The sequence below is a fragment of the Spinacia oleracea genome, chromosome 5, assembly GCF_020520425.1.
Source record: "Spinacia oleracea cultivar Varoflay chromosome 5, BTI_SOV_V1, whole genome shotgun sequence".
NCBI lineage: Eukaryota > Viridiplantae > Streptophyta > Magnoliopsida > Caryophyllales > Amaranthaceae > Spinacia > Spinacia oleracea.
In genome coordinates this window covers 75,940,973-76,013,061 of record NC_079491.1, presented here as the reverse complement: position 1 = coordinate 76,013,061, position 72,089 = coordinate 75,940,973, and the positions used below count along the sequence as shown (strand labels likewise).

The 72,089-nt window shown below is 38.9% G+C and overlaps 3 protein-coding genes and 1 pseudogene across 3 annotated transcripts; 3 read left to right on the top strand and 1 right to left on the bottom strand.

Annotated features, from left to right (window-relative positions):
• Window positions 1–29,156: 29,156 nt before the first annotated feature.
• LOC130462233 (uncharacterized) lies at window positions 29,157–29,257 on the bottom strand (annotated as a pseudogene).
• Window positions 29,258–30,336: 1,079 nt separating this feature from the next.
• LOC130461621 (uncharacterized) lies at window positions 30,337–31,197 on the top strand. The gene has a single exon (XM_056829777.1). It carries the CDS (start codon window positions 30,337–30,339, stop codon window positions 31,195–31,197), a length of 861 nt encoding a protein of 286 aa, XP_056685755.1.
• Window positions 31,198–32,401: 1,204 nt separating this feature from the next.
• LOC130461620 (uncharacterized) lies at window positions 32,402–34,444 on the top strand. The gene is made up of 3 exons (XM_056829776.1): window positions 32,402–32,703; window positions 33,068–33,812; window positions 33,953–34,444. The coding sequence occupies exons 1-3, from the start codon at window positions 32,402–32,404 to the stop codon at window positions 34,442–34,444; spliced, it is 1,539 nt and encodes a 512-aa protein (XP_056685754.1).
• Window positions 34,445–58,191: 23,747 nt separating this feature from the next.
• LOC110803620 (probable GTP-binding protein OBGM, mitochondrial) lies at window positions 58,192–61,896 on the top strand. Its single transcript, XM_022009144.2, has 5 exons — window positions 58,192–58,465; window positions 59,958–60,060; window positions 61,073–61,321; window positions 61,559–61,621; window positions 61,720–61,896. The coding sequence occupies exons 3-5, from the start codon at window positions 61,244–61,246 to the stop codon at window positions 61,894–61,896; spliced, it is 318 nt and encodes a 105-aa protein (XP_021864836.1). The 5' UTR covers window positions 58,192–58,465; window positions 59,958–60,060; window positions 61,073–61,243.
• Window positions 61,897–72,089: the final 10,193 nt, after the last annotated feature.

The window sequence follows — 72,089 nt, the reverse complement described above, 5'->3', positions numbered from 1 at the left end:
GATCTGGCTGATGGAGCGACTAAGAATTCTAGAAGCTCCGTATAATCTTAGGACCTATTGTCCTCAGGCTCTTGGCAGTAGCAAGTATCTACACCAAGGAGAGAATGAAGCGAAGTGGATTTCGTATCTTACCCATGGTCTTTGCTCCGTCAAGTGGGTGATCCCGTGGTGGGGTCTGCAATCTATGACAGGTGGGATGAGATGCATCATTTTTACGTTCCTTGCAAGGCTAGTGCGTCCCACCTATTTTTTCCACTACCGCGTTATGAGGTTGTGACAGACTATCCCTTTTGCGGACACTACTCCACCTAGCACTACTTCTTTCTCGCGACAACGCCTTTCGGGGTGGGCAGAAGGTTATGACTGCTTGCCCCGTTGGGACGTTACTACGGAAGGGAACATTGCCTTATCTGAAAAGTATAAGCTTTGGATAAGCTCAGACGATGCTGCAGAGAGGGCTAAGGCTCGTAGTGCTGAACCTGCTGAGATATCGCAATCTCGGAACATGCCCAAGTATGATCGGGAAGTTGTGTTGAGGTCTCGAGATGCCGGTGCTAGAACCCAGAGGAAGCAGAAGGGTAGGAAACGAAGGGTTGATCATCCATATGTTGATCATTGATCTAGACACAGGTTAACTGGGCGTGATGCTACTGCGCCCATGAAAAATGGTGAATCGGCTCCAAGTAAGGATCGTCGTCGTGACAAAGGTAAAAAGTCGGCGTGGACCAAGAAGACTTTTACGTCTGCAAGGGCAGCAGTTGAAGCCCCCAGTATTACTGCGCCTGTTTCTGTAGCTATTCCTGTTGAGGCCATAATTGATGCAAGTGTTGATAAGGTGAGCGAGGCTCTAGCCTCTATGGATGTTGATGTGGGAGCAGTGAAAGATTCTGCTACGGCGTCTCAAGTGCATTCTGACTTCCACAAGGCCTTGTTTGACGATTCGGAAGAGTTAGAGAAAATTCTCTAGGATAGTTCGGGGTGTATTGTGCCCCTTTTATTTGCATAATGTCTTTAGTTTATTTCCTTTTTGTTGGCGTATTTGTTTTGAACTCGGAATGCGAGTGTTTGTTATTTCAGATTTCAATAAAGTGTGTTTTATTTTAGCAACTTTGTATATTCTTGCAAATTATTTAGACCGATTCCATTTTTGGATTGCCTACGTATCCTCCCTAAGAAAACTTAGTGAACTTAGTTTAGAATCAGGTCGCGCGTTGTTATGGTTAAGGATAAAGAGAAATAAATCTGAATGAGAAAAATATTTTGCGTTGCAAATTCCTTAGATAAGTTAAGTTTGCACGAGAAAATTTGTACCGATTTATGCGGTTATGTACCCCCCAAGTGTTCGGAGTATTTTCTAGGAAAGTACCGAAATAATTTGAACACTGTATTACGAGGCCCAGAAAATTCTAGCGCTTGAATATTGAGCGCTAGAATTTTCCAGCACTGCTAAATAGTGCGCTGGAATTTTCCAGCGCTTTGAGGTCTCTGCGCGCACAATCGTGTCGTTTTCTGTGTATTTTTTGCAAGCTTTGATCGTGCACTAAAGAACTTTGAACCATAATTAAGTGTGCTTTGCGAGTTTTTGGGGCTTAGTATGTGAAGTACTTAAGGATTTAATATTAATTCGTTCTGTGATCGTGAGTTAAGACGGTTTTGTGAGTTCAAATGGGCAAGATGTGGACATCTATGTGTTGATGCTTGGTGATTGCGTGATTCCTATTTCTTCAGGATCATTCTGTATTATTTTTGCTGGTTGCCCATTTGTACCAAATGGATGTCTTGTTTATAATTAATCGTCTTAAGTCACTTACGGATTGACTGAGTGAGTTTTCGTATATTAATCCTAGAGTGGGCCCTTATTTTATTTGCAAAGGAAATAATTTTGGTTCACTTGATCAGTGGCGTAGAGCATTTAAACGGCGTTGCTAATTTTATTGAAGAGAAATTTAGAATTCAGAAAACACACTGGGAAAAGTAAAGAATATGTCTAACTAAAGCTTCCCGGGAAACATCGTCCGGGATTTATTGAAACTAACTTAAACGACTTAGGTGATAGCTACTGCGGACCCACGACTTGGTTCAGACCCTAGGGTTCTAGTGCGGCGATGGGTTCATTTGCGAAGGATCGTGGTTCATGTCTGATCGTCATTTCAAAGCTGATTCCCTTGGAGCTAGTCCACTTGATAGTTCGGTGCCAACTCTCTTTATTTCCTGTAGCAGAGTAGGGCGACAAAGCGATTAACTGGATCAGATTGAATTTTTCATCTTGCAGAGCCAGGGTGACCAGGTCAGGTTCTTCCCTGAATGGCTCCAACTCGTCGAACAGTGATTGCAAGGCTTGCTCTTCTATGGATAGCTCGTCTTCAGGCCTGTCTAGGGCGAGGTATAGTGCCTTGCCCGAGAGGTCGCAGTCATGGAAAATCTCCAGGCCGGGTTTCTGGATGCCATTACTAACAAATAGTTCTGGAAAGCTGTAATATGGGTAGTCTTCTCCTTTTCGTACGAACATACCGTTAAAGGTCAACTAGTACGGTTGCAGGGTGGGATTTTCTTGGCCTCCCCGGTTTTTGGATCGTATCTTTTCTATGCGCATTTGATTTCTGCGTTAGTTAGTCTCTCCCTGTCGTGGTTTGTAGCCTAAACCAAATAATGGGGAGAACATAGGTAAGGAGAGATAAATCATGTTTCTTCTCCTTATGCCAAGTGGCATCCCTGGAAAGTATCCATGAGATAACATCATTTTTGGTATAATTTTCCATGCTCGAGGATCCAAGAATGTTGTATCGTATGCCTCAACGGCCAAGACGGTCTTGTCTATTTGGAAGCCGTACATTTCTTCTTGTTCGGCCGTTACCTCCATCATGGAACAATTGACGTCGACAGGTGGGGCTTGGATGTCTATTGTTACTCCGTTATGGTCCAGTTTAACCATTTGGTTAAGAGTGGAAGCTACGCCTCCTAGGTCATGCATCCATGGGAGGCCCAGGAGGAGGTTGAATGTGGGCTTGATGTCCACCATTTGGAACTCCGTAGTTCTTGCTATAGGTCTGTAGACACCTACTTTTGTCCCCATTCCCGAAAGGGAAGGTTCGATGATGAGAACATAAATCACCACTTGGCAACGCATCTCCTATAAAATGATGAATCTCGATCACCCTTTTCATTTCACCCGAACCTGCTATTTATAGAAACCTGCTAAAAATAGTAACTGCCATAATAGGTAGTTGTTAAAAGTGGCAAGTCATAAAAGATAGAAACCTGTCAGAATTAGGTGTTGCACTCCAACATAAATCCTAAAAGAGATAGAATTTTCAAGAGGAATCCTATTCCTAGTATAATTCGAAAGTAAGAGTTACGTATTGATTAAAATCCTAACGAACCTAGAGTTTGTAACGGGCCCAGACGTATTCCGTCATAAAGTTAATAAGCACTAAAAGACTCGGATAAGTCTCAAACACTCCGGATTCTAAGAGTCCAAATCTGACAAAGAACTCGGCCCAAACATCATTTTCAACGCCCAGCCTTAAGCGCTGATATTGCCTGGATCCCATTTTAAATGCCCAGGGCTGGGCGCCGAAATCTTTAACGCCCAGCCCTGGGCGCTGAAATTACCTGGGTACGTGTTCTCTCCTAATTCTTCTTGGATTAGAGCTCTACAATTCTATCTTTCCATGAACTCTTCCCTATAAATATAGCCCCAAGTTCGACGTGAACACAACACACAATTCATATTCTGAGTATTGACTCCAACCCCTAAGCCTAAGCCTCACGCTTAAATTGATCTCGCGTTCTGTCGCAATCGATCCAAAAATCGAACAAACGGTATCCTGGCCCTTGTAGCTGAAGAACTAAGCCCGGAAACTTGAGATTCGTTAAATAAAAGGAGAAATAGCAAAGCCAAAGTGGTTATTTTCTGAGAACCGTGACGCACCTCTCAAGGGTGCGTCGTAATGTGTCCCTTCGCATGATTTAATTGCTTTCCTCGCCCTTTTATAAAGTGTTAAACTATTAAATCTGATTGTTCTATCACGCCTAACAAAGATAACATCTCGGGAAATTGAACTATCATGCTAGGTCCCTTAAATCAATCTAAACCAGATAATCACGATCGATCTGGTATTATGTGTTGCATATTGTTAAAATCAATTCAGATTAGTTTAATAGTTAACGCATGTCCCTTCAATTATTTATGCTGAGCTAGTAAGGATATCCTTCCTCTGGAATTATCGAAGAGCGAGTTCTCCTCTCGGTAGTTACAGTCCCCCGAACCCTCAATCTCTACCTTGCGGGTGTACGTTGAGAGATCCCCACACCAGGGATCACAAGGGAACCTACGGCCGTCGTGGTCAAACATAATTGCACTCCCTTTATGTCACGATAACCGGGTTTTGTCAGTTTTTCTCATTGTCGTTAAAAACTGAATGGCGACTCCTATATTACTAGTCAATTGGGTGTAAACTCACAGGAAATCCAATTACACTTGATTTTACAAAAAGAAACGTCACGCCCACGAGGGACGAGGTCACGCATTAGCCTCGTGCTTTTTCGACCCCCTCACAAGGTCCGGTTTGTACGGTGAGTTTAATCTTGTTGTACACTGCTCGTTCGGAGTTATCTTAGGCTCTTATCCCTTGATTAGATGGATGGAGATTAGTATCTTTCAGGCCTATAAATCGAGCTGTGCGGAATGGGAAAATGTATACGGCCGAGCCGTTGTCTACCAGTTCGAGTGGGATGTTTTGACCTTTGCATCTGACAACTACGTAAAGCACTTTGTTATGGGCTATTCCTTCTTTGGGTAAGTCCTTTTCGGTAAAGACTATTGCCCGATCTTCTACGTCCCCGGTGACATGATTTACCAGCAAATACAGAGTGATGTCTGTGGGGACTGAAATGAGGTCAAGGGACCTGATCACTTTGTCACGGTGCACTTTCGAGGTGCACATGAGATCCCAGATGGTTATTTCTGCCTTATTCTTCTTTAACTGTCTCAAGAAAGGATGATCTATAACCTCGACTATAGTGTTGGACCGGGTCTGTTCGGTGTTTTGCCAAACCGGGATATTGCTCGTGCGCGGTGGGCTAAAATCCGATTGATACACTCCTCCAGACCGGGTTAAGTTGCTGACCTCGGTTTTTGGAGGAGGGTAGGTGAAGGGTGTCGCGTGTCAGTCTTTGGTAAAGTTATTCTAGCATGTGGCTTCAGCTTGGAAAGGTAGACGTCGTCGCCATTGTTATCCCAGATGCCGCAGATGTTGCCATATTGAGGGTTTGCTAGTAATCGGGCCAGCGGTTTTCCTTGAGGAGTTATGTAGCTCAAAGGGTCGAGATCTATGCACTTTAGGTGATCGAGTGTTATGCAGCAGGATCCAAGAGGACTTGTGTTATTGCTTGGCTTGTGCACGTTGGGCAGGGAATGATCTTTTCCTTTATCATATCCTGTATAGCGTTTTTAAGGAACCACCAACTTTCAATATCGTGGCCTTTGACTCTGTGGTACTTGCAGTAGGCAGAGTCATCCCATTACTTGCCTTTGACTACAGGCTCAGGTGTTGATTCTAAAGGAACCAATTTTCCTTGAGCATAGAGTCGATCGTATGCTGCTTCCAAAGTTGACCCTAATGCGGCGAGCTTTCGGCCCTTGATCCACCGCTTGGTCCTTGGTGGGTTGCTTTCAACAGCGTGGACCTCTTTTTTCTGGGACTGTTCGCCTTTCTTGTAAGTGTTGTTTCGGGGCGTGTATTGCGGTTTTGCCGCAACAATCTGGGTATTTTTGAAGAGATAATCTTCAATTTTTATGCCCACGTCGTAGATTCTCTTAAAGGAGTCTAGACCGAGGTACCGAACATGTTGTTTGTACGCAGGGTCCAAGTTATCGATAAAGTTTTGGACTAGCTCTTGTTCGGGAGGCCTCTGTATTATTTGAGCAACTTGCTCTCTCCATCGGGCGAAGTAAGTCGTGAATCCCTAGTTCTTTTTCTGCGAGAGGACTTCTAGCTCGCGCATGGTTACTTTGAAGTCCATGTTCGACGAGTATTATTTGACAAAGATATTAGTAAAGTCTTCCCAAGTGGGGAAAGTCTTGGGGACCGACTCATAGAACCACTGGAGTGCGGTCGATTCCAAGGACATGGGAAAGGCCGACAAATACATGGATCTGTCCACGCCTTTCAGGTTCATCGCGCTCACGAAGCTCAAGAGGTGATTTCTGGGATTGTCTGTCACCTTGAATTTGGGCAAATTGAACTTGTCTGGTAATTTGCCAGCAAAGGGTTTGGGGTCAACCGAGAAAAATTTGCTTCCCATGTTCTGTTGAAGGACCATTTTCTCGATTTTCCTTGTATTATCTTGCTCATTTTGGGCATGAGTAGCCGTTAGCTTTTGATTTTCCATGCGGAGCTGTTCCATAGCAGTGGCCATCTGTACGTAACACCCTAATACTTCCTTTCTTTTTATAAAACATTTTCTGACTTAAAACACATGAATTACCAAGATATTACCGCCACCATGATAACGGCTAGGGTTATTTACCAGAATTATGCAGCGGAATTAACTAACTTTCAAAACATATTAAATAAATAGTTAATGGTTATAAAAACAAATTGGAACCACTGAGGCCCAAAACCAAAGTATTAAATCATTTAAAAATCCATTAACTTTAAATAGTAGCAATAGTAGTAGTCATGACTAAATAAAAGTAGAGTTTATAAAATACGGAAGATTAAACTCTCAACACGAATCCCGTGATAACTTCTCCCACAAGTTATCTCTACAAACCTGCTTTATTAAAATTTTACCCCCCAACAACGCAAATGCAATTGATGGATCATCATAGGGTCATTAAGGCAAAGGCGATGACCACAAGACATGAAGCACGAAGTCAGCAAAAGCTGAGTACGAACAAGCTAGAATAACATTCTATCCTAACATGCTTCACTCGACGAATTAGATAATCCACATGCAAAAGCCATATAATAAACAACTAAACATGGAGACAAGACTCGACACTTGACACGACTCTTGACTCACAGTTTAATAAAAAGTAGCTTCGAACGGGTAAAATAAAGTATCCTCAAAAGGAAAGAAAAGGGTGATGGGAGCCAACCATACACCAAATAATAATAAGTCGGGCTACTACCGACAGTCGGGCCATACCGACGGAAATCCAATGCACAACGGCATAAAAAGAAGAATGAAACAACGTCTTGTATCATTTAAGGAGTACAGGTTTTCCGGCAAGACTCCCCCCATTGTTCATACTCAAGGTATATACGTTCCAAGAGTTTTGAAGCTCTTTCGGGTTACACTTTACGTTAATTAGTATGTTATGTTCAAGGGGACTCAAGACTCTACACAAGACATAACTAGAAAATACTTAAACAATTCCACAATGACACTTCATTTTTAATCCTTTAGGACTTGTGATCAAACATGGACTCAAGTGAAATTACTCCCATTGTTCCTTCTCAAAAACACTGTTTGAGATAACCCGACATTGCCTATTAACAAGTGGGGTGTGCCCTTATCACGAATTGTCCTTAATTCAATTCACATAGACTTTCTAACATATTCTACCCCTTGGTAGAATATATATTGCTCTCCGGCAATATTCAGTAGGCTCAATATATGCTAGACATCCTGTACTATAGCATAACTAGTCTTACATGCACGCGATGCGTGCAGGATTATATAAAAACTTAAAATTGTATTACTACCACTAAATATAAATATTACGGAGTAGATAAAAAAAATGTTCACAAAGTTCATATTTAAAAAAAAAATTATTAAAGTTGTATTATACAATCATACATCTAAATAGTGAAATAGAGTAATCATGCCTTTACATTACAAATAATCTAAATCTTAGTACCAAAATAAAGAAATTAAATCAGTTTGCTGGGAAATGAAACAAATATGATTGAAAAAAACGGATTCTGAGCAAACTCAAGGGATTCTGAATTCTAATCTTTTCTAGCGAACCATAACAACATACATATGACGCATCCAATGCTGTTTGGAAAATGTGTTTTTTTTATCACCACTTGTTCAACGATTTGTCTCAACGAACTTCTTCGACTTGACCCCAGCAGGCATGATTGGCAGCACCAAATTATGAAATTATCACAGCTTTTTTTTATCAAATCTCCGAAAAACAGAATTTAGAATTTTAATTATAAATCCCAAAATACAATCCCAGAGAATTTATAATGTCAATTTAAAAAAATTTGTGAAAATTATCATTAAACACCAAAAACTCAACAAAATAAGATGGTCTACATCAGAGCCTCTTATATGCCAAAAATTCTACCATGAACGTCGTGTACCGCTATGTATCATTAATAATAAATAAACTTTTGTATAAGGCGGTCTTTCCTGTAAGACCACCTTATAGTTGGGTTGTATTCGCGGGTCAAGTCTTGATGGGCTGGTCGCGGGTCACATTATTCGGGTCTTATAAAAGCCCCTTTTACACGATTTTTTCCTCATTTCTTATCACTGTTCACCTTCCAACTTTGAGGAGAGAGAAAGCTCTGTGATTCTTCGTCGATCCTTCTTCTACTTCCATTCAACTCGATTTCTTCAGATCTCTGACTCAACCTATCTGCTTCATCTTCGTTTCTACGATTTTGTAAGTTTCCCGGCGAAGAAGCGGTGAGGAAGGTGGCGGCGTTGTCGCCAAATTCGATTGAATTTACTCGTTTCTATGCGAAGTTGCTCGTTTCTATGCGAATTTGATCGTTTCTCTGCGAATTTGATGTTTTAGCAACGACGAATTTTGGTGGCGTAGTCGATTGCGGCGCCGCCGGCGGTAGTGTTCGTCTTCTCTCACCACAAAGGACGCTCGTAAGTCCGCAACCACTGGATCTCCGCGTTCAAAATAGGTTTGATGTTCGATCTAAAATTATTACTCGTATTTGAATGCTGGAGATTACGATTCATTTCCTTGAAATTATTAGGATTGAGTTTTTATTTGGAATTTGATTTCTGTTTTTGTTTTTGTGATTCCTTTTATTAAATTCCGGCGAGAAATTAGGGTTCCAGCGAAAAAAGATCGTCGGCGAACAGCGAGAGATGAAGGAAGGGAAGGAGAAGCGTCGGCGTGAAGATTGAGAGTCGCCAATCGCCATTGTTCGATGTTATGTGCTGGTTGAATGAGTTCCTCTTGCTGTGGTGGAACAGATCTTGTGGTTGTTGTGTTGGCGGCTCTAATTCCCTGGTTGCGGCTGTGGCGGTGGCGGCAATGTGAAGGAACAATGTTGCAGAGGCCTCGCAAGTCGTAACAACTATTGTTGTTGTTGGTCTTCCTTGTTGTTAAATTAAAGGAGCTGCTTTGTCATTACAGATTTGTTTTAGTCATAGTTTGGTTATATTTAGTTAATAAATAAAATGGTTTAGTAATAATTTTTATGGTAAAATTGCAAAGAAGTGCAATTAATTCCTGGATTGTAACAATTTTGGTTCATTTATATGTTTTAGTTAATAATACGTTTATTTTGGTTACACATTTCTGGATTTTAGTTAAGAGTTTTTGAGAATTAGTTATGATTTCGTGAAATTTTTTTTGTTAATATAAAATTCAATTAGTTAAGCAATGTAGTAAATTAGTTAAGTATTGAAGTCAATTATTTAAGCACCGAGACCAATTAGTTAAGCGATAAAATTTATAAGTTTACATATATAAATAAAGTATTTGTTAAGCCGGAAATTCAATTAGTTGAGCAATTAAACCGTTTAGTTAAACAATGGAATCAATTAGTTGAGCTTGAAATTCAATTAGTAAGCAATTGAACTAATTAGTGATGGAATGAAACTAATTAGTGAGGCAATGAAACCAATTAGTTAAGCATTGGAACTAATTAGTTTAACCTGAAATTCAATTAGTCAAGTAATGTAAGCTGTTAGTTAAACATTGAACCAATTAGTTAAGCATGAAATTCAATTAGTTAAGCAATTGAACCAATTAGTTAAGTTTAAAATTCAATTAGTTAATCAATGAAACCAATTAGTTACACAATTGAACCAATTAGTTATGCAATCGAACTAATTAGTTATGCAATGAAACCAATTAGTTAAGCAAGGAACTAATTAGTTAAACATGAAATTTAATTAGTCAAGTAATGTAACGTATTAGTTAAGCAATGAAACCAATTAGTTAAACAATGGAACGATTTAGTTAAGCAACGAAACCAATTAGGTAAACCTGAAATTCAATTAGTTAGGCAATCGAACCAATTAGTTAAGTTTGAAATTCAATTAGGTAAGCAATGAAACCAATTAGTTAAGAATTTGAACTAATTAGTTAAACCTGAAATTCAATTAGTCAAATAATGTAACCTATTAGTTAAGCATTGAAACCAATTAGTTAAGCATTGAAACCAATTAGTTAAGCATTGAACCAATTAGTTAAGCATGAAATTCAATTAGTTAAGCAATTGAACCAATTAGTTAAGTTTGAAATTCAATTAGTTAATCAATGAAACCAATTAGTTACACAATTGAACCAATTAGTTATGCAATGGAACTAATTAGTTGTGCAATAATACCAATTAGTTAAGCAAGGAACTAATTAGTTAAACATGAAATTTAATTAGTCAAGTAATGTAACGTATTAGTTAAGCAATGAAACCAATTAGTTAAACAATGGAACGATTTAGTTAAGCAACGAAACCAATTAGGTAAACCTGAAATTCAATTAGTTAAGCAATCGAAACAATTAGTTAAGTTTGAAATTCAATTAGTTAAGCAATGAAACCAATTAGTTAAGTTTGAATTCAATTAGTTAAGTAATGAAACATATTAGTTAAGCAACGAAACGATTTAGTTAAAGCAATAGAACCAATTAGTTAAGCAATGAAACGATTTAGTTAAAGCAATGAGACCAATTATGATTTTCTGAGTTTTAGTTAAGGATTTTCGAGCTTTAGTTATGGTTTTTGAAGTTTTAGTTAGGATTTTAAAAAAAAATAAAAAATTGAGTTCTAGTTATATATTTTTAGTTAAAAAAATTTAGTATTAGTTATTTTTTTTGAGCTTTAGTTAAGATTTCTGCGGTTTTAGTTTCTTTATTTTGTGTTTTAGTTAATTTTTTTTGAGTTTTAGTGGATTTTTTCAGATTCAGAAAATTAACATCAAAAGACATTGATGATTTGTTGCTTATAACCAAAAATAAAATGCAAAAAGATAACTAAAACACTTTATTTCATAACTAAATATAAAAAAATTATAACTAAAACAAAATTCTATAAAAAAAAACTACAGGAGAAATTTCAATATACTGAAATACATCTACATTCAGTGGTTTTTCTTGTGACTCCATTCCTCACTCCGACTTCCTTGCCGCCGCCTAATTCACCATCATCGAATCCACCGGTGATGGGTGGCGTGACTGAATTCAACTAAATTAAAAACCACAACCACCGCAACGAATCAAAGGCAGATAAAAAATCTATAATAAAAAAACCTAATTTCAGCACACCCAAACACAACACCATCTCCCTCGCCAATCAAACACAACAACCATACCCAGATTCCAATCAACCCTCCTCGCAAAACACCAATGACACCAGCATCGAATTTAGAGCACCTTCCAGAACTACTCATAGACCGCCGTAGAAGAGAATTCGTCAACCTCGACCACCAGCCATAATCAATCTTGAAGTTTTCATGTGGATACGACGGTGAGAGATCCATGGAATTCGTTTTGTGGTAGAAATCGCGGCGAAAGAAACTAGGGTTTGCGGCGGAGGAGAAGAAGAGATCGCGAAGGAGGAGTTTAGGGTTTTGAGTTACAGGGAGAACGATGATAGGAGAGAAGATGGAGTTTACAGAAAATGAGAGGAGAGAGAAAAAAAGTCAATTTCTACCGCGCGTGAAGATACGCGCGCGTGATTGTCTCACCTGGTCTTTCCTACACGCGCCGTGAGGCGGTCCTACCGAAAAGTTGCTGTTAATAATATCCATTATTTTTACTCATTCTTAATTAATACTGTATGAAATTTGAATTAAAGCCTTTCTCTTTCTCATCCCCTCTTTAGCGAAGATACTATATGAAATTATAAATTAGTCTTTATCTTTCTCATCCCTTTTAGCGAAGATAATGTATACTCCGTAATCGGTAGTTAGTAAGCTACTGACATGGAAGTTGTCTCAAGGCCAATTCATTCTTCACCTTCGACCGTCTTTTGCTAAACTTCTTCCACCATGAAAGGGTTTGGGCTAGAATCTACTCAGTTAATTGCAACTATCCACCGTGATAATGCTTCTAAATCAATTACCATATGATTCATTAGCCATTAAATAAGATTACTAAATATCAATTGCTTAGCCATTACAATTTTTTTTTTTTGGCAAAATCAGTAAATCTGATATTCTCCATTAATTCATTTGAATCTGTAGGTAGGTTTCTATTCCAACATATAAATATTATTTGATGTTGTCAAAAGAATACATAAATTTCTTTTAATCTGAAAAAAAATCAAAAAATTGCAATCACATATATATAACCTATGCCTTTCATGGCCAGAAACATGATCATCGATTGACATGAAAGAGTAAAAGACAGATCATGATCGTGGTAGAAGCATGATGAGAGGGGGAAGGGGGTAGAGAATAAGCATGAAGAAGGTAGGTATTTAATTAATCAGTTTATACATTTAAAAATTTAATTAATAAGTAGTAGGGCATAGCAGTACATAACAGTTGCCGTACATAGCAATACACGTCATTTACCGTAGACTCATTCCTTGTATGCACCAGAATTTGTATGAATCAACAAAATAAAATGAATACACAATATCACATAAACAATCAAATGGGAAACATATCGAGTACCATGAATTTGCAATTAAACAGGTAAAAACAAAATCACAGCAAACATCAAATTAACAGATTAATTTTCTCAAAATAAATCAAACCAATACTTCTAAAACAACAGAAATTATACCTTATCATTTTTTGGAAGAACTTCCGCCTTACGATCCAGTAATGCCTTTCTGTCTTTATCGAGCTTCTAACTGCAGTAAGAAGCAATGGATTAGTGACTCTGATTCTCCAAGCAACATGTTGGTTAAGAAAAAAAAGTGAAGGGTCAATGAACTTGCACATCAACAATCAAATAAGAACTTCCATCTGGAAAAAAGAAAATGATAAATCACTAAACATAACAACTTAAATGCAAATCTCTATTACCCACCATTGCCTTTTCCCCACCCGATTTCCTCGTCTTCCCCTCTTTTCTCTCTCCCACCTGCACATTCACTCTGTTCCCAAACCAAAAACCAAAAAAAAATCATGAGAGAGAAAATCATTCTCATCAAAACAAAATCTCTGTATTAAAATCAATATCGAAATCGAAAATCATATTGTTACACACAAACTAAAATCAATTTTTAATCAATCATATTGTTATATCATATTGTTTTACACAAACAAAAATAACAGCATACATATTTGTCCTTTCATATCTATTAGAAAAGAAATCGATCAAATGCATTACATATTACCTATCGGTAAATCTGATATTGTTAAACTTCTGATGAAGCGCATCCCTTTCACGGGGGTCATTTTTCTTCACCTCAATATCTCTCTCCTCCTTCATCTCTTCCTTGCTTAATCCTCCCACGCCGATGTCCCATCCCGCTCGGCCCGATCCCAGCTCTCCATTCTCTTTCCATGGCTTTAATCTCTGTTACAATCTTCTCCAGAATTTTTCTCTCCGCCGCCGTCGAGATCCGAAACACACGGTGGTTCTGGCGACGGTCCAAACCATATTTAATCCAAATAACTGAGAATTGAAAAAACACATCAAATCAACAAAATCTCCAGAATTGAAAAAACAATTGGAAAAAACACATCAAATCAACAAATCTCCGGAATCAATGGGAAAAAAATGAAAATTTGAACAAAGTGTTGAAATCTCAACCGGATCTCCAGAAAATCAGATGCTGATGGTGATGGCGATGGCGAAGGCGAGAGGCGCAGGAGAGAGAGTCTGCTTGTGCGGTGAAAGAGACACGAAATATTTAGGGTTCGGAATGGAGGATTGTGGGGGGGTCGAAAAAGCACGAGGCTAATGCGTGACCTCGTCCCTCGTGGGCGTGACGTTGTCAGATCAAGTGTAATTGGATTTCCTGTTAGTTTACACCCAATCGACTAGTAATATAGGAGTCGCCATTCAGTTTTTAACGACAATGAGAAAAACTGACAAACCCGGTTAACGTGACATAAAGGGAGTGCCATTATGTTCGACCACGACGGCCATAGGTTCCCTTGTGATCCCTGGTGTGTGGATCGCTCAACGTACACCCGCAGGGCAAAGATTGAAAGTTCGGGGGACTGTAACTACCGAGAGGAGTGCTCATCGATAATACTGCAGAGGCAGGTTATCCTTACTAGCTCAGCATAAATAATTGAAGGGACATGCGTTAAACTATTAAAACTATTCTGCACTAATTTTAGCAATATGCAACACATAATACCAAATCGATCGTGATTATCTTATTTAGATTGATTTAAGGTACCTAGCATGATAATTCAATTGTCCAGGGTATTATCTTATTAGGCGTGATAGATCAATCAAATTAATAGTTTGACAATTTTATAAAAGGGTGATAAAAGCGATTAAATCATATGAGGGACACATTACAACGCACTCTTGAGAGGCGTCTGGGCCCGTTACGAACTCTAGGTTCGTTAGGAATTTAATTAATACGTAACTCTTATTTTCGAATTATACCAGGAATGCAAATTCTATCTCTTTTAGGATTTATGTTGGAGTGCAACACCTAATTCTGACAGGTTTCTATCTTTTATGACTTTGCCACTTTTAACAACTACCTTTTACGGCAGTTACTATTCTTAGCAGGTTTCAATATATAGCATCTTTTGCTGAAATGAAAGGGTGATTGAGATCCGTTATTTTATAGGTGATGCGTTGCCAAGTGGAGATTTATGTTCTCATCATCGAACCTTCCCTTTCGAGAATGGGGACAAAAGTAGGCGTCTACAGTTAGCCCCCACTTTGACTGAGTCTCGAGATGAGACGATGGTCAAAGTACTAGACGCAGTGCGTCATACAAGCCATGGTGTATGTGACCTATTTTGCGAGGGTCTCACGAGCCCCCGAGTGATAACATTTGATTTAAGTGTCATCACTTGAAGTGTTAACACATTCCTCACGCGTCATTGGAATTTGTTAACTGATAGTATAGAAACTCCCTCACTTTGTCATTAGAAGTGTCTAAATATGTTTTCGAAATCAAAGCTATAAAGTGTAACTAGGCCTGGCAAAGCCCAATCACGAGGTAAAATATTTTAAAGATTCTCATTTTCAAGGTTCGCTAAACCAGAAAACCCCCCTTGTTTTAATAGGACGTAAAACGAAGGAAAATCCAGCACATCGCTCTTTTTTGGAAAACACGGAAAACCGATCCTTTGATTTCTGGAAAAGGGAAACCATCCTTTGATTTTTGGAAAAAAACCATCCTTTGATTTTTGGAAAAGGGAAACCAGGAAAAGTTATCGCTTCAGCGACTAAGGACCTGCGCGGTTAGTGGCGCAGACCCCGCCCGCTGAAGGTGGGCGAGCCTGTCCGCTGAGGGTGGACGCCCCGTCCAATAGAAGTGGACGAATCTGTTTTGATGTTTTGAAAATAAGGACCTACGTGGTTTGTGACGTAAACCCCGCCGGCTGAAGATGGAGAGCCTGTTTTTGTTTTTGAAGAACTTATTTTCTTTTCATTTTCGAAAACTAAGGACCTGCGCGGTTAGTGACGCAGACCCCGCCCGCTGAAGGTGGGCGAGACCTGTCCGCTAAGGGTGGACGCCCCGCCCGCTGGAGGTTAGCGAACCTGAATTCGTCTTTTCGATTTGGGACTCGCGTGGTACGTGCCGCGATCTTGCTCGATTGAGGTGGGCAAGGACCTATTTCATTTGTTCTTGTGATTTCTTTTGAGAATTTCTTTTTATTCATTCTTGTAAGAGCAAATTCTTTCGAGGGATGCTCGGATTTAGTTGCAACCTGAATGTGGGTTGACAACGTGCTTAGACGGACCATTGTCTCGTGGTCATCATCTTTCATGGTTTTGAGCTAGTCTTTACGGCTCAATTTTGCCACTACCTAGGTCCTTGATTAGGGGACTATGTATAAGAATCAACGGCGACCTTTGTCCTGAGGTCGTAATCCGGTTTTATCTTTTGAGATTATCCAAACACGGGGCTTCCTACAGCGTAGTCTGGGAATATTGTTTTAACTTTGCATACTCTCTTTTGAAATATATATTTTCTTTTGAGCCCCCAAGCACTCGTGCTTGACGGTCATTTCTTGTCAAAGAGGTTCCTTGGGGATACGCATTTTGTAAAGTCCTTGATCATTTTTGGGATCGTGCTCGTTAGTGCGAGCGATCTTTATAGTGGTGTGCTACTCTTAACAAAGCCGTGAGGTGCGACTTTCAGTAAAAAAATCGGCAATTTTCGAGTCGAATGGATACGGCAGGACCCTATAGAAGTTAGGGGTTCTTTTGGGCCTGGGCTCATTTTCGGCGCCCAGGCCTGGGCGTTAGAAATAATTCACGCCCAAGTGGGGCGTTGAAAATATTGTTTGGGCTGGTCTTTTGATGACACAGTTGGCCTCTTTTTCGTTCGTTTATTTCACTTGGAAATTCTACGTATTCTCTTGTCTTTTGTTTTTCTTTATTTTTGGAACGTAGAATTTTATTAGAGACCACAATGAGTTGAGTGATCGTGATGATTTCTCGAGAAGCCGTAGCCGATTGGTGGACTACGGTGTTTGTCGCTTTGGGGCGATTATTTAAAGGAACTTTCGCTCTTAAGGCGTACAGTTATTGCAATAGTTGGGCGAGTCTATATGACCCGAGGAACATACCTTGAGGCGTAAGACTTTGATCGCGTATATATATTTTTATTTTGCGACGGTCGTTTCGTAGCTTGGAGCCCCCAAGTATGCATGTTGGGGTGCTTCCTTTTGGCGTACGATTTTTGTAGGTTCTTTCGAGAAAGATGCCTTGGGGTCCCGCTCGTGTAGGTGCGAGCTATCCCTTCCGTGGTAGGTAATATTTTGCTACCTTTAATCCTTAATGCAGAAGTCGTGTGGCTTGCATTTTGAATTTGGGCGATAAGTAGTCTTTGCCTCATACTCTTGGTCGTGCCCGCATTAGTGCAATATGCCTTACTCTTTTTTTTTTAGACTTGTACCATGGGATGGTTGAACTTATGGCGCGACGTAGGCTTGTGTGGCCTAACAGCGTGTCTTAGAACATTCCTCCAGTTGTTGGGATATCATTATTTTTTTTTATTGGAGTACTTCATCACGCCTCGTTCAGGTGCTCGAATAAGTGTAGCACCTTCTGCGTGGGTGTGCACGGCTTATTACTTCGTTCGATGCGAGGATTCATAGATGTTTCTTTCTTGTTTTTATCCTTGATTTTTCTTTCTCTTTTTCTTTGGAACGACGTAGACTGTGTAACGGGCGCTTGTAGGGCGAGCGTTATGTGCAGTAGTTTGATCGGAGTTTTGGTGACTCGCGATTTTCAGTTACCCTTGTTAGTGGGGTGACTTTATATATTCTAAGTAGGGATGGCAATCATATCCGAATCCGAACCGAGTCCGACCCGATCCGAAGGAAAAAATCCGATCCGAATCCGAGAAAAAAAAGTCCGAATCCGAATCCGATTAAAAACATCCGAATCCGAATGGATATGGATCGGATATGGAGTCTGCTGAGAATCCGACCCGAATCCGACCCGAGTCCGACCCGAGTCCGACACGAGTCCGACCCGAGTCCGAATCCGATCCGAAATTATTTCAATCTCTATTATTTTCCTCTTATACATTTTTTAATGAGAAGTTCCAAATAATCTAATATATTTAATTAAAGCGGATATATTTGTAATTTATTAATTTATTATAAACTCACTAGATTTTGGCAAATGAGAAATAGGATTTCTAATTTATTTTATAATTAAAAAGAATAGAAGTTCTATGTAAGTAAAGCTAACGTATAAATGTTATTTGACACACACACATATATCAACATTCTATCATTCTATAACTTTTATTGTTGTTAGTATAATTTATTGCGTTTTACTAATTATGATTATTATACTATGTTGGTACTTCGGTGATCAAACATGATGTTTTATAAAAGCAATCTTCTCATCACTCTATATAAGTATTTATCATCTGTTTGGTACTACATGATACATAGTATTATGTAGACTTCGTTCTATTTGACTTACTTTGTCAGAACTTGTTATGTTCGTCTTTTTTCCACTTATTTTAGGAAAAATAAGTTCATATAAGATAATTTAAAGAAAAAATGAGAGTTAACCAAGAACAATTTATAACTAAAATAAGTTTTTTATAAGTTTTAATAAGTTCAGTTAAGTTTAGATAAGATGCGTTCAGAAAAAATAAGTGAAAAGCATGTGAATAGAACGCACCTTTACATTATTTGTACTTATTTGTGTGAGAAAATGGGTGAAAAAACTTATATTTTCTGATATTATCTTATCATAACTTATTTAAACTTGTTTTGTCTGATAGTATGCTTGAATTATAATCTCACAATTGATGCATGTTAAGTTGGTCGATCTGTAGTCCTCAATTGCCTCTAATTATCTGCGCTGCTAATCAAGGAGTATATAATCCACAGCTCATTTCTTTGTGACTACATTTTCCCCAAGTAAAATTCGTTTGCAATTAAAGAACAAATTTTCTAATCTTCGACCAAAACAAATTTTAACGACTAACTGATGAAAATATTTATTATCTGAATCTATCTAGTATGTAAAGAACAAATGGTGGTACCTAAAAGAGAAATCATCATCTTCTTCACTTGCGTGAGACAAGAAGAGAGGAAGTTGTACAAAATAAAAGAAATTGTTTTGTCCCACATTGGTAAAAAGTGAGGAAGGAGAGAAGGAAAGAGTTATAAATATAACTCTTTGAGTCTTAGAATGATATAAATCACATCTATTAGGCTTATATTTGGGCTTATTGATGTAATGAATGTCTGCATATCAATGTTGATGACCGAAAAAGTTCATCTACTCTTAACCTGGTGCCTTCACAACGCTAACAAAGAAATAGACAAAGACTCGAGAGGAGACTATGTTTGCGAAATTGATCATGTTCTCTGTTATAATCACAAATTCCCAATTACATAGTATTAATGTTTTGTGTCATTGTTCCTCTTTTTATCTTTGGCATTGGACATGTTTACTCCCAACAGATCAGCATTGGATTTTGATAGAGAAGGAAGGTAAGAAGAGAAAAAGTTATACAAAATCAAAGAATGTTGTTGTCCCACATTGGTTAAAAATGAGGGAGAAGATAAGGAATGAGTTATAAATATGTGAGAGTATAGTAAATCAATCAAAGAATTTTGTTGTCCCACATTGGTTAAAAATGAGGGAGAAGAGAAGGAATGAGTTATAAATATAACTCTTTGAGTGTGAGAGTATAGAAAATCACATCCATTGGGCTTATATTTGGGCTCATGAATGTATTTATTTTGGCAATAAACTTGTAGTGAGATTGGAACTCGAGTTGAGTTCAAACTCAAGTTCAAGGTTTTAAGCTTTTGACATTTGGATCGGATGATTCGGACCCTTTCGGAGGTCCGTTTGATCGGTTCGGATTCGGACCTCCTGTAAAGGAAAATGGATCGGAGTCGGATTTTAGAGTTTCGGAGTCGGATTCGGATTCTGATGCAAATCCGGGGTCCGAATTTTATATGGATCGGATATGGAGTTTACTACCTCCGATCCGAGTCCGATCCATTGCCATTCCTAATTCTAAGTAGCGCTTAGAATTTGGGAGGGGTTGTAGCCATTCTAAGGTTCGTTTTACACGATCAAACCTTAGGATTGTGCCCCTATGACGTGTGTATAGCATTAGCGTCGATAATTTGCGATAAAATCATCATTTCGAGCATTTTTAGAGTGTTTTTTAAGCCCCCAATTGTAGCTACGGGATTGGCTTGGTGCTATAATGCTTGGCATACGTTTTTATGCATTCATGGTGACATGGATCATGAATAGTTTGAACCAGACTCGTTTAGTGCGAGGCACGTTCGAGTAGTGATTTGCTACTTCTCTTGTAAATGTCGTATTGTGCGACATTGCCATGGTCAAGGTAGTCACATGTTGAAGTGTGCCTTGACCAAAAGCTAGTTTCCTTTTACCCATAATCATATTTAGAAATATCTTTGACTCACTTGCAACATCGAGATAAATGCATACTTAGCTTAAACCAATGACACTTTATTATGTTCGAAGAAGTCTTTGAAAATTATTTGAAATTCGAGTCCTACTGTGTACAATCCGAGGTGTCCTAAGTAAGTTGACTTATAGAAGGGTTCATACAGGATTACATGAGTGAATCAAAATACTGTTACGATTTTCGGAATGCTGTCTAAGGATTTGCTGGAAGCCAGGGTGCAGGCGTCAAGATATTACTTGTGCCCGTGTGGCACATGCTTTAGGCTTTTAGGGCCATCATTTCCAGATTTGCGGGAATATAAACCACTTTCAAATTGACTTAGATTTACTTGGTGTATGTCTGCACAAAAGATCAAGGTATACTTAGTTCTTTCATTTCAATTTTTAGCCCCCAGTTGCTATTATGTCTTCTCATTAATGATGCTTTCAGATTTCGATTTTTGATGCCCGTGTCATATGTCTGATTAGGGTGATCCTTGGTTAAGTGCCAAGTCCTATTGACAATGTCTGATTTTTTCAAAGGGGATTCGCAAGCATTTGAATTACCATGAACGGGTGCCCTGAGTTCGAAGGAACGATGGGGCGATGCCATAGAAAAATCCTCTTTATTGCAAGCTTACTGCGTTTACTACTTGTTGGCGATTATGACTGTGTCTTGTGGTGAAAGAAGTTCTTTAAGTGAGTTACTTTGCTTTAGGGAGGGTCAAGTCGAGTACTTTAGAGGTCATGGACGCTCGCGCTAGCCCCCATTCAATTTAGGCAAAGCGATTTTTTGAGTATTGGCTAAGTGCCTAGGAGTGTGAGTGCTCCTTCTGGCAAGGGTACGTGCCCTTATTATTTTTCGATGTGTGCTCATTTTGGCATCTTAATGACTTAGATTCTTCCTTTGACTTAAATTTTTCTTTCGATTTGGATTGCAAGTAATTAAATTTCAATAAGGGACTCTATTTTTTATTCTTGTTATTCTTTAGGCTTTAACATTTTTGCAAATTGGTTGGACCGAATCATGGATTGCCTACATATCCGCCTTAAATAGATTTAATTTGGAATCAGGTCTTGCGTAGTTCTTAGCCAGAAAATGGTTTCTTAGAATGCCGATTTTAAACAAGTACGTTCGAGTGGAATCGTAATGTTTGAAATAGGGTGAAATAAGTGTACGAAAATTTTGGAGCTCGCGTATTTTGCGTATTTTATATGATCTTCTACCCCCCAAGTGTTCGTTATTCTTCCGCATGTATATAGGAAAATATACGAACACTTTTAGGAATTGGAAGTTGAAAAGTGATAAGCAAGAACGGCGCCCAGGGCTGGGCGTTATTATTTTTGGCGCCCAGGTCTGGTCGTTGAAAACGTGTTCTGGGTTGCCTTTTTGTGCTGCTCCTTTTTGTTTTGTGCCAAATATTTGTGAATTTTTTTTGTGCGCTAAATGCTTTTTTTTAGACGAACTTTAAAGGCGCTTTGCAAAGTTTATTTTTTATTTTTATTTTTATTTTTATTTATTTATTTTTTAACGTTAAGCGTAGAATGTACTTTTCATTTGTCTTTTTTTTATTCATGACTCAAGACGGCTTGAAAGATGGGTTGAATGAGATAGGATAATTTGTATAGGTGTTAGTCAAGCATGAGGATTGGAAAGGGTAGAAGATCGTAGAACTTTATGTAGTTTTTGTGGTATGATTTGGATTGGTTGACTCAATTCTTTTCCTTCGTTTACTTGGGTAAATTTCGCACTTTGGGAGGTACGGGCAAAGTATTTCATGGCTCGCTCTTTTCGCTCTCCCTTTTCTCTTTCTCTTTTTTCTTTTTTTTGCTTGGGATTTCCCCCCCCCCCCCCTTTTTATTTGGGCTAAAAGGTAGATGGTTACGGTCTTTGAGTCACGAGGCTAGACTGAGTGAGCCTCGTTTGGTAGGCCTATAGTGGACCTTTAATTTTAGTAGGCCTAGGGTGGACCTTTAAATTGTCTTACTTTGCAAGCGTATTTAGTCGATTCTTAAAATGTGCAAATAGCGTAGATTCAAAATGTTGTTTTTACTTTATTAAAATTTAACGAAAGAATTACATCGAAAATAATTTTTTGCGTCTTTTCAGATTCCAGTTTCCGGGATTTAATTGGAAGTTGTGATTTAGACTCGAACTTTCATTAATTTTTCTGATTATGACCCGTGTATGAATACAAGGAGGTGGCCTGGACTCAAAATAATGACGTGGCGTAAGCCTATAATACTTGACCAAGCGACTTTCAGACTTTGGCTAATTGGACCATAACTTTTGTTGGTTGACACTTTAGATTTTAACCCTTGGGTGTTCATTTGTCATGCGCCATTTTGCTTAATGTTGGCAAGGTAGTTAGTTGGGGAGATCGAATTTTCATTTTTGCAAGACTAGAATCATTAGTGCGGCTTCCCTCTTAGTGTGTATTGCTTTACCCCAATGGTAGCCTTATGGCATGCCGATTTGGGTATTTTCATGGTTCGTCATGTTGCATTCATGGAAAATCTTTTAGTCCGTACATAGGAGTATTTCAAGAAGCGAGTGGCTCGAGAGGACTATGATAGTCGTGACCCAATGTGATCATAAGCCTTGAGGCCCTTAATTTTTATTTTTTTTATTTTTTTGCCAATGGTATTGACACCTTAGGCTCACTTTGGGGGTTGTGCGACTATGGAGGAATGATTTTCAGAATATGACTGTTTCCATTTTGCAAATACTTGAATTACATAATATATTCTTTTTATTGGTGAGAGAGAGTATTGAGGCTATAGATTCTTAGCAAGGGATGACAAATACATATGGGTGCTTATTGATTCCTTTTCAATGTTAGGAAGGGAGACTCAATATGGTTTAACCTTTTAACTTGCAGAACGACACCAAGCATTAGGAACGATTCTATGTATAAGACAACTAAGACTTAGGATTTAGATTGTACTTTGGCATAGCCTAGTCTAGACTCGTAATTTATTTATTTTTTATTCGAACATTGTTTTTCCTTGAAAACTTTATTTGAACATCATTTTCTGAATGCTTTGCCCATGAGACATTCAAGGTCATTTAATCAGCGTGCTCGGTTTAGTGCCGAACATAGTCGTCATAGGAGGCCTAATGACGACACAATGAGTTGTTTAGTTTATAAGTCGTGTATCAAAGTCGAGTGCCTTTTTTCCAATACGTCCTTGCAACAGATTTGTCGCTCATTATTCTTTTTTTTTTATGCGCGGGCACCAAACCTGCTGGGCCTGACCAGTAGGGCAGGCAACAACTTTGGCGCCCAGGCTGGGCGTGGAAAATGATTGGCGCCCAGCCAGGGGCGTTGAAAATGCGTCCCTGACTGGTACTCGTATTCTGTTCGAGTATCCTTTTTTCTTATATACGACTTGATTTTGCGTGCTTGCCTAATAACGTCCTTTACGCGTTATGCGGCGTTATGGGATCCGTTACAGGCTGTCCTGGGCGTCGCTTATTTTTGTGGCGATCGCCGGGGCTACGGAACACTTATTTTGGTACAACTCTTTGGCCAATTGGTGTTTATGAATGTTTGGGCAATTTTTAGGGTCGTTGGTTTACTAGTGTTATTTGCCACACACAACCACATAATTCGCTACACATAACTAACATTACAACATGAAGCAAAATAATATGTCACGTAGTTTATGATAGGCTTCTATGGGTAATATTTGTGCCGGCTTGGTACCTCCTCTATCGTCGATCCAACACATGCCCCGGTCGGGGAAGTGCATTCACGAGCGAATTTCGTCCCAAGAGGCCAATCACGATGTAAGCCAAGGGGGCATGCACCAATGAGATGGACCTAGTGGGCGAGCGATTTGGTTTGGGATAGGTGTATTACTAGCGAAAGTTCCGAGTGGACAACATTCAAAGCGTATGCACCCCCCGGGTGGCGATGGGTATCCTTATTCCCAACTCCCGAGATGAAACATGCCAAGGGAGCCAAGATTCGTTATGCGGTTCTGTCCGTTCACATTAATATGCTGATTTTCAGGTCGTGCCAACTTGATAGGGAAATAAACGCGGGGTAGGATCGTTTCACCCTTCGGCTATTTTGATTACCTACGAGCACGAGTATTTCATTAACGTCCCCAGTGGAGTCGTCACTGTGAGGGGGTCGAAAAAGCACGAGGCTAATACGTGACCTCGTCCCTCGTGGACGTGACGTTGTCAGATTAAGTGTAATTGGATTTCCCGTGAGTTTACACCCAATCGACTAGTAATATAGGAGTCGCCATTCAGATTTTAACGACAATGAGAAAAACTGACAAAACCCGGTTATCGTGACATATATAAAGGGAGTGCCATTATGTTCGACCACGACGACCATAGGTTCCCTTGTGATCCCTGGTGTGGGGATCGCTCAACGTACACCCGCAGGGTAGAGATTGAGAGTTCTGGGGACTGTAACTACCGAGAGGAGTGCTCATCAATAATACTGCAGAGGCAGATTATCCTTACTAGCTCAGCATAAATAATTGAAGGGACATGCGTTAAACTATTAAACTATTCTGAACTGATTTTAGCAATATGCAACACATAATACTAAATCGATTGTGATTATCTTATTTAGATTGATTTAAGGCACCTAGCATGATAATTCAATTGTCCAGGGTATTATCTTATTAGGCGTGATAGATCAATCAAATTAATAGTTTGACAATTTTATAAAAGGGTGATAAAAGCGATTAAATCATATGAAGGACACATTACAACACACCCTTGAGAGGTGCGTTGTGGTTCTCAGAAAACTAACCACTTGGTTTTGCTATTTCTCCTTTTATTTAACGAATCTCGGGTTTCCAAGCAATGTTCCAGTATTTAGGCTTAATTCATCAAGCTACAAGGGGCAGGATGCGTTCTGTTCGACTTTTGGGTCGATTGCGACAGAACGCTGGATCAATTTCGCAGCATGAGGCTTAGGCTTAAGGCTAGAGTCAATACTCAGGTGATGGAATTGTGTGTTCTATTTTCACGTCGGTTTTAGGCTGTACTTATAGGAAAAGAGTGTGTGGAAATATAGATTTTAAGATACGAATCCAAAAAGAATCTGGAGATAAAACGGCCCCAGGCACTTTCAGCGCCTAGGGCTGGGCGCCGAAGATTTCGGCGCCCAGATTCAGGCGTTGAAAATGGGATCTGGGCCGAGTTCTTTGTCAGATTTGGACTCTTAGAACACGGAGCTTTTTGAGATTTATCCGAGTCTTTTAGTGCGTATTAACTTATGACGGAATGCGTCTGGGCCCGTTACGAACTCTAGGTTCGTTAGGAATTTAATTAATACGTAACTCTTATTTTCGAATTATACCAGGAATGCAAATTCTATCTCTTTTAGGATTTATGTTGGAGTGCAACACGTAATTCTGACAGGTCTATCTTTTATGACATTTCCACTTTTCACAACTACCTTTTACGGTAGTTACTATTCTTAGCAGGTTTTTATAAATAGCAGCTTTGGTTGAAATGAAAGGGTGATTGAGATCCGTTATTTTATAGGAGATGCGTTGCCAAGTGGAGATTTATGTTCTCATCATCGAACCTTCCCTTTCGGGAATGGGGACAAAAGTAGGCGTCTAGAAGGATGGGGTTTGGTGGAAGAGGATTAGAGGAAGAAGAACGAAGAAGATGAAGAGGAAGGAGAGAGAAAACGGGAGGGAGCAGGTTAGGAACCCGAAGACCTAAGAGAGAGAAAGAGAGAGGGAGCAGGTTAGGGGTTTAATTAGGGATGGGGGTAATTTTGTCAATTTACAGGGGGACACGAAAAGTGGTTTTACCCTGATGCCCTCAGTTGTTCCTTTATATAATAGAGATAATAATAATAACTTGCATGCGCGATACTCATACATGCAAACCAAATTGAACAACATGCTTGACATAATTGAACGATTATAAAAGTCCATAACATGATAGTTCAACAGAATCTATAAAGCATATTTCAATTCATAACATGCTCGTTCACATAGATTCAATAATAATAATCACATGCTTGTCTACATATCAAACATGAATTCCCAACATTAAGTTCACATGATTCGCATTCAAAACACTTCACAAAGTCCTCAAGGGATGGGTGGTCACCCTAGTCTTGTACGTACCTGGAATACCTAAATACGGGGGCCACTATGCGAATCACGAATCACTAGAAATCAATTCCTATAAACACAAAAGAGAAACTAAATTATTATCCATGTTTACTACATTTCCAGAAACTATTTAAGATTCTAAACCCTGATTTTAATTAGAAATCAATCGTTAATCGTTAATTTAATAGTCTCAATTAGTCAACTCAAGTCCTAACATAAAAACATTGACTTTTTAGCTTTAAAACCATTAAAAACCAACTTTTTAAAGCTTATAAACAATCTAAAAATTTAAGTTGATTCCCATAATTTAAATCGTCATTAAATTATGTGAATCAATCGCTTAATCAATTAGAATTAAAACCCTAGCAATAGGTTATCATAAAACCATGTTTTGACTTCAAAAATTGACACTTCATTACTCATTAAATCTGAAAATAATAATTTCAATCATTAAAACCAATCTCTTTAATTTAAATACGATAATAAACCAATACGGTGTTCATAACCGTTCTAATCAATTTAAATAACTCAATTTATTAAATAATCATAATAATTAAAACAATTTAAACCTGAAATTAAAGTTTAAAAAGTATACAATTGATTATATGATACTTTTGATTATTAACAATTGATGTGTTGTGTGTGGGCGTCGAGCAACAACAACGACAACACGCACCGCAGCACGCAAGCAGCGCGGCAGCATGCAACGAGGGCAAGAGACGAGAGAGGGCTGTCGCGGGGAACTCGACACAACAGCAACATCGAGCACGAGGCTCTGCGATGCGGGGCTGCGGGGCGGGACGAAGGGGGCTCTGCGATGCGGGGCTGCGATGCGAGGGCGCTGCGCTGTGGGGCTGCGGGACGAGGCAAGGAGAGAGCAGCGACCGAATAGCTGCGCGGGCTGCTTATTTTCGAATTTCGGCTTCTATTTGGGGAAACTTTTAAATAGATTTTTCATTTTTTTATTTTATAGTAGAATTTCAGTTTAACAGTTTAGAACCCCAAATATAGATTTTCAGCAATTTGTAAAGAGAGAAACTCTCCTCCATTGAAGCATCAAGTTGTAATTTCTTAAACTCTTCTTCTAATTTCTTGCAATTTAATTCAATATCTTACTTCTTGATCTTGTTATGATTGTTGATTGTTCTTTATTTCCTTTAATTCTTGAATTCTTCTTTTCCTTGACTTAGTTACTTTGATTGTTAATTTTCTAGTTGATTGTTCAATTGGTTGTTCTACTCTTTGATTCTCTCTTTCTAATCTTTCAATTTCATGCTTGCTAGCCTAGAATGATTGGATTTCTTAATTTTTAGAATGATTAGTGAGTAGAATTAGGTTAGGGAAAGGGGAGAATCTAGGGGCTTAATTAGGGGAAATTGATGATTGATTGTTGATTGATTAATGTGATTAAATATGATTTTGTGATAGGATATCCATGCCTAATTGAGTGGTAGTTGCAAATGCCATTCGATTAGATTCAATTGGAAGCATAGGTTAGGTTTGGCAAGAGATTGTGAGCCTATCTTGTGTAAGGAAATAGTTGTGCCTATTATATGCAAGTTTTTTTAGTCTAGGATTAGGCGAAATCTCTTCTGTAGATTAGACGCTTAGCGTACCCCCATCCGAGAGGTGGCGGGTTCTTCATTTGATCCTATTTGCCTATTTGCCAAGTCGTTGCATGATCATCATTGCTAGATAGTTTAGTTAATTTCCCCCGATTTCCCTAGCCTATCCCCGACTCCCTAACGTTTCCCTATCTTGATTCAATCTCGCTTAATTGTTAGTTTTAGTTTCTTAGTGATAATTCAAACCAATTCTTGTTCGAACTAGCTTAATATCTCAACTCGATAACCACCGTTTCTATGGGACGATCCCTATACTTGCCGCTATAGTCCATATAGCCGGTTAGTTTAGTGGTTTTATAAAAAAAAATTTATTAGGTGAATTTCTATTCAACGACGGAAAAACACCCTATAAAATAATTCAAACCAATTCTTGTTCGAACTAGCTTAATATCTCAACTCGATAACCACCGTTTCTATGGGACGATCCCTATACTTGCCGCTATAGTCCATATACCCGGTTAGTTTAGTAGTTTTATAAATTTTGTTTGGTGAGGTGAATTTCTATTCAACGAAGGAAAAACACCCTATCAAAATGGCGCCGTTGCCGGGGAACGGTCGTTGTTATTGGGTTTTGTTGAGACTAGTTTATCATTAGAAAATACAAAAAAACATTGCATTCTTGTTTGTTTTGCAATACTCACGTTTCTTCGAGATAGTATGCTTGATAGGGGTCGTGCTCGTCAAATGACCCTCCATCCTCTTGACCTTGAATTGGAGAGGACACTTAGGAGAATAAGGCGTGTTCGGTCTAGCTCATCAAGCCACAACAGATTCGAATCGTTGAGTGTAGGCGTGAGCAAGAAGAGAGTGAGCAAGCTTTTGAGACTATGGCGCTCCCGGTTAAGAACTTGGGAATACCGGGGGCATTTGAAGCAACATGCGGTATCCAAGCACCCACAACGAGTGCCAACAACTTTGAGATCAAGCCCGCCTTGATCAACTTGGTCCAAAGCCACCCCGTTTGTGGGAAGAGCAACGAGTCACCTCACGAGCACCTTAAACAATTCGAGCACTATTGTGACACAATCAAGCACAATGGTGTCACATCGGACTACGTGAGGCTGACATTGTATCGTTTCTCTCTCCTTTGGCGAGCTAGTGATTGGCTTGACAAGGAGGTCAAGCCAAATTCACTCCGCACTTGGAATGAAGTGACTAGCGCCTTTTTGAGCAAGTTCTACTCCCATGGAAAGACGGCGGAATATCGCCACACGATTCAATCCTTTGAGAAAAAGAGGGATGAACCACTTTTTGAAGCTTGGGACCGATTCAAAGAGTACCAAAGGGAATGCCCTCATCATGGGATCCCTAAGTGGTTGTTACTTCAAACCTTCTACTTGGGGTTGAGCCCAAGTTCAAAGACAAGTCTAGAAGCGGGTGCGGGAGGTCCCATCATGAACAAGACCGAAGATCAAATTGAAGAGATAATTGAGGAAGTGGTCCAAAATTATCAAGCTTGGGACATTGGTGCGAGGGACTATGATGGCAAGGGAAGGAATGATGATGGTAAAGGATCGGTTTATGCTATGGAGCAAGCTAGGATCATTGAGAAGCTTAGCTGGAGGTTGGAGAAACTTGAAAGCACGCCAAGCCAACCACCATCTCCATTTGCGGGAAGAGCAACAAGGCAACCACCATCACCATCTACAATTCCACCACCTTCGGCCACTCTTCTCACTAAGGGGAAGAGCAAGGTTAGTTCGTATGACACTATGCCTCCGGGCACTTCTTTTTGTGATAATTGCCAAGATTATGGTCACTTCCCCAATGCATGCCCCTTGGTTCATAATGTGTCTGTTGTGGATTATGGCCCTTCGTATGAATGTGATTTTGATATGGAATATGCTCATGCCTTGAATGAGAGGTCTAGAAATGATAACCCCAATAATCAAAATTTTGCTAGGGAACCTAGAGGGCCCCCTATGTATGGTTCCCACCAAGGCTATGGCCAAGGAAGTGGGTATGATAGCCAAGGCCGAGGTGGCTATAGAGCGTAAGGCTATCAAGGCCAAGCACCCTATGGTCAACTTCAAGGATTTGGCAATCAAGGCCAATACAACCAAGGTAGTTATAATCCCAACCATCAAGGTGGAGGGGGTTATAACTACTCTTATGGGAAATATAGGGGTGCCTCTAGTGGGGGTTATCCTATGAATTCGGGAGGTCCATTTGGTGTGTCTCAATTTACACCTCACGGATTCAATGGACCAAAAGACCTTTGGCAACCAATATCAACCAAACCTTAGTGGTTATGGCAACGCACCTCCATCACTCCCGCCTTTCAAGTCTAATCTTGAGGCTCTCATGGAGTCGTTTGTGGGGGCGCAAGCCAAAAAGAACGTTGAGTTTGAGGATGGATTCAAGCAATCCTATACTCACTTGAAGATGATTGAAACCCAATTAGCTCAACTTGCTAATACCATTAAGGAACATCATGTGCATGCTAGTCTCTCACCCCAAAGTCAAGTTCCAAAGCAAATGAATGCAATAGTGACAAGGAGTGGGAGAATTTTAGATGATGTTCCTAGAGATAATAAGGTTTATAAGTCCAATGGGAAGGATCAAGAGGGAGTCGTTGAGTCTATCGACAATGATGTGGTAGAAGAGGAGCCTCCCATGGATGATGTGGGAGATACTCCTATACCAGAAGAGGCAACTCTTCTACCTCTCCCCACTCCTAAACTTCCCTACCCCCAAAGATTCATAAGGCACAAGTTAGATGTGCAATTCTCAAAATTCCTTGATGTTCTTCGAAAATTGCATATCACTATCCCCTTTACGAATGCGTTAAAACAAATGCCAACCTACTCAAGATTTCTTAAGGAAATCTTGAGTGGGAAGCGAGATTGTGATGTAAAGGAGATAGTGAAACTCACCGAAAATTGTAGTGCTATTATTCTTAACCAAATGCCACCCAAACTCAAAGACCCGAGTAGTTTTTCTATCCCTTGTGCTATTAAGACGCTTGAAATAAGCAATGCTTTGTGTGATTTGGGTGCTAGTGTTAGTCTAATGCCTTATTCGGTGTATACCAAGCTTGAAGTTGGTTATCTTATCCCAACCAACATTACATTGCAACTTGCCGACCGTTCGGTCAAATACCCTATTGGCAAGATTGAGGATGTACCCTTGAGAGTTGGTGGATTTGTGATCCCCGTCAATTTTGTGGTCCTAGACATAGATGAGCGTGCATGTCCCCATTATTCTTGGTCGCCCATTTTTGGCCACGGCGGGGGCTATTATTGATGTCAAGCAAGGGATAAATTACTTTGAAAGTTGGGAAGGATAGTTTGTTCTTTTACTTGAACAAGGCTATGAGTTATCCTAGTTCTACTAATGCGAAATGTTTCTTGGTCGACTCTTTTGATCCTTAGTGTATGACATGCATGAGCACTTGCTCACTACTAACGATCCACTTGAGTGTGATCTTTTGAATAGAGAAAGCTTAGGTGATTTAGGGGTTGAAGAGGCCAACTACAAGGAACTATTGGATTCTACCTCACCTTGCGCTCAATCGGAGCAATGCTTGATTGTGCTTGATCGAAATGAAGCTTCGGATAATCATGAATGCCGAATTGGTAAGGAAGCTCCTAAGGTAGAGCTAAAACCTCTACCTTCGAGCTTAAGGTACGTCTTTCTTGGTCAAAATTCTTCTTACGCCGTTATTATCAACTCTTCTTTGGTCGACGAGCAAGTGCTCAAGCTCACTACTGTTTTGAAACATCATCAAAGGGATTTGGGCTACACCATTGATGATTTGAAAGGTGTTAGCCCAACACTTTGCATGCATCATATCGAGCTTGAGGACGATGCCGTCCCACATCGTGAAAGGCAAAGAAAACTTAATCCACCTATGGGAGAGGTGGTTAAGAAGGAAATCATGAAACTTTTGGCGGCCGGGATTATCTATCCTATTTCAAATAGTCGATGGGTATCCCCGGTCCATGTTGTCCCCAAGAAGGGTGGGATGACGGTAGTGAAGAATGCACTTGGAGAGCTCATTTCCACCCGGACCATAACCGGGTGGCGCATGTGTATCGACTATCGCCAACTCAATCTTTCTACAAAAAAGGACCACTTTCCTTTACCATTTATTGATTAAATGCTTGAACGGCTAACCAAACACAGGTATTTTAGCTTTCTTGATGGGTATTCAGGTTTTTCCAAATTCCCATAAACCTGGAAGACCGAGAGAAAACTACATTTACTTGCCCTTATGGGATATTTGCCTATAGGAGGATGCCTTTCGGGCTTTGAAATGCCCCCGGGACATTCCAAAGGTGTATGATGAGTATCTTTGGTGACATTCTCGAGGAAGAAATGGAAGTGTTCATGGACGACTTCTCGGTGGGGGGGTTCTTGTTATGATGAGTGCCCCATCAATCTTGGAAAGTGTCTTGAGAGGTTTGAAAAGGTTAACTTGGTGCTCAATTGGGAAAAATTCCACTTCATGGTGGAGGAAGGAATTGTTCTAGGGCACAAGGTCTCTCACCATGGTATAGAGGTAGATAGAGCGAAAATCGAAGTCATAGAGAAGTTGCCTCCCCCGGTGAATGTTAAGGGGATCCGGTCCTTTCTTGGGCATGCCGGATTCTATAGGCGGTTCATTAAAGACTTTTCATTGATTGCTCGACCTCTCACAAACCTCCTCCAAAAGGAATGTGACTTTCACTTTGATGCCGCGTGTCTCAAGGCCTTCAACACAATCAAGGTTGCCCTTATTTCTACTCCTATAGTTCAAGCTCCGGATTGGTCTCTTCCTTCGAGTTGATGTGTGACGCAAGTGATTTCTCGGTTGGGGGAGTCCTTGGTCAACGAAAAGATAAAAAGCTTCATGTGATCCATTATATGTCTAAGACTCTTAATCAAGCACAAGTCAACTACACCACGACCGAGAAGGAATTTCTCGCCATTGTGCATGCCTTTGAAAAGTTTAGGACCTATTTGGTAGGGTCAAAGATAATTGTGTACACGGATCATGCGGCTATTCGATATCTTATGGCGAAAAAAGAGGCCAAACCGAGACTCATTCGTTGGGTACTCCTCCTTCAAGAATTTGACATCGAGATTAGAGATAAAAAGGAGCCGAGAATGTGGTGGCCGACCACCTATCTAGGCTAGAACTTGGGAGTGAGGCTCCGGATGATGTGCCAATTGAGGATGCTTTGAGAGATGATACCTTGTACATGGTTGAGAGTTCCCAACTCCCTTGGTTTGTTGACATTGTGAATTACTTGGCTTGTGGGGCGATCCCCGACGATCTCACAACTCAAGGACGCCGCAAGTTGAAGTATGATGCTAGGCGCTATAGTTGGGATGAGCCCACATTGTTGAGACGGTGCCCGGATGGCCTTTTAAGGAGGTGTGTCCCGGATGAGGAGTTCCCTAGTGTTCTTCGTATGTGCCACTCCTCCCCTTGTGGTGGGCATATGGGAGGTGATAGAACCGCTTCCAAGATTCTTCAATGTATGTTGTGGTGGCCTACCCTTTTTCGGGATGCTTGGGCATTTGTCAAGTCTTGTGATCGTTGTCAAAGAACGGGTAATATTTCCAAGAGACATGAAATGCCACAAAATCCCATCTTAGAGTTGGAGGTTTTGGATGTGTGGGGAATCGACTTCATGGGTCCTTTCCCTTCTTCTTATGGCAACCTCTACATCCTTGTAGCGGTTGACTATGTTTCCAAGTGGGCGGAAGCCATTGCCTCTCCCACTAACGATCACAAAGTGGTTATCAACCTCTTCAAGAAGATCATCTTTTCGCGTTTTGGGGTTCCTAGGGCTTTGATTAGATATGGGGGATCCCATTTTTCCCATGGTAAGTTCAAGGCTCTCTTGCGAAAGTATGGTGTTCATCACAAAGTTGGTGTGGGCTATCATCCTCAAACTAGCGGCCAAGTGGAAGTCACCAATAGGGAGATCAAGTCTATTTTAGAAAAGTCGGTTGCCAAGAACCGCAAGGATTGGTCCTTCAAACTTGATGACGCCTTATGGGCGTATAGAACGACTTTCAAAACGCCGATTGGGATGACTCCTTACAAACTTTTTATGGCAAGAATTGCCACTTGCCGGTGGAGCTTGAGCACAAGGCCATGTGGGCCATCAAAACATTGAATTTCGAGCTCACTAGTGCGGGTGAGCGGCGCTTGCTCGACCTCCATGAGCTAGAGGAGCTCCGCATGAATGCCTATTACTCGCAGAGCATTTACAAAACCCGTTCTAAACAATATCATGATGCCAAGATCGAAAAGAGAGAGTTCAAGGAGGGGGAGAAGGTCTTCCTTTATAAATCCCGCTTGAAGTTGTTCCCGGGAAAACTCATATCCCGGTGGAGCGGTCCGTTCGATGTTGTTCGGGTCTTCCCTCATGGTGCAATCGAGATTCGGAATGATGATTCCGGGTCCTTCAAAGTGAATGGGAATCGGCTCAAGCACTATTACTTGGGAGACTCTATTGGCTTTTTTGCTTTCTTGGACCTCAAAGACCCCCCATGAATTTGGGTGGATTCGTCAAGCTATTGACATTAAATGAGCGCTTCCGGGAGGCACCCCGCGGCTTCTATGCATGATTATGGTACGGTTTTATTGTTGTGGGATCATGCTTTCAACCAATGTGTTGTTCGTCGATATTTTGGTGTGTTTGTTCGGTTTTTACCGATTCTTTGCGGGACTTGCTCCCACGACATTTCCGGTAATATCATTCTTTGGGACGGGCATCTTGCATATGGGGAATTTGGTTGGATGGGTAGTTGTGCCCCTCCTTGTTTAGTTTTAGGCCTTGAGGACATGGCCTAATTCTAGCTTGGGGGGAGTTTTGTTGTGTAGTTGCCTATTTGTGATGCTCATGTCTTGGAAACCATACCATTATGTGCACTTGTATATGTTAGTTTCTTTGTTTTTAGTTTGATTTTAGTTCCTTTTCTTTTCGTTTGTTTCTTGTGTTTCTTTTTGTTTTCCTTTTGGTGTGATTTCTTATTTTCTTCCTTTTTCTTTCTTTTTCTTTCTTTTTCCTTTCCTTTTGCCAAGACGAGTTTTTCTAGGTTTTCTTAGGCAATATTCTTGATTTGGGCAAATATAATTGGAACTTGTAGACTAGAATGCTTTTTTTCCTAATTGGTAGATGTTTACACGGTTTTTAATGTCTTTGGTCGAATTTAGGATTTAGGTGTTAAGAAAGTTGGTTGAACTTTGGGTAGCATGCGTCTTGAACCCTTGGCTTGTGGTAAGATGGTGTCGATCTCTTTAGTGACTTGAAACCGGAGAGAGTGGTATTTTCTCCCATGTGAGGTTCACATGTTCAAATTAGCCAAAACACATATACATATATTGAGTGGCATGGATCCTTGGCATTGACTTTCTTATCTCCCGAATTTGACTATTTCCTTCCCGAGACCGCGACCGAACTACTTTAGGGGACGATAGAGGCATTTCTTTCGGTGACTATTTTTCTTTTTAGTGTAGGATTTTATTTTGTATTTTTCTCATATATTTTTGTTTGCATTTGCCCCCTTGCTAGCCATTTGAGCCTTTCCCCTTCATTTCTTATGAGCACATTACAAGCCTAATAGCCTTTGTTTTATTTTCACCCTTAGAAGTGATAGTGAAGCTTTGAGTTATGCTGCTTGTTGGTTTTGAATGAATATGCAAAGTTGAGGAATAATTGTTATTGGTATGAATGGCAAAGTTTGGGAAGTATGTTGTATATAGTGAATAAATGATGCAATAGCAAAAAGAGAGTAAAGTTTTGAAAAAGCCAAAAATAGAGAAAAACAAGGCAATGAGAAAAGTTTCAATTGAAACACAAAAAAAGAGAAAATCAAATCAAGAAAAGTGCAAAAAGAGTTGTAGTTTAGAATTTTTGATGAATAAGCTTGGGGGTACCCCAAATAAGTGGTATGAGTTTGTTTTTGGTTCGATTTGCTTGAGTTCAGTTCTTTCATTGCGCTTCACTTTAAGTATAAGCACCAATTACCAAATTTGTTCCACACCTTACCCCTAGCCTACGTTACACCCTAAAAAGTCCTCTTGACCCTTTTGAGTTGAGTCATTGTCGGTGAAGGGAGGATTTGGTCAAGTTTATGGAATGGGATTGTCATGCTAAGATGTCAGGTAGCCTAATCTTGTTTTCTCGGGCGCCTTCGCGGTGTCTCGAGACGCTATTCTCAAGGGTGGAAAGGATCTAGAGATTTGACGTGGTATGCTCGGTTGAAGGAGAATTGATTAGTGCTTGCCCTTAGTTCGCTTTGCTTGGCACTTGAATCTTTCACTCGATTTAGGACATTAGTTAGCGTGTATTCATTTATTTGATTGGTAATATTAGTGTTCTTTTATACTCGTTCCATAATAAAAGCCGCTATCTTGGATTTTGTAGTTTAATTTTACTTTCTTTTCTTTTCTCTTTCTTTTCTTTTTCTTTTCATTCTTTCTTTTCTTGGTTTATTTCTCTTCAGGTCTTGCCTTGATTAGATTTTCCAAATTTTGTTTTTGTAGATTTTTGGAATTTGAGTAGTTGCTCATTCTTCCCTAATTGAGTTTAGTTTGCTAGAGACTAGCAAACGCTTAGCTTGGGGGAGTTTGATGAGCGACATTTATGTCGCTCCTAGGATAGGATTTCATGTTAGTTTGTTATGCTTTTTTTATAGTTTTTATAGCTTTTTGTGTGATTTTTATAAGTTTCTTTCCATCTTGTGCTTTATAGGTGATTATATTGAAAAGTGATGGAAAACAAGTAGAATTGAGCCAAAACAGGGCTTGTGCGATCGAGTTGTTACTTGTGCGCCCGAACAGAGGAGGGCTGATGGACATCAAGGAATCTGCAGTTTTGTGCGACCGAACGGTCCTTCTTGTTCGATCGCACAAAATGGATTTTTGGAGACAAAATGCCCCAAAATTGGTAAACGACCGCACAGGTTATTGTGTTCGACCGCACAAGAGTTGTGCGCCCACACAGGTTTTTCTGTTCGACCAAATCAAAGCTCAAAGGAGACAAAGCCAAGAAAACACCATTCGACCGAACATGATTTCTCGTTCAGTCACACATGACGAAGGAATTGTTCTTCGCTGCGTTTTCTCGCACAGGCCTTAATGTTTGCTCGAATGGGTTTCTTATGTTCGGTCGTACAGAGGGTATGTGCGACCGAATGGCTGCGCGGGCTGCTTATTTTCGAATTTCGGCTTCTATTTGGGGAAACTTATAAATAGATTTTTCATTTTTTTTATTTTATAGTAGAATTTTAGTTTAACATTTTAGAATCCCAAAAATAGATTTTCAGCAATTTCTAGAGAGCGAAACTCTCCTCCATTGAAGCATCAAGTTGTAATTTCTTAAACTCTTCTTCTAATTTCTTGCAATTCAATTCAATTTCTTACTTCTTGCTCTTGTTATGATTGTTGATTGTTCTTTAATTCCTTTAATTCTTGAATTCTTCTTTGTCTTGACTTAGTTACTTTGATGCTTAATTTTCTAGTTGATTGTTCAATTGGTTGTTCTACTCTTTGATTCTCTCTTTCTAATCTTTCAATTTCATGCTTGCTAGCCTATAATTAATGGATTTCTTAATTTTTAGAATGATTAGTGAGTAGAATTAGGTTAGGGAAAGGGGAGAATCTAGGCGCTTAATTAGGGGAAATTGATGATTGATTGTTGATTGATTAATGTGATTAAATATGATTTGGTGATAGGATATCCATGCCTAATTGAGTGGTAGTTGCAAATACTATTTGATTAGATTCAATTGGAAGCATAGGTTAGGTTTGGCAAGAGATTGTGAGCCTATCTTGTGTAAGCAAATAGTTGTGCCTATTATATGCAAGTTTGTTTAGTCTAGGATTAGGCGAAAGCTCTTCCGTAGATTAGACGCTTAACGTACCCCATCCGAGAGGTGGCAGGTTCGTCATTTGATGCTATTTGCCTATTTGCCAAGTCGTTGCATGATCATCATTGCTAGATAGTTTAGTTCATTTCCCCCGATTTCCCTAGCCTATCCCCGACTCCCTAACGTTTTCCTATCTTGATTCAATCTCGCTTAATTGTTAGTTTTAATTTCTTAGTGATAATTCAAACCAATTCTTGTTCGAACTAGCTTAATATCTCAACTCGATAACCACCGTTTCTATGGGACGATCCCTATACTTGCCGCTATAGTCCATATAGCCGGTTAGTTTAGTGGTTTTATAAATTTTGTTTGGTGAGGTGAATTTCTATTCGACGATGGAAAAACACCCTATCACTCCATTGCCGTGATGATTCCTAAACTTCTAGGCTTCCCAAAACGGCGATACGATACAACCTTTCCTAGACTAGACTTCAAGTGGATCTTCTGCTTCTCACAGTCAATCTTGGCTTTGAACATTGCCAACCAATCCATTCCCAAAATCACATCTAAATCTCCTAACTCAAACTCAATTAGGCTAGACAAGAATATGGTCTTGGCTATGGTTAAAGGTACATTCCTATGGATCTTAGTGCATTTCACAATCTCACCGGTTGGTATCACTATGGGTACTTGAATCTCTTCAGGTTCTTTCAATCCTAACCTCTCCAAGACACCCTTTGATATAAATGACTAAGTCGCACCAGAATTAAATAGTACTTTAACTAAAATGGATTTAATTGAAAAAGTACCAGCGATGACGTCAGACGAGTTTTTGGATTCTTGCCTAGTGATCACATTCAGCTTTCCTTGGGCAACTCCCTTGTTATAGCCACCGCCATTGGCATTCCCATTGGTATTTCGGTTCCCATTCTGCTGATAGTTTCCTCCGGGCTTTCCATTACCCTGACCATTATTGCCATTGCTACCATTCTGGTAACCCTTTTGGTATCCACCATTGTTCCCTCCATTCCAGTTCTGGTTATTCCGATTGTTGTTCTGGTGGTTGCCTTGGTTGGGTCTCCCATTCTTGGCCCAACACTCAAATTCTCTATGGCCTAGCTTCTCACAAAACCTACAGACAACTTGGTTTCCATTACAGTCTCGACCTGGGTGATTAGTATGGCAACGTCTATACTCATAGACTCTCGTTCCATTCCCTGCAGACTGGTTCTTATCTCCAATGTTATTGTGGAAATTGTTTCTGTTTCCACCTTGATTTCCTCTGAACCGGAAATGGTTGTTTACCTTGTTTTTCTTAAAGTTCCGTTGATTCTGCTGGCTACCACCTTGGTCTTGGTTACCAACATCCTTCCTCTTTTCATCAATTCCATTCTTCCTTAGCTGCAGACCATACAAATGGGCAACTTTCTCGTACAGGGTGTCAAGAGATGTAAAGGTCTCTCTAGCAAGCATCAATTGCAAATCCATAGTCAATCCACTCTCGAATCTCTGAGCTCTAAGCTCCTCCGTTGCCACCACTTCAGGTGCAAATCTAGATAGCTTTATGAACTTGGAATAGTACTCAGTCACAGACATCCCTTCCACTTTCAACTCGATGAACTCTTGGGCTTTCTGCTTCTTCAGATATGGTGGGTAAAACTTGTTTCTTAAGGCTACTTTGAATGATTCCCATCCAAATCCAGGTGTAGCTCTCAAAGCTTTCTCACACCTCTGCCACCACAAATCAGCTTCTCCCCTAAGGTAATACACAACACTATTAACCCTAAGGTTTTCTGGACAATTCACATCTAGGATAAGCTTATCGAACTTCCTTAGCCAGTTTTCAAGTACAGTTGGGTCTATTTCCCCTTGATATAAAGGAGGCTTACTCTGGGCCACCTTCTTAAACAACTCACCAGCTGGGTCAACTCCTTGGTTATTCCTATTATGGGCTAAGTTCTGCACCACTTCAGCTAGTTGCCTAACCACATCGGCAATCCCTTGGGTAGTCATTTCCCTTCTCCTGAATAAAACAAAAGACTAACTTTAACAACTGAGTTTGGCCACTGCCTTACTAAAACATTGCACTAACAAGCCACACAATTAGTACAACATGCACGAAAATTTCGGACCCTGAAGCAAGATAGGCGCCTATTATTGGACCGCTTTCTCTCTTAGTCCGCATCACAAAGTTTAAGTGGTGAAAATTGAACCACCTTGCAAGTACAATTTCATTGAAGAAATAAATGAAATTCTTTTGCGATAACCGCTCAAAGAGAACATAAACTTAGAATTAGAGGTAAAATAAAGAACTCTAAACTTTATTACTTCAATGAGAAAATAATACATCATTTGGATTGTAATTTATTCGAAAAACCACAAAACTGAACTACTAAAACCATAAATAGTAGTTTACTACTTTATTACTTCACTAAAATTTAAGCACTAGCTATTACATTAGAAAAGTCTTCAAAATGCTACTCTACTATCCAACCTCCTCCACAAACTGGTGAAGAGTGCTCATGGCCTTTAAAGTCCTCAAAGTCTTCCTCCGGATCAGACTCATACTCCATGTCCTCATTATTCTGTTGTAGCTCACTGTTTACTTCATCATTGTTAGTCTCAGGCTCAATCTCTGTGTCACTGGAGATCTCAATAGTAGGCTCAGGAATGATAGGATTAGGTTTTTCAATCTCAACAACATCATCATCACTATCCTCATCCATCTGGTTTCCGTGTCATTATCTAATCCTGTAAGGTTGATGTTTTCCACTATTTTACCATCATCAAAACATTCCTCCGCAAGCTCTATAATCGTGGTCATAATCTCCAAGTCATATCTCCATCTACCATCTGGAGTACCATACTTGTAATAGTTAGGAATACCATTGTCCAAATCCATATCACAAAATCGATTCTTAAGCTCTATGTATGGGTTCCTAGAGGGTAAGCAATGAATAACCATTTCTGCCATAACATTCTTCTTCCTTAGTTCGGGCAGGTTCTGCACTGTAGTAAAATAGTTGCAAGCAAACTCGATCTTCTCCACATAAATGTGTGGGGTTTCACAGTCTAGCTTCTCTAGGTTTCCTAGGTTTGCGTACTTCGAATGCAACATCTTAAATTCTGAAAATCAGCAACTACAAAGTCTTACTAAAGTGTTCCAAAAACAAAGTAAGTTCGTTGAGCCATACAATTTCAATGCACAAGTACATGCTTAATCATGAATCGTGATGCAATTAATCACATAAAGCAAAACAAAACATGTTCAACATTAAATAAAAGATCACATAATCAAGACATCATCATGTAAACACTTGATTAAAATGCATACTTAACTTGAATGCAAACTTAGTAAATCCGAACAATTTTTGCTTGAACATCATCATCGAATTTCCGAATTTTTTTTTTTTTTTCAAAAATCCGGAATTTCCGAAAAAGAAAAAAAAAATTCGGAAATTCGAAAAAAAATTCGAATTTAATAAATTCGAACAATTAAAAAAGTAAAATTAATAATTTTCAAATACTTAAACTAATTGGTATTTGGCTTTTCAAAATTTTGAGTACTCAAAAACAACGTTTTGACTTTAGGAAAATAATTTTCGAAAAATCCTAAAGTTCTGCAATCGTAGTTTAAGGATTTACCACTTTGCACTATTAATTAATGCAAAGCAGCTCTCAAACTAGAGATCTGCAAATACCACTTTGTAGTATTACTTACTACAAAGAAGGACTGAAACTAAGCTCTGATACCACTTTGTAACACCCTAATAATTCCTTGTTTTTTATAAAATATTTTTCGACTTAAAACACAAGAATTACCAAGATATTACCGCCACCATGATAATAGCTAAGGCTATTTACCAGAATTACGCAGCGGAATTAACTAACTTTAAAAACATATTAAATAAATAGTTAATGGTTATAAAAACAAATTGGAACCACTGAGGCCCAAAACCAAAGTATTAAATCATTTAAAAATCCATTAACTATAAATAGTAGCAATAGTAGTAGTCATGACTAAATAAAAGTAGAGTTTATAAAATACGGAAGATTAAACTCTCAACACGAATCCCATTATAACTTCTCCCGCAAGTTATCTCTACAAACCTGCTTTATTAAAATTCTACTCCCCTACAACGCAAATGCAATTGATGGATCATCATAGGGTCATTAAGGCAAAGGCGATGACCAGAAGACATGAAGCACGAAGTCAGCAAAAGCTGAGTACGAACAAGCTAGAATAACATTCTATCCTAACATTCTTCACTCGACGAATTAAATAATCCAGATGCAAAAGCCATATAATAAACAACTAAACATGGAGACAAGACTCGACACTTGACACGAATCTTGACTCATAGTTTTAAAAAAAGTAGCTTCGAACGGGTAAAATAAAGTATCCTCAAAAGGAAAGGAAAGGGTGATGAGAGCCAACCATACACCAAATAATAATAAGTCGGGCTACTACCGACAGTCGGGCCATGCCGACGGAATTCCAATGCACAACGGCATAAAAAGAAGAATGAAACAACGTCTTGTATCATTCAAGGAGTACAAGTTTTCCGGCAAGTCCCCCCTATTGTTCATACTCAAGGTATATACGTTCCAAGAGTTTTGAAGCTCTTTCGGGTTACACTTTATGTTAATTAGTATGTTATGTTCAAGGCGACTCAAGACTCTACTCAAGACATAACTTGCAAACAATTAAACACTTCAACAATGACACTTCATTTTTAATCCTTTAGGACTTGTGATCAAACATGGACTCAAGTGAAATTACTCCCATTGTTCCTTCTCAAAAACACTATTTGAGATAACCCGACATTGCCTATTAACAAGCGGGGTGTGCCCTTAGCACGAATTGTCCTTAATTCAATTTACATAGACTCTCTAACATATTCTACCCCTTGGTAGAATATATATTGCTCTCCGGCAATATTCAGTAGGCTCAATATATGCTAGACATCCTGTACTATAGCATAATAATAATAATAACTTGCATGCGCTATACTGATACATGCAAACCAACTTGAACAACATGCTTGACATAATTCAACGATTATAAAAGTCCATAACATGATAGTTCAACAGAATCTATAAAGCATAATTCAATTCATAACATGCTCGTTCACATAGATTCAATAATAATAATCACATGCTTGTCTACATATCAAACATGAATTCCTAACATTCAATTCACATGATTCGCATTCAAACACTTCACAAAGTACTCAAGGGATGGGTGGTCACCCTAATCTTGTACGTATCTGGAATACCTAAGTACGGGGGCCATTGTGAGAATGACGACTCACTAGAAATCAACTCCTATAAACACAAAAGAGAAACTAAATTATTATCCATGTTTACTAAATTTCCAGCAACTATTTAAGATTCTAAAACCCTTAGTTTAATTAGAAATCAATCGTTAATCGTTAATTTAATAGTCTCAATTAGCCAACTCAAGTCCTAACATAAAAACATTGACTTTTTAGCTTTAAAACCATTAGAAACCAACTTTTTAAAGCTTATAAACAATCTGAAAATTTAAGTTGATTCCCATAATCTAAATCATCATTAAATTATGTGAATCAATCGCTTAATCAATTGGAATTAAATCCCTAGCAATAGGTTATCATAAAAACAATGTTTTGACTTCAAAAATTGACACTTTATTACTCATTAAATCTGAAAATAATAATTTCAATCATCAAAACCAATCTCTTTAATTTAAATACGACAATAAACCAATACGGTGTTCATAACCGTTCTTATCAATTTAAATAACCCAATTTTTTAACTAATCATAATAATTAAAACAATTTAAAAAATGAAATTAAAGTTTAAAAAGTATACAATTGATTATCACTAATCAATAACACACACACACACACACACAATAATTGATGTGTTGTGTGTGTGGGCGTCGAGCAACAACAACGACAACACGCACCGCAACACGCAAGCAGCGCGGCAGCACGCAACGAGGGCGAGAGACGAGAAAGGGCTGGCGCGGGGCACTCGACACAACAGCAACAACGAGCACGAGGCTCTACGCTGCGGGGCTGCGGGGCGGGTCGAAGGGGGCACGCGACACACAGCAGCAGCGAGGGCGCTGCGCTGCGGGGCTGCGGAACGAGGAAAGGAGAGAGCAGCGATGCGTGAGGCTGGGCACACACACAACGCACACTCGTGCCTTGGGTTTCAAGCAAGAGGGTCGGACGAGAGAGGAGAGGAGAGGGTGCCACAAGGAGAGAGTAACAGAGGAGAGAGAGGGAGTGCTGAAAATTTTGTGAGGGTTTAATGGGAGGGTCTATTTATAGTTTTTCTCTCCCACATGGTCTAGGTTTTGGTAGTTTTAGTTGGGCTTATTCCGGGCTCAATTAAATTTAATCCTTGCCAGCTTTGTTGGGTTTGATCATGAGAAATCAACTGGGATTTAATTAAATTAAATTCGTTTTCGAAATACGACCCAACAAATCCCGATTAAATAAATTCGTTGAATCTATTTAATAAAAATACGGTTTTCGTAATCAATTAATAATTTAATTAATTAAAAATAAAATGCATTTAATTATCATTAAATGTAATTAATTTATAAAAATACTTTATAAATACAACAAATACTTTATAAATATAATAAAATATAAATATAATTATTGAAAAATACGAGGTATTACACCATCAACTGGACCTGTGCGGCCAAATCTTCGAGCGATATGTTGCTAGTTAGTGCAGGGGATAACTAGGGTTGGAAGACTGGATATCCTGGAAGAGGAGAACGACGGGTGGAGACCAGAGTTACTATTTCTGCAATAAGACTAGCAATTGGGGTAGCAGACTCAAGACGCGCTAATCTCTGATCTTCAGTTCGGCGCCAAGTAGCGGAACCAGCCTTATGTTATAAGACAACTATTTAGGATAATTGATCGGTTTACTACTGGATATAAATTTGACACTAACTCGGAATGGCTCGATTTCTCAGGTAAAGGTAGTTTCCTAAAGACTTAACTCAGGTGAACGTCCGAATATTTTTTTAGCTTGAATGGTGTCATGCCATTCATAAGCATCACTGGTGAGCCAACAATTACTTTGCGAATCGTTTTTAGTTTAAGCCAAGGGTACACGAAAATTGTCAAGAGTGAAGCCATTGGCGCCTGAAAATTCCAGCGCTTAAAAGTGCAGCGTTGGAATTTTCCAGCACTCGCCTGTTGTGCGCTTGAAATTTCCAGCGCCTACAGGCATTTGTGCATTTTTACCTCCTTTAGTCAATCATGTCCCGTGGCTTGAATTCTACCAAACCGTGCCCTTCGTTTGAGAGTTCGTGCGCTCAAACGTTCAGCATTCTGACGCAAATGACAAATAATTTGCGCGTACTGGCCTTTGGGTTTGATTGGTAAAACCTAATGCGAATTTTTGTTAATTTTGACTTAATGAGGCTTCAACTTACTCCGTGAGAATTCCTTCGCCGCAATTTTGAATATGCGTTCCGGAATTTGGGTGTTTTCAACCAAACCTACGTAATTCTTAGGGCAGATGCGTATTTTGGTCTTCCGAATTGGTTTCACGATGAACTGTGATTTGCGGGCTTAAATGTGAGGAGAAGTAGGCGTGCGCTGAAAAATAACAGCGCACAAGATGGCAGCGCTGAAATTTTCCAGCGCCGGCCTGGTCAGCGTGACAATTTTAGGCGCAGGCCATTGTGACTTTTTCTTTTCCTTGTCGCAAGCATTAGAATTTTCTGGCGCATAAAGTCTGCGCGCTGGAATTCTCTAATGCAGGCCAGTTCAACGTGTAGGGGTAATACAGTTAAACATAATAACATGTGCGGAAACAATCCCCAAAGCTAGGAAACATGTATAAAGCACAGATTAAGCAAAATTACATTCGAAGCGTGTTTTCCACAATAATCTATCAACGAACACGAACAAAGAACTCCACTTGTCGTTCCTCTACTTGGTTCACCGACATGATCAGATCCGTTTGGATTATCGTAGGTTAGACAATTGATCAAGATACTATGCCTTTTGGGATGAACACACAAGGAGGCACAGAGAGAATTAGGGTTCTCTGTTTTCTCCTAGGGTTGTGTGTATTGTGTTATGATTGTGCTAAGTTAGAATATAGGTTGTAAGGTTATTTACATAACCTTACTAACCGACCAAGCCATGAGGCAAGGCCGGCTAGCAACCCCGCACGCCAAACACACGGACACGCACAACCAGTGGGCCGTGGGCCGCGCTACTGCTGTGTCGTGGTCTCGGCCCGCACGCACGCGCACAGCTCCGCGCCAGTAGGGCCTCGCTGCTGCTGCGTTTGCTTTGCTTGCTCGCCTAGTCGTGCGCGCGCCCATGGGCCTTGAGTGCTTCGTGCACTCGGCTCATGGGCCGCTCCTCGTATTCGCGATTAAATATATTTCCGATATATTATTTATTGTTTCGTATACGACGAATCACCGTCGTACGATACGATTTATTTGTCTCGCCTAGGTTACGAATATTCACGATACGATATACGATTCCGATGCAAGGTCGTATCGTATAATACGTTTCCAACTTAAATCCCGAAAGGCTATTAAATGAATTTCCGATTCATTTAATCCAGTGATCTGTTATGTGTCATTGGTGTGACCTTGTAGGTTCAGTCAAGAGTAAGTTGTGAGTTCAATATCCATTAGAACTCACTGATCGGAAGCATTGCTCCAGCTAGCTGTTCCGATCACTTGATCTCACTGAATTAATTGTTCGCAATTAATCTAAACCTTGGTATTAGACTTAATGCACCTTGGGTGAAGGAAATATTTCCTTCAGTCTCCCACTTGTCATTCAGACAAGTGTGCATCCACATTCCTTTGTCACTTAGTGTTACTTACTGAACGAAAGGTAAGATCCAAGCCATCCTTATTAGGTCCAGAAGTGTTTCTCGGATTACAGAGCTCAACTGTTAAACTTTTGCAGAAGGTTAAGCCTTAACCATTCTGAGCACGACCATGCATTTTACATTATCTAACTCTCCGAGAGGCCTTGTTACACAACAACACCATATCCCATCAAAGATAGGAGGACAATCCATTCTTGCAATCTATGAACACTCACTTTGATTCATAGAACGCCCAATAACTGCTTTTATAGCCTCCTTTTACGGTGCGACGTTTAGCTAGTATCAAAGCGAACTAATTCTCAAACGAGCAGACATAATCGCTCATGTTCTGAGGAACGGTTTCTAATCACCATTAATGAGAACTACCTATGACATGACTTTAATCTCTTAAAGTGTTCTCATGGTCAATCCGATACAAGATCCAATAAGTATCTATGCAAAAGATTCTGACATCCAGTCACTCTAGTTCAAGAAACAAAACTAAGTAATCTACTTGCAATCTAATCTTCATTGGTCGTCCACCTTTCAATGACATGGATTAGGGATCCTTTGTCACTTCAATATTCAAGTTCACTTATGGATGTTTCTTTGTCGAAGAATCCATCTTGACATCCCATTTGAATGATTTGAATCACATGGACTTATCATTTAATTCTAAACCAAAATTAAATGAATATGAAATAAATAAATTTCATAAATATGAAATGGTTAAACCAATTGTTTTAAACATAGATCTAACAGATGTTCTAAAACAATACTTAGAAAATCAAATCCATTCTCCAACATGCTTGATTCCCATGGTTGCTACATGTGCGTTGTGTTTCACTTGTGGCAACGGTTTAGTCAATGGATCCGCGACGTCGTCAGTTCCAACCTTGCAAATCTCGATTTCCTTTCTTTCAACGATCTCTCGAAGTATATGAAATCGCCGCAGTACGTGCTTGGACTTCTGGTGGCTCCTAGGCTCCTTTGCCTGGGCAATGGCTCCGCTATTGTCGCAATACAAAGCCACTGGTCCTTTAATGGAGGGGACAACACCAAGTTCTTCGATGAACTTCCGAATCCAAACAGCTTCCTTTGCTGCTTCTGAGGCAGCAATGTACTCGGCTTCAGTTGTAGAATCCGCAATAGTGCTTTGCTTAGCACTTTTCCAGCTTACTGCTCCGCCGTTGAGGCAGAACACAAACCCTGACTGTGATCTGAAATCATCTCTGTCGGTTTGAAAGCTTGCGTCCGTATAGCCCTTAACAATCAACTCATCTGTACCACCATAAACCAGAAACTGATCCTTAGTCCTTTTCAGGTACTTTAGGATGTTCTTGGCAGCAGTCCAATGCGCCTCACCTGGTTTTGACTGGTACCTGCTCGTTGCACTGAGTGCGAACGAAACATCCGGCCTTGTACAAATCATAGCATACATGATGGATCCAATAGCCGAAGCGTATGGAATTCCACTCATCTTTCTACGCTCATCAGATGTTTTGGGACACTGATTCTTGCTTAGATATATGCCATGTGACATGGGTAGATGGCCTCTCTTGGCTTCCATCATATTGAACCTAGCTAGCACTTTGTCAATGTAAGTGCTTTGGCTTAGTCCAATCATCCTCTTAGATCTATCCCTATAAATCTTGATGCCCAATATGCATGTACTGTGCCTCTCCTAAGTCCTTCATTGAGAAACACTTCCCGAGCCAAGTCTTTACAGACTCCAACATAGGAATGTCGTTTCCAATAAGCAGTATGTCGTCAACATACAAGACTAGGAATGCAATTTTACTCCCACTGACCTTCTTGTATACACAAGATTCGTCCTGATTCTTGATGAAGCTAAACTTATTGACTGCTTCATCAAATCGTTTATTCCAAATCCTTGATGCCTGCTTTAGTCCATGGATGGACTTCTTAAGCTTGCATACCTTTGCTTGGTTCTTTTGATCGACAATACCCTTCGGCTGTGTCATGAACACAGTCTCTTCAAGAACACCGTTCAGGAAGGCAGTTTTGACATCCATTTTCCATATTTCATAGTCATGAAACGCGACAATCGCAAGGATTATCCGAATAGACTTAAGCATCGCGACTGGAGAAAAGATTTCATCGTAGTCAACGCCGTGAACTTGCCTGTAACATTTTGCTACCAGTCTAGCCTTGTATATGTATACAATTCCATCTTTGTCTTTCTTCAATTTGAAGACCCGTCTGCATCCGATAGGTGTGAACCCATCCGGCAAATCAACCAAATCCCAGACTTGATTTTCAGACATGGAGTCTATTTCAGATTGCATGGCCTCTAACCATTTAGTGGAGCTTGGGCTCGTCATAGCTTGCTTGTAAGTCATAGGTTCATCACTATCCAATATGAGAACGTCTAAGTTTTCAGTCAAGAGGACGCCTGTCCATCTGTCCCGCTGAAAAATAGTTCTATTTGACCTACGAGGGGCAACAACGTTTTGAGGAACTACTCCCACTGGCTCTTCTAAAGACCTTGGAGGTTCATCAACCTGAACTTCTTCTAAAGAGTTCTGATTTCGTTGCTCGTCTCGAATCTCTTCAAGGTCTATTATTCTCCCACTTGTCAATTTGGAAATATTATTTCTTTCCAAAAAGACACCGTCACGAGCAACGAAAACCTTGTTGTCTGACTTGTTGTAGAAATAATACCCCATAGTTTCTTTTGGATACCCAACGAAGAAACATTTGTCAAATTTAGGTTGTAGCTTGTCCGAAATTAATCACTTGACATATGCTTCGCAACCCCAAATCTTCAGAAAAGACAACTTTGGAAGTTTCCCAGTCCATAATTAGTATGGAGTCTTTTCAACAGCTTTTGACGGAGCACGATTCAGTGTGAGTGCTGCAGTTTGCAACGCATGTCCCCAGAACTGTAAAGGAAGTTCGGCCTGACCCATCATTGACCTGACCATATCGAGTAAGGTCCTGTTTCTCCGTTTCGACACTCCATTCCATTGAGGTGTCCCTGGAGCAGTCAATTCAGAAAGAATACCGCATTTGTAATACCTCGTATTTTTATAATATTTATAAGTATATTTTATTATATTTATAAAGCATTTTACGATTTATTAGCATCTAAATAATATTTAAATGTATTTTATTTAAATGTACTTTAATTAATTAGAATATTTATTATTTTAATTAATTACGAAACGAATTTAAATTCTTGAGTCGGGAAATTAAATGGGTTGAAAATGATTTTTAAGGCTTCGGGTTTTTAAATGAAAAGTCCAATTCGTTTTATTAAACCAGCCCAATCAGAAGAGTTTAATTTAAATCCTAAGTTAGCCAAATCATTTAATCCCCTAAGCCCAATTCTAATTTCCTAAGCCTATCCCATAAATACTAAGGAGCCTATAAATAGGACTCCTCATCATTAAATGAGCCCCCTAAAATTCATAAACCCTATTGTTGCTTGCTTGCCCATCACTCCAACTCCCTCTCTTTTCCTCTCGTCCGCACGCCCGCACGCACGCAGCCCGTGCTCGTGCTGCTGTTCCTCGTGCTGCTCGACCTCATGCCCCAGCACTCGCTCCCTCGCTCTCGCTCCCTCTTCGCGCGCGCCCAACGCCGACACCCCCTTGTCTCTCGCTCTTTCTCTCGCAGCCCGCCCAGCCAGCACGCATAGCTGCTGGTGTTGTGCTGCTGTGTTGTTGTTGCTCGTGTGCACCGCACACCCCTGCTCTCTCTCTCTCTCGCGCACAGCGCCGAGCGCTCGCGCCCTCCCCCATCCGTCCCGTGCGCTGCTGAGCCTGCCCCTCGCCCGCGCGCACGCACGTCGAGTGTGTGTGTGTGTGTGTTGTTCTGTCATTCGTTCAACTCTTTTCGCCCAATCACATTAATTCGTGGTTGTTCCGTGCTATCGGCCGGATTGGTATAATTCTCTTCTTCCTTACCTATTCTATTTAAATTCCGTATTTTAAATTATTATATTAATATTGTTTTGAGTAATTAAATGTTGGGAACCGGTTATGAATACCGTGGTTTGAGGATTTGCGTGTTGTGATTCATTAGGTTTGTTTTAATTATTAAAGGATGAATTTTCAGATTTGTTTATTGAATAAAGCATTGATTTTTATGATAATAAACTAGTGTTATTGGGATTTTCAAGTTAGGGCTTTAACCTAGACCTAATGAGTCAATTGATTAGCATAATTAGGTGATGATTTTAATTATGATAATCAATTATATTTTCAGATTTGAACAAAGGGTTAAAGTGTGATTTTTATTGATTTTAAAGGCGGAAAAAGTATGTTTTTGTACTAGGGATTGATTTTGCAAATTGAGACGATTTTATTATTGAAAAACGATTGAATTCTAAAGTTTAAAGGAGGTTTTAAATTCTATAAAGTTGCTGAAAATTTAATGAACATGGAAATAATTTAAGTTTCATTATTTTGATGATAGGAGGTGATTTCTAGTTGAGTGCTCGTTATTGCAAAGTGGCCCCTACGCTTAGGTATTCAAGGTACGTACAAGTCTAGGGCGACCACACCTTTTGTCAATGACATTACATGATTGTTGATGATGTGAATTACATTATGTGGAGTCATGTTTATTTTGGTGAACGAGCATGTGATTTGTGATGTTGGATTTATTGGATTAATTGTTGAACAAGCATGTTGGAATTATTATGAGTATTGATTTCATTGTCAATCATGTTGTTCAATATTTATGCATGTATGGTTTATTTCACATGCAAGGGATTAATTATTTATTTGTATGCTATTGTACGGGATGTCTAGCATACTTTGAGCCAATTATTCGTACTTCATTGTACTATTTATTTTACCACATGTGAAGGGTTAGCTCACGTAAGCCACCGCACATGTAGGGTTCAGTTGGGAATATTTATGTATGAAATGAATTAGGATTTGTCGTGCAAGGGCACAACCCTCATGTTAATGTGCATGATGTGGAGTCTCACCTTGGTGAGGAGGAGCATGGTAGTAATATCACAAGTGTCTTTCCTTGTTGATCACAAGTCCTAAAGCATTTAAAATAAGATTGTTTTGGTTGTTATTTATAAATTGTATGTGTGCATGTTGGTGAGTCTTGATTTCGCCTTTAATAAAATATTAATAAATGTAAAGTGCAACCAGAACAAGCTTCAAAACTCTTGGAACGTATATGCCTTGAGTATGAACAATGGGGGGAGTCTTGCCGGAAAGCTCGTACTCCTACTAATGATACAAGACGTTGTTTCATTTATAATATGCGCAGGAATTCCGTCGGTATGGCCCGACACTCGGTATGGCCCGATTTTATTATTTATTATTTGGTGTATGGTTGGCTCCCATCACCTTTTCCTTTATGGAACTTTCTTTTGGCCCGTTCGAAGCTTATTCTAATTAAATTGTGAGTCAAGAGTCGATTCAAGAGTCGAACCTTGTATTCATGATTTGTTGTTATTTGTTTTATGGCTTTTGCATGATGATTAGTACTTAGTGAGTGATGCATTTTTTAGTTTCATTCACTCTATTCTTGTAAGTACTCAGCTTTTGCTGACTACGTGCTTTGTGTTTCTTGGTCATGGCCTTTTCTCTAATGACCCTATGATGAACTATCATTTGCACTTGCATTGATGGGGAGTAGAATAATATAGCAGGTTGGTAGATCGGAATCATGTGGCTTGGGATGATCGAGAGAGTTGCATGTTTTCGTACTTTGAAACTATTTAATAATACTTTAATTATGTTTGAAATGTTTGAACTATTTATGTTTTGGTTTTGGGCCGTTATGGTTCCAAATTGCAGGAGGCCTCAGTATTACATTAATTATGTTTTTAAAAGTTAGTTGACATTAATTTCCGCTGCGTAATTCTGGTACTAGCCTTAACCGTTATCACGGTGGCGGTAATACTTTAGTAATTCCTTTATTTTAAGTTGGAAAATGGTTTTATAAAAGCAAGGAATTATTAGGGTGTTACAAAGTGGTATACTAGAGATTAGTTTCATTCCTTCTTTGTAGTAAGTAATACTACAAAGAGGTAATCGGAGACTAACTCTTCTTTGTAGCAATTCATACTAGAAAGTGGTATTTGCAGAGCTCTAGTTTGAGAGCTGCTTTGCATTAACTAATAGTGCAAAGTGGTAAATCCTTAAACTACGATTGCGGAGCTTTAGGATTTTCGAAAATTAATTTCCTAAAGTCAAAACGTATTATTTTGAGTACTCAATATTTTAAAGGTCAAATATCAATTATTTTGGGTCGTTTGAAATGAGTTGAAAAGTTGGATTATTACGTAAAATTAATTAATTTTTCCGAAATTTTTTTTATTATTCGAAAATTTCGAAAATAATTCGAATTTATTTTAATAATTTTGGAAATTATTTTATTTAAATATCCGAATTATTTTAATTATTTACATATTTATTTATTTATTCGAATATTTTTTGAATTTATTTTTTTTAAAAAATTTCGGATTTCTTTTTATTTTATTTAAATTATCCAAAATTTATGTATTTATTTATTTAATTAATCAATAATTCTTATTAATTTTCGATTTTAATTTAAATAATTTCAACTAAGTTAGGAGTTATTTCTTAATTAATTTTGAAAATTAATATTATTTTCAAGTGAGAATTGGGTAGACTAAGAAGGGCATATTAGTCTAAGAATGCATATTATGTGATAATGTGATTTATTAATTGCCATGTATATGTTCTGACAATGTTTTATCTTGCTTTATGTGATTATTTGCATCATATTTCATGTTGAGCATATATTTGTGCATTGAAATTGTATGGCTCCACGAACTATTTATTGTATCCTTTTGGGGTTGGAATTTCTATGGAAACGCGTTAGTATGGCTCCACGAACTATTTATTTGGCTTCGACCAAGAATATGCCCCACCTTAGGCACAAAGATATGATGGCTAGTATGGTATACATTGTTTACCCCATAAGAACCCTTACATAGACCTCAAGAACAAGTTCAGTGACATGCATTTTGGTGATGGTACCCCTAATTGGTACAAATATGGGACTAGTGATGGTAGGTGGAAGTATGATTCTGAAGTTCTTGCTACTATCTTAGAGGTTGCAGAAAATAGCTATGAGGATGGGAAGTACTCTGCAGGTCTAGGTATGGGCTATGGAGGAATAGAAAGTGATGGTGAGGATGGCATGATCCATGATGAGAAAGCTAGTGAGGTTGAGGAGGATAGTGATGATGATGTGGTAGAGATTGAAAATCCTAACCCTATAGTTCCTGAACCCACCATTGAGATATCCAGTGGATCTGAAGATGAGTTTGAAGAGAATAATGTGGTTGATAGTGAGCCACGGCAAAACGATGAGGCTCTGGATGAAGACTCGGATCCGGAAGAAGACTTGGATGATCCTAATGATCAAGACTTTACTCCAGAGCAATACAAGGAAAGAAATGATCGTCGTGATGACGTTAGTCTCTAGAGAAATGTAATCCTTAGTTTTATATTTCGTTGATTAATAAAGTGGCAAAGCTACTAATTATGGTTTTAGTTTTATCATAGTTGGAGAATAAATGCTATGGCATTAGTGGATGTAAGACTTACTCATTGGAGTTTTAATAAAAGAATAGAATTTCCGTTTTCGTTATCCTTTAAGTTCAATTCTCAATTCTAAGTCTTGTGGGTATCGCAATGGGATTACTTGTTATTTCTTCAATGAAATTTTATGTGCAAGGTGGTCTAGTAGCAACCATCTAAATTTACTTGCATCGAATAGTGGGGTGAGAAGGCCCAAGAATGGCGCCAACTCTTCCCCTAGGTTGCGCCTAAATGTGTTCTTGTTGTGAGTAGGTTCGTTGTTGAACTGGTACCTTAGTAATGTCATGTGCAACCAATATTAAAGTTAGCCTTTTTATTTATTCAGGAGAAGGGATATGGCTAACCAAGAGATTTCTGAAGTGGTTAGACAACTAGCTTAGGTAGTTCGAGACCTAGCTCAAACCAGAGCCAACCCAGTGCATGATCCGGCTGGGGAAATGTTTAAGAAAATAGCTCAAAGCAAGCCTCCACTCTATAGCGGAGAGATTGACCCCAGTGTGCTTGAGAACTGGTTGAGAGAGTTTGATAAGATCATTGTAGCTGTGAATTGCCCCGAAAACCTTAGGGTGAATAGTGTTGTGTACTACCTGAGAGGTAAAGCTGATTTATGGTGGCAACGATGTGAAAATACCCTTAGAGCCACACCTAACTTTGGATGGGAAGCATTCAAAACTGCACTAAGGAACAAGTTTTACCCACCTTATCTGAAGAAACAAAAGGCGCAGGAGTTCATTGAACTCAAAATGGGAGGTCTGTCTGTGACGGGATACTATTCTAAGTTTATAGAGCTGTCTAGGTTTGCACCTGAAGTGGTGGCAATGGAAGAGCTCAAGGCTCAAAGATTTGAGAATGGTTTGACCATGGACTTACAGCTGTTGTTGTCTGGAGAGACCTTTACCTCATTAGACACCCTGTACGGAAAAGCTGCTCACCTGTATGGGTTACAGCAAAGGAAGAATGGTAGTGCTGAAAAGAGCAAGGATGGTGGAAGCTCGAATCAAGGGAATAACCATCAGAATCAGGGGAATTTTAAGAAGCACAAAGGAAATGGGAATTTCCAGTTTAGGGCTAACAATTCAGTCTGGAAGGAATGGAGTACGGACCTACGAATTTGGGCGCTGTAACATGAATCACCCTGGAAAGGATTGTGATGGAAATTTGGTGACTTGTAGATTCTGTCAAAAGTTAGGCCATAGGGAGTATGAATGCTATTCTAAGAATGGAAAGCCTAACCAAGGTAACCACCAAGGCAATAGTCGGAACAGTCAGAACCGAAATGGGGGAAATGGAGGTGGAAACCAAAGGAACCACCAAGGTGGTAACAATAGCAACATCAATGGCAACCACCAGAACCATGGAAAGCCTGGAGGAAACCAACAGCTGAATGGGAACCGAAACAACAATGGGAACACCAATGGAGGTGGATATAACAAAGGAGTTGCCCAAGGAAAGTTGAATGTGATATCTAGGCAAGAAGCGGAGACTTCCTCTGACGTCATAGCGGGTACTTTTTCTATTAATTCCGTTTTAGTTAAAGTTCTATTTGATTCTGGTGCGACTTATTCTTTTATATCAGTAGATGATTTGGGGAAACTAGGGTTGAAAGAGCCTGAACCAATTGAGGTACCTATAGTCATACCTACTGGTAGTATAGTGAAGTGTACCAAAATTCATAGAGATGTGCCTTTGACCATAGCCAAGACCGTGTTCTTATGTAACCTAATCGAATTTGAGTTAGGAGAGCTAGATGTAATTCTAGGAATGGATTGGTTGGCCAAGTTCAAAGCCAAATTAGATTGTGAGAAGCAGAAGGTTCACTTGACGTCTAGCCTAGGCAAAGTAGTGTCATATCGTCGTTTTGGTAAGCCTAAGAACATAGGAATCATCACGGCAATGGAACTCATGAAGCTAGTCAGTAAAGGGAACCCAGCCTTCTTATGTAATGTGAGAAACCTAGAGCATGTGATCAAGGATCAGCCTGAGGATATTGCAGTAGTTAATGAATTCCTTGATGTATTCCCAGAAGAGATCCTAGGGATGCCTCCCAATCGACCTATTGACTTTACCATAGATTTAGTGCCTGGAACCGCCCCTATTTCAAAAGCACCTTATCGAATGGCTCCAGCAGAAATGAATGAGTTAAAAAGCCAACTAGAGGATCTATTGGAGAAAGGTTATATTAGGCCAAGTGCATCGCCTTGGGGAGCACCAGTTCTGTTTGTGAAGAAAAAGGATGGAAGTATGAGGTTCTGTATAGACTACAGGGAGCTAAATAAGGTCACGATCAAGAACAAGTATCCATTACCTAGGATAGAAGACCTATTTGACCAACTGAAAGGAGCTAGAATCTTTTCAAAGATCGATTTGCGTTCGGGTTATCATCAATTGAGAATCGCTGATCACGACATACCAAAGACCGCATTCAAGACTAGATACGGACATTACGAGTTCACTGTTATGCCTTTTGGGTTAACCAATGCCCCTGCAATATTTATGGACTTAATGAACCGTGTATTCCATGCCTATTTGGACACGTTTGTAGTGGTTTTCATAGATGACATCCTAGTGTATTCAAAGAGTGAAGAGGATCACGCGGAACACTTGAGATCTGTGTTGAGTACCTTGAGAGATAACCAATTGTATGCCAAGTTCTCAAAGTGTGAGTTTTGGTTGGAAAGAGTTGCATTTTTGGGACATTTTGTATCTAAAGAAGGAGTGGCAGTTGACCCTGCTAAGATCAAAGCTGTTAGTGAGTGGCCTACACCCAAGAGTGTGACTGACATTCGTAGTTTTCTGGGATTAGCTGGATACTATAGACGCTTTGTGCAAGACTTCTCTAGGATAGCTAAGCCCATGACTACCTTGATGAAGAAGGAAGCAAAGTTTGAATGGAGTGACCAGTGTGAGGAAGCATTCTAAGACTTAAAGACGCGACTGACAACCGCGCCAGTGTTAACCTTTCCAGATGAGAGTGGTGCGTATGATGTGTATAGTGATGCCTCTAAGAATGGTTTAGGGTGTGTATTGATGCAGAACGGGAAGGTTATTGCGTATGCGTCAAGGCAATTGAAGTCATATGAATCCAATTACCCTACCCATGATTTAGAGCTAGCTGCTATAGTGTTTGCATTGAAGATATGGAGACACTATCTGTATGGTGTGAAGTGTAGGATATTTACGGACCACAAGAGTTTAAAGTACATCTTCACACAGAAGGACCTGAATATGCGCCAACGAAGGTGGTTGGAGTTAATTAAGGACTATGATTTGGACATCCAGTACCATGAGGGAAAAGCCAATGTAGTTGCGGATGCCTTGAGTAGGAAATCAAGTCATAGTGTTAATGCGTTAGTAGTTGCTAACGAGCTGTGTAAGGACATGCAGCGTTTGAACCTGGAAATAGTGAGTGGTGAAAGCCTTGAGGGAATGATGAATGCCTTAACCATCCAGCCGTCAATATTTGATGAGATTAGGGAGAATCAGCCTGGTGATGTAAAGTTGGAGCGAATCAAGGAAAAGATTTCGCAAGGTAAGGAGTTAGAGTTCCGAATCCATGATGATGGAAGTTTGAGGTACAAAGGCAGGTAGTGCGTGCCTCAAAAGTGTGGAGAATTGAAAGAGAAATTGATGAAAGAAGGGCATAATACGCCATATTCTGTGCACCTAGGTGGTGACAAGTTGTATAACACTACTACAAAAATGGGCAAAGAGACCCTTAGCAAAAGACCCGTTGATCGACATAACGGGTCTTTTTAATATGAGAGATATAATATTATATATAACGGGTCTCTTATGAGTTAAAGGGCCCACTTAAAATTAGAGGGAAAAATAAAGAGACCCGTCATCTGAATTAATGGGTCTCTAATGTATAAAAAAGGTCCTTTTTTACGTGAAAAAAAAATGAAAAACACCAGAGACCCTTGATTTAACAAAATGGGTCTCTTATATATCATATGACCCACCTCCCATACAAATTAAAGTAAAATAATAATTAAAAAAAAAAAAGTAAAATGCGGAAAGACCCGTCGTTTAATCCAACGGGTCTCCACTTTCATTCATTTGCCCCCCAAACCTTCGCTAAACTGCTAAACCAAAATTCACCCTATTGTGTTTGCCTCTTTCTTCTTCCTTAGATTCAAGAGCTAGGTTTCAGGAAAGACAACCATTGGCGAACTCATGGACGAACTCACCACCACCGGCGAATTGCACTACCACCGGAGAACTACCGTACCATCGGCGACCTCACCATCGTTGCTAGCGAACTACAAATTTAGGTTTTTTTTTTCTCAACACTCTCTTCATTCTCTTCTTCTCTTTAATTTTATTTTTTGAATTTCTGAATACCTTGTGGGTTTATTCGATTTTCGATTTCAATTTGTAATTTCTGCTACAAGATTGGGGTTTTTTTCTTCTGAATTTTTCAACTTCAATTTCTCCTACGAAGTTGGGTTTTCCCCCCCTGAATTTGTGAAATTTCAATTCCTGAAATTTTGTGTTTAAATGTTCATGTAATTGCAATTGTGGGTTAGGATTTTTCCAGTTTCACGGGAAAATATGATTTCCACCTTGTCATGTTTACATACTTGTTCTACACGGGGACATTTTGATCAGCAATATGTTTCTGGGAAAATGCTTTTGTTGTACAGACTGCAGAATGCTTGTTCTGTTCCTCTTCTCCTTTTCCCAGTAAGATTAAAAAAAAGAGTCGAATGAGAAAGAGTATTGCAGTTGATAGACTGAATAAGTTCTTATGTTTTCTCCAAATTACATTATCTATTGTATTTTCCCTTTGAAAAACAATAATATGGCTTCAACATGTGTAAACCTAGATTAATTGTATGATTCTATTACGGTAAGAAAACATACTCGTCTTTTATCTTTTAGGAAAAAAAGCATAGAGCTCGGGGTTGAGAGTTTCAGCATAGAGCCCTGTCTTCCTTCTTTTCTTTTCTTTTTTTTACAACATTGACCTTTGTTGATTTTAATTTGTCTTCTTCGACCTGATCTGATAGTCTATTGTTGTGGCAGTGGCCAATAATATGTGTTCATTGTTGAGATGCAATTCCATGTCCATTTTGATCTAATTGGTTCAAATGTGTTGTATGATTTGAGTTTAGTTGTTTGCTACTGTGTTTTTCTGTTGAAATGTGCCAGGAAGAAATTTTGGCATTGCTAAGTTCAAACACTGTCATTCCCTTAAAAAAAAAAGTTCGAACACTGTCTTTGAAGTTCAGTTAAACCTTTTCTTGTGTCTATTTTTCAGCTGTTGTCAGATCAAAGTTTTGTTCTTTGGCATTCTGTTTATGTAATTTTGCAGTTTATGACTTTTTCCGATTGTAATCTATCATATGGACTCTGTACTGACAAGCATATACATGTGACACAGTGAGGCTATCTTCTTTTCTCATCCTTTCCCCTGGAGTTATCTTCTTTTTTGGCTCATTATGAAAATGAAAATATAACTTGAAATATGTATGATTGAGATGTGGGGACAAGTGTAGGTTAATACCATTGGATCTGTTTTAATTTCCTTGGTTGCTGCTTACTGTTATGAGTAGTCGATAGTAGATCTGCTATGTGTTTGTATTCTGGAAGTGTTTCCGTTGTTGCTGCATTATAGGCAGTCGATAATAACACTGCTACGTATTTGTGTTCCCATTGTTGCTTCTTACTAATATAGGCAGTTGATAGTCTCTCTGCTATGTGTTTGTTTTCCGTTTCCATGGTTGCTTGATATATAACTTATATTTTTCCTATCATACTCAGGTTACTTCAATAGAAAAGGCTGAATATGAGAAAATCTTAAAAGGCGCTGACAACAGAAGATAGTACCAATCTGTCTCGTTCGGCAAAAGGCTACAATCATAAGGTAGTTTCTTGTTGTTTGAGAAACTTGCAGATTGTTTCTTTTACTTATCTAAGAAGAATTGGCTGCCAATAAGGGTGATTAGCGTGTGATGTGTGGCTAGAGTAGTGCCTGCTTTAGATGGATGTAATGTAGATGAATGTGGTGATAGGCTTTTCGACGTTGAGTCGTTGACAAAGTATAAAATTCTTCCCTTCAGTGTGCATTTCACTGATCTATAAACCCCTCTTAGCTGAGTTAATTGGTGATATAATTCTATTTGTTATATGCATATGAAATTGAATTTAAATGAACAAGCTCAGGAGGTCCATTCCTGTGTTTCAAAACTTGTTAAAATATAAGATTTGCTATATATTTATGTTGTGAGTTGTGACGTTTAAGTGTAAGAAGATCCTAAAATGTAATTTAGCTTAAGAAAGAACATCTTTACCTGATGTTGTTGTTTGTTGATTTAGCTTGCTTAGGAGTTAATTGCATGAATAGGTTTTTGAGGACTAATGTGTCCAGTGGCAAAAAGCTTGGAGGAATCTGTGGAATAATGCAAGGCTTAGCTCTAGTAGTTAAATCGTATGATATTTAACTGTCTTATGTGCTTCGTGTTTCTTTTCCACATATAAGCTGCTTGTTGGATTCTCAGATCATATTTAAAATAGTATTGTTATCTTTATTCTTATGTTCTTGTTTGCGCTTTGCTGTAAATTTGAATCATTTGGAGATGAGTACTGCTTGGAGGCTTTCCTAGATTGAAAACAGAGCTTGCTCGATGTATTTCCCTATTATGTTTGAAATTCTTTTTCCTTTTCTATGTCAAATGTATTTTTCTCAAGGTTTTTGTTTTTCTTCCGGATGCTCAATACTTCATATGAAGTATATCGCAAGGATACCAACAGGGACTTGTTTAATTTATTCATTCACATATAACATGAAGCACTACATCATTATATTATGGCTATGAAGAAACTCTCTCAGGCTCAGATTTCATATTGAGTTTGTTTTGTTGTTAGGATCCTTTCAGTTTGCTGGTATTGCTAGTTTCTTGAATCCAATCATCCATTTTACCTATCAAGGTGTGATTTCTTTAACTAGCTTAGGTGAGCAAAATCTTCTGACCTTCGTTCTCCTCTTTCATTCTAATTTACTATAATTTTATTTCAAGAGCGTAGAATGGCTGACCGGTTTAGATTGCATGTTAAGGGAGGTGACAGTGGAAGTGGGAATGGAAGTTTGTGACGTAGTTGAACTGATCGGTATGGCAAGCCTGATGGTGGGTTTGACTCTAACTTGATTTCAGAATGATTAGTGATTTCACTTTTAATGGTGATCACCTTCTAATAGGAATCATAGTTTTACCGATAACACAATCTATATTCCCCTTATTTTACAGGTGAAAAGGCGGTGATGTGATTAACATCGTATTCTATGTATCTGCTATTGCTGTATTTTAGGTCATGGAACAATTAATTCATTCATTATAGATGATATCCTTGTGGCTAATTTGCAGAATGGACGATGGGGTGGGCATGGTACTTCAAAGAATAAGATCGGCAGCCGTGGAGAAGACAAGGTTATAATATTTTAGCCCTTTAGTTATTGGTCATAGTTGTTTATTAGTATTTGTATGTTTGGTGTTGGTTGATTGATTGCTCAAGTCTTGTTTCACAGGTTGTGCAAGTTCCTGTTTCTACTGCTATCTATTTTGTGGAGAGTGAAATCCCTTCAATAGTGGAGAAGTCATCTTCTGTGATTCACCCTTGGGATCTTCCAGGTATTTTTACTTCTGATCTCCTTGCATCTGATCAGCTATCCACTTTTAGTTTGTGGGAGCCGGATATGGATTAGGTTGAGGAAAAGTGTTTAAACCAACAACAATTTAGTGAGATCATCATGCATCATTAGATCTGATACAATGTAAGCTCCTGATAAGAGAAGGTTTTTTCTCACTTGTTTAAGTGAATTGCATCTGCAGCATGGTACACTTCACATACTTGATTCCTTTCCCTTCAGCTTCTTGTAAGACTGTCCATTCTTTGTGATGTGTGGTAAACACCATACCTCATCATCCAAAGACGTATTTTCTTTCTTTTGATAAGCTGAATGAGCAAATTAACTTACTCAGCAGCTACAAAGGATACAGAAGACAAGACGAGACACCAAATCCAAGTAAACACAAAGACAAGACACCAAATTTTGCTCCCTTCCAAACACATAAAGGTGAGATACACTTACACTCACCACGACGTTCTTTCACCTCGAAAGCTTCACTTATTCTCTCGCTTATTATTTTGTCGTCCAGTTTATGTGTTGGTTTTATCTGCTCACTGAATACTTTGTAGTCAAAACCCAAAGACTTGTCTATTTTGTTCTCATCTCATCCCTTTACAATCTTATATAGAGACCAATCTTAAGCTATATACTATAATCCAAGATTTCAGCATAACATATTTTCTTATCATAGGTTTATTTTAATACCCTATTGCAATTTTTTTGTGTTTTAAATAATGTACTTTGTATTCATATTATTTTTTAGTGTTTGATAAGTTTGAATTATAAAATTCTTCTATTCCACTTCCTCTCCTCACTTGCGCTATCTCTGGTGTTTCTTCTTCTTCTTCTTCTTCTTCTTATATCAGTAGTCCGACTTCATTGCACTAAACTGTATTTTGTCAAATTTGACTAAGTTTGCGCTTGTAGCTAGCTTCTAATCACTTAATTAATGGTTTAACTCAATTTTCTATTAAACTGTGTTAGCTCAATGCGCAATATATGATTAAGATTATTATCAGACTGTAAAAATTATATATTTGATATAGTTCGGAGAATTTCTTTCTTTTCAAACAAATACTAACTATGCATTTGCTTAAATAATAGTACTAATTATTTTTACTTATTTACAGTTTTCTCAAGAAACTTATTCATCGGAAAATGTGGATGAGGTTAGAGACGTGTGGGTCGAGTATTTTCTCAAGCAAGATGAAGACGAAGACGAAGAAAACAAAGATGTTGGTATGGAAATAACTCCATGAGTTTCGATTCCAGTTATTGGTAAATTGGTGTGAATGATTAGATTTTAGAACCTTTTGTTTTACGTTTTTGGAAATTATGATGTCAAGCTTTTACGTTTATGGAAACTACAGTTAATGTAAAACTTTTGCGTTTTGAACATTATTTATTGGAAATATATTTTTGGTAATAATATGGATTATTATGGAATTGTTAATGAATTAATACGAAATGGTATAGCAGCAGGTGTAAGTTACAAGTTTAACACGACTTCTGAATGCAACAGGTGTAAACACGTTTAACAGCAGGTTTAAAGTTTAATAGCATCAGGTTTAAGTAAACTACAGGTTTATACCTGCTATTATCTAATGTGTTTTTAAAAAATATAAATGAAAAAAGACCCGTTATGTATAAAAAGAGCTCTCTAGTTATAATACTAAAAAATTTCAAAGAGACCCCATATCTGAGATATGGGGTCTTAATTTCGTGAATAAAAAAATTAAAGAAATTCAAAGAGACCCCCTATCTTACCTATGGGGTCTGAATATTTTTAACAAAAAGATCCCATATCTCTAAAAAGGGGTCTCTTTCCCCTCTAAAATATTTTTGACAAACTTTATATAAGAGACCCCTTTTCTTACGTAAGGGGTCTCTAGCTTTTAACAAACAGACCCCCTCTAGGAGAGGGGGTCTCTTTTAAAAAGAGACCCCCCCATATAGAGACCCCCCCATATAGAGACCCCCTTTAAGGAGGTCTCTTCGGCTATTTTGGACGGGTCTCTTTGCCCATTTTTGTAGTAGTGTAAGGACTTGAAAAAGGTCTATTGGTGGCCAAGGATGAAGAACGAAGTGGCTGAATTTGTGGCTAGATGTCTGACTTGTCAGAAGGTTAAAATAGAGCACAGGAGACCTCAAGGAAAGGTCCAACCTTTAGAGATTCCAAGCTGGAAATGGGAATGTATTTCTATGGACTTCGTCACTTGTTTACCTAAGTCAAAGACTGGGAATGATACAATTTGGGTGGTGGTAGATAGGTTGACTAAGTCAGCAGTGTTTATACCAATGAACGAAACCTGGAAAATGGAACAACTTGCTAAGGCCTACATTAAGAAATGCTGTGAGGTTACATGGAGTTCCTAAGGATATCGTATCAGATAGGGATTCAAGGTTTCTTTCGAATTTCTGGAAAAGTGTGCAGAAGAGCTTTGGTACGACATTGAAAATGAGTACAGCCTTCCACCCAGCCATGGATGGACAAACTGAAAGGACTATCCAAACCCTAGAGGACATGCTTCGGGCATGCGTTATTGATTTCCAAGGACGTTGGGAAGATAGCCTAGATTTGATTGAGTTTTCCTATAACAATACTATCATGCTAGCATTGGAATGGCACCATTTGAGGCTTTGTATGGACGAAAGTGTAGAAGTCCACTTTGCTGGAACGATATTAGTGAAACCGTAGTGTTGGGACCTCAAATGATAGAGGACACCATGAACCAAATCCGAACCATCCAATCAAAGATTCAAGCGGCGCAGGATCGCCAAAAGAGTTATGCAGACTTGAAACGTAGGGATAAAGAGTTCAACATAGGTGATAAAGTGTTGCTCAAAGTGTCACCAATGAAAGGTGTCATGATATTTGGAAAGAAAGGGAAGTTAAGCCCTAAGTACATAGGCCCATATGAGATCTTAGAAAGAATCAGAAAGGTAGCCTATAGACTAGCCTTGCCTATGGATTTGCATAGAGTGCATAATATCTCAGTTGAGTTACGGGGTCGTAACTCGTGTCTTTTAAGGGGGGTAGAGTGCGGTAGAAATTCGCGCTTTTTACCTTGTTTTCCCCTATTTTATGCTCAATTTAGTGCTTTCTATTGAATTTGCACTTATTATTGTCATGTTTAATCATGTAAAGAGTATAGCAACTTAAAATTTTTGTAAATGAACGTATTGAAAGTCTCAGAAAGTCTCAAGTTTTGAGTTGAATTTTGATTTCCGAACCCAAGTTTCGGGACGCAACTTCTTTTAAGGAGGGTAGACTGTAATACCTCGTATTTTTATAATATTTATAAGTATATTTTATTATATTTATAAAGCATTTTACGATTTATTAGCATCTAAATAATATTTAAATGTATTTTATTTAAATGTACTTTAATTAATTAGAATATTTATTATTTTAATTAATTACGAAACGAATTTAAATTCTTGAGTCGGAAAATTAAATGGGATTCAAATGATTTTTAAGGCTTCGGGTTTTTAAATGAAAAGTCCAATTCGTTTTATTAAACGAGCCCAATTAGAAGAGTTTAATTTAAATCCTAAGTTAGCCCAATCATTTAATCCCCTAAGCCCAATTCTAATTTCCTAAGCCTAGCCCATAAATACTAAGGAGCCTATAAATAGGACTCCTCATCATTAAATGAGCCCCCTAAAATTCATAAACCCTATTGTTGCTTGCTTGCCCATCACTCCAACTCCCTCTCTTTTCCTCTCGTCTGCACGCCCGCACGCACGCAGCCTGTACTCGTGCTGCTGTGCGTCGTGCTGCTCGGCCTCATGCCCCAGCACTCCCTCCCTCGCTCTCGCTCCCTCTTCGCGCGCGCCCAGCGCCCACACCCCCTTGTCTCTCGCTCTTTCTCTCGCAGCCCGCCCAGCCAGCACGCATAGCTGCTGGTGCTGTGCTGCTGTGTTGTTGTTTCTCGTGTGCACCGCACACCCCTGCTCTCTCTCTCTCTCGCGCACAGCGCCCAGCGCTCGTGCCCTCGCCCATCCGTCCCGCGCGCCCCAGCGCGCTGCTGAGCCTGCCCCTCACCCGCGCGTCGAGTGTGTGTGTGTGTGTGTTGTTCGTTCGTTCGTTCAACTCTTTTCGCCCAATCACATAATTCGTGGTTGTTCCGTGCTATAGGCCGGATTGGTATAATTCTCTTCTTCCTTACCTATTCTATTTAAATTCCGTATTTTAAGTTATTATATTAATATTGTTTTGAGTAATTAAAATGCTGGGAACCGGTTATGGATACCGTGGTTTGAGGATTTGCGTGTTGTGATTCATTAGGTTTGTTTTAATTATTAAAGGATGAATTTTCAAATTTGTTTATTGAATAAAGCATTGATTTTTATGATAATAAACTAGTGTTATTGGGATTTTCAAGTTAGGGCTTTAACCTACACCTAATGAGACAATTGATTAGCATAATTAGGTGATGATTTTAATTATGATAATCAATTATATTTTCAGATTTGAATAAAGGGTTAAAGTGTCGATTCTTATTGATTTTAAAGGCGGAAAAAGTATGTTTTTGTACTAGGGATTGATTTTGCAAATTGAGACGATTTTATTATTGAAAAACGATTGAATTCTAAAGTTTAAAGGAGGTTTTAAATTCTATAAAGTTGCTGGAAATTTAATGAACATGGAAATAATTTAAGTTTCATTATTTTGATGATAGGAGGTGATTTCTAGTTGAGTGCTCGTTATTGCAAAGTGGCCCCTACGCTTATGTATTCAAGGTACGTACAAGTCTAGGGCGACCACACCTTTTGTCATGACATTACATGATTGTTGATGATGTGAATTACATTATGTGGAATCATGTTTATTTTGGTGAACGAGCATGTGATTTGTGATGTTGGATTTATTGGATTAATTGTTGAACAAGCATGTTGGAATTATTATGAGTATTGATTTCATTGTCAATCATGTTGTTCAATATTTATGCATATATGTATGGTTTATTTCACATGAAAGGGATGAATTATTTATTTGTATGCTATTGTACGGGATGTCTAGCATACTTTGAGCCAATTATTCGTACTTCGTTGTACTATTTATTTTACCACATGTGAAGGGTTAGCTCACGTAAGCCACCGCACATGTAGGGTTCAGTTGGGAATATTTTATGTATGAAATGAATTAGGATTTGTCGTGTAAGGGCACAACCCTCATGTTAATGTGCATGATGTGGAGTCTCACCTTGGTGAGGAGGAACATGGTAGTAATATCACAAGTGTCTTGCCTTGTTGATCACAAGTCCTAAAGCATTTAAAATAAGATTGTTTTGGTTGTTGTTTATTAATTGTATGTGTGCATGTTGGTGAGTCTTGAGTTCGCCTTTAATAAAATATTAATAAACGTAAAGTGCAACCAGAACAAGCTTCAAAACTCTTGGAACGTATATACCTTGAGTATGAACAATGGGGGGAGTCTTGTCGGAAAGCTCGTACTCCTACTAATGATACAAGACGTTGCTTCATTTATAATATGCGCAGGAATTCCGTCGGTATGGCCCGACACTCGGTATGGCCCGATTTTATTATTTATTATTTGGTGTATGGTTGGCTCCAATCACCTTTTCCTTTATGGAACTTTCTTTTGGTCCGTTCGAAGCTTATTCTAATTAAATTGTGAGTCAAGAGTCGAGTCAAGAGTCGAACCTTGTATTCATGATTTGTTGTTATTTATTTTATGGCTTTTGCATGATGATTAGTACTTAGTGAGTGATGCATTTTTTAGTTTCATTCACTCTATTCTTGTAAGTACTCACCTTTTGCTGACTACGTGCTTTGTGTGTCTTGGTCATGGCCTTTGCTCTAATGACCCTATGATGATCTATCATTTGCACTTGCATTGATGGGGAGTAGAATAATATAGCAGGTTGGTAGATCGGAATCATGTGGCTTGGGATGATCGAGAGAGTTGCATGTTTTCGTACTTTGAAACTATTTAATAATACTTTAATTATGTTTGAAATGTTTGAACTATTTATGTTTTGGTTTTGGGCCTTTATGGTTCCAAATTGTAGGAGGCCTCAATATTACATTAATTATGTTTTTAAAAGTTAGTTGACATTAATTTCCGCTGCGTAATTCTGGTACTAGCCTTAACCGTTATCACGGTGGCGGTAATACTTTAGTAATTCCTTTATTTTAAGTTGGAAAATGGTTTTATAAAAGCAAGGAATTTACAGCATTCTTTTAGATGGTCATCAAACTCGTGGCTAAGATATTCACCTCCTCGATCCGATCTTAGAGCTTTGATTTTCTTGCCATGTTGATTCTCTACTTCATTTTGAAATTCTCTGAATTTCTCAAACGATTCAGACTTGTCCTTCATTAAGTAAATATAGCCATATCTACTGAAGTCGTCCGTAAACGTTATGAAATAGCTGAACTCACCTCTAGCTTACGTACTCATAGGCCCACATACGTCCGTATGTATTAGCCCTAGTAGTTCGCTTGCTCTTTCTCCCACCTTTGAGAAAGGTTGCTTTGTCATTTTGCCAAGTAAACAAGATTCGCATTGATCAATCTTCTCTAAGTCGAATGATTCTAGAATTCCTTTCCGTTGAAGTAATTCCATGCGCTTTATGTTTATATGGCCTAATCGACAATTCCACAGAAATGTGAGATCCGAATCACCAGTTTTAGCCTTTTTGGTATTTATGTTGTAAATGTTTTTGCTCGTATCTAGCATATAAAGACCGTTTTCTTGTTGTGCTGAACCATAAAACATTCCATTCAAAGCAAAAGAACAACTATTGTCTTTAAATTGAAAACTAAAACCTTTAGAATCCAAATTTGAAACAGAAATGATGTTTCTTGTGATACTAGGAACATAGTAACAGTTTTCTAGTTCCAAAACAAACCCACTAGGCAAAGAAATAAAATAAGATCCTACGGCTAATGCAGCAATCCGTGCTCCATTTCCCACGCGTAGATCCATCTCGCCTTTAAAGTATCAAGCTTTCTACTTCTCCTTAGTCCGTGCGAATTGGAACATAAGTGTGAGCCACAACCAGTATCTAATACCCAAGAAGTAGAATTAGCAAGATTACAATGTATAACATACATACCTGAAGGAGAAGCAACGTTTCCGTCCTTCTTCTCTTCCTTTAGTTTGGGGCAATCTCGCTTGTAATGACCAATTTCATTACAATTGAAGCATTGCGATGTAGATGGAGAACGATCCTTCTTCATCTTCTTCTTGGATGGCGCCACTTGCCTTCCTGAAGTAGATGGAGATGCACCCTTGCTTTGGATCTTCCCCGGAACCTTTTTCTTGATTTTCTTACTCTTTACTTTTAGCGATGCTTTCTTATCACTTACAAAGTCCAATTCGTACTGATGAAGCAAGTAAATTAGTTCACTAAGAGTATTCTCCCTTTTCATGGAGAAATAGAGTAGTTTGAATTTTTTATAACCAGGGTGAAGAGAATTCAAAAGTATTCCCGCAGCTGCAGAATCTAGGAATGGATCACCATGTAACTCAAGCCGGTTGAGAAGCCCAACCATTTTCTTTGTATGAGTTCTGATTGGCGTCCGTTCTGTCATTTCAAGATCAATGACCCTTTCCCTTTCTTTTTGTCTTTCGACGTCAAAGCAACAACCCAGTGGAGCAATAAGCTTTAGATCCTCAAATGAATTTACCAATTCAAAAACATTTTGGTCGACATGTTGACCACCATGTTGGAATCTACCACGACATATATCCCTAAGATGCCTTAGGAGTGCCCATGGCTCGTATGCAACGAACCTTGCACTCCAATCATTGGGGATAGAGCCAAGAATAAGATCCATCACTAGCGACATGTGGTTCGCCCACGCACAATGCTTTTCTGGAGTCATATCCTTTGAGTAATAGCTGGGGATGGGATGGTCGACTACATATTCAATGTTATTCCACCCGAGGACTTGCCGAAGCTTCCTCTCCCAATCAAGAAAGTTTGATAGGTTCAATTTTACATCCAGAATTTTAGTTACTTTGAGTTTTGTTTTGATCGCGGCCATTTTGATTACTACAATCGAAAATAATTTGCAATAAATAACCATTCATACAATTCATTGGTTAGCGTGCATTTGTTTATTTGGTTAGTAATGTTAGCATTCTCTCAAACTTGTTCCATAATAAAGGCCCATTTCTTGAGTTTCGTAGTTTCATTTTTCATATTTCGTTTTCTTTCTTTTCTATTTACTTTTCCTTTCTTTCTTTTTCTTTTCTTTCTTTTTCTGTTCTTTTCTTTTCTTGGTTTGTTTTTCATTTTAGGTCTTGCCTGGATTCAAATTTTTGGAAGAGTTATGGGTGATACTCTTTGGAAACCCTTGCGAGATCCCACTCGCCCTCATGAGCGATTGTGGAGTTTAAAGAGCTTGTTGCATGCGCTTAAATGCAACCGTGATTCCTACGAAAGTGAGTTAGTGTGCCTTCTAGTAGTTCTTATTTTCATAGTTTTAGATTTTGAATAATGGCTCATTCTCTCCTATTTCATGCTTGGTTTGCTAGGGACTAGCAAACGCTTAGTTTGGGGGAGTTTGATGAGCGGCATTTATGTCGCTCTAGGCCTAGGATTTTATAGAACTTTATTATGCTTTTTGATAATTTTGTATAGTTTTGTTTCATTTTTATCCCCTTATTCCATGTATGAACTTTTCAGGTAAAAATGTTGGAAATGATGGAAAAGACTTGAGAATTGCTCGAATTAAGCCCGTTCGATCGCACAGAATTTCTGTGTGTTCGCACGGGTCAGCAGAGTTGTCTCCAAAGTCAAGCAGGCTCGTGCGCTCGTGCTCCAGGAATGTGTGCTCGCACAAAATCGAAAAAACGATGCAGGAACTATTTGGGATTTCGTGCGATCGCATAGAAGAAGAGCCCGCTCGCACGGATTTTTGGTGGGCTCGCACTGAATTTCCGTGCGAGCACATGAATATTTCTAAGAATTTGGCTAAGTCAGGATCGTGCGACCGCACGGATTTGCAGCTCGATCGCACGGGTCCAAGAGAGAAATTCGTCGCTGAGCTCGCTCGCATGGAATCACAGCCCCCTCGCACTGATGCGATCGCAGCTGGGTATGCCCGTTCGCACGGCTGCGCCGGATCCCCTTTTCGAGTTTAAACTTCTCATTTTTTAGGGGATTGTATAAATAGAATTTCGTAGCATTGTTTCATTTAGGCTTTCATTTTGTTAATTAGGCTTTTCATTACGTAATTTTCTCTCTCTAGAATTAGTTTAGGGATTAGATTAGAGATTAGGATTAAGGATTCATAGCCTCAAATTCTTGATTCTAAATTCAATTCAATAGCTAATTTTCAGATTTCTTTCCTCTTTGCTTTGAGTTTTGTTCTTCAATTTTTCTCTTCAAGTTTGTTGCAAATTCTTTAATTCAAGGTATAATTCTTCTTTCCTTTTGATTTGTTCTTTAATTTTTTAATTGCTTCATTAATTTCGTTTATGTTTTGAATTCATGCTTGATTTCTAGAATTAGTTTCATGTTTTGAATGTTCTTGATTTTTCCCAATTTTTGTAGTTTGAATTTTCTTGATTCAATTCGTATTAATTCAATTAGTTTCATGAATAGGAATAATGTTAGTTTAATGTTGATGTTAATCATGCTAATTGAGTAGTTTAGTCTAGAGGTTAGGGATGAAGCCTTGGCATTGAATTTGGGGAATTTTAGGGAAATTCATGATTGATGTTGTGATTAAATGTGATTTAGTGATAGGATTTTCCATGACCAATTGAGTAGTAGTTGCAAATGCTAGTTCATTGGATTAGATTGGAATGTATGATTTAGGTTTGGCAAGACATTGTGAACCTATTTTATGCAAGTGAATAGTGGTTCCTATTATGTGCAAGTTATCTAGTTTAGGATTTGGCGAAAGCTCTTCCATAGATTAGATGCTTCGCGTGCTCCATCCGAGAGGTGGCGAGCACGTCATTCTATTTTATTCCCCTATACACTAAGTCGTTGCATAATCATGATTGTTTTGACCTTGTTCTTCCTTGATTCAATTTCCATTGCCGATTCCCGAAATCTCTAGAATTTCTTTATTTGTTTGTTTTTCGTGTTTTAGATTAAAACTCAAACTCAAATTCCATTCGAACTAGCTTGTGAACGCATAGATTGATAAGTCAAACATATGCATTCCTATGGGACGATCCCTTACTTGCCGCTATAGTCCATATAGCCGTTTAGTTAGGTGTTTTATAAATTTTGTTTGGTGAGGTGTTGTTCTATTCAACGACGGAAAAACACCTT

Excerpts from the sequence above, each read along its gene's own strand:
- LOC130461621 (XM_056829777.1), top strand. The coding sequence starts at position 30,337 with ATGATTGAAACCCAATTAGCTCAACTTGCTAATACCATTAAGGAACAT.
- LOC110803620 (XM_022009144.2), top strand. The coding sequence starts at position 61,244 with ATGTTAAGGGAGGTGACAGTGGAAGTGGGAATGGAAGTTTGTGACGTA. Across the intron at positions 61,322-61,558 it reads TCGGTATGGCAAGCCTGATG|AATGGACGATGGGGTGGGCA; the intron begins GTGGGTTTGACT and ends GCTAATTTGCAG. Across the intron at positions 61,622-61,719 it reads GCAGCCGTGGAGAAGACAAG|GTTGTGCAAGTTCCTGTTTC; the intron begins GTTATAATATTT and ends CTTGTTTCACAG.
- LOC130461620 (XM_056829776.1), top strand. The coding sequence starts at position 32,402 with ATGGTGGAGGAAGGAATTGTTCTAGGGCACAAGGTCTCTCACCATGGT. Across the intron at positions 32,704-33,067 it reads ATAGTTCAAGCTCCGGATTG|GCTAGAACTTGGGAGTGAGG; the intron begins GTCTCTTCCTTC and ends CCACCTATCTAG. Across the intron at positions 33,813-33,952 it reads AGTATGGTGTTCATCACAAA|AACGACTTTCAAAACGCCGA; the intron begins GTTGGTGTGGGC and ends ATGGGCGTATAG.